General features: G+C 37.7%; 1 long non-coding RNA gene across 1 annotated transcript; it reads left to right on the top strand.

The window, feature by feature from the left end:
* The first annotated feature begins 18,597 nt into the window (after positions 1–18,597).
* On the top strand, positions 18,598–39,720 carry LOC131492017 (uncharacterized). The gene is made up of 2 exons (XR_009251779.1): positions 18,598–18,722; positions 39,508–39,720. It is a non-coding gene; the product is annotated as an uncharacterized LOC131492017 (long non-coding RNA).
* Positions 39,721–72,089: the final 32,369 nt, after the last annotated feature.

The following is a 72,089-nucleotide window of genomic DNA, read 5'->3' as shown; positions in this document are numbered from 1 at the left end:
GTAAGGTCCCACTGTTGTTATACAACAGATTTGGGACTTTAACCTAGATTTTAAGAGTGCCAGATCTTTGATCATTTTACTCCACTGTGACCCTGTGTGAGGATCACCTCAAAAGAATGATTCTGTTTTATACTTTAGACACCAAGGTGAAATTATATCTCCCTAGATAAAGATATTAACTCTGGAGAGAGTTCCTTAAGCAAATCAGGATAATCAAATGTGGCAGATGTTAGTTGGCATCATATTTCAAAAACAAATAACTTGAGTTGGCTGAGTCCTGGAGCTTATACTTGTCTCTTGCATGAAAATGTTGCATGAAAATGTATTGGGGCTTTGACATGTGTGGCAACCAATTCTCAAAAGAGTGAGTCACACCTCCTCCTACTCTACAACTGTCAGTGCTGGCTTCTGGCAAAAGGTTAGAAACACTGCAGTCGTGTGGTTTGGTTTGCTAGGAGAAGAGGCCGTGAGCCAGGGGAAGGCAGCACTAGAGGAAAGTCAGGAAGAGTAAGGGACAAAATGAGGGTAAAAATGGAACCCCAGAGAAGGGACATGGAATCCAGGAAGGAATGAGACTAATCCACAGGTTTTTCTAAGATCTGTCAGCTTTAATTTTTGCAAAGAAGAGATAGAGGTATGCTTTTGACGATGTTGAGTATCTATCTAAAGGGTTTTAGAGTGTGTTGCATTATCCAGGAAAATTATATGCAGGCCAATAAGGGGAGAACAGGAATAGTGCAGGCAAACTGGTTCTAGACAGAAAAATGGGAAGTAAGGTAGAGCCCTTTTAGGGAATAATGCTTTGGGTTGGCCTTCATTGGATAGTTCTTAGGAGTGTCTGGCTATCCCTTTGTCACCTGGAGGCAATGAACTTATTCTACTCTTGCCACTTGTGGGGCACACACTGTTAGGCTACTTTCATCAGGTTCCTTATTGGTTGGTTCTAGGGTAGGGTTATGGCACAGGTACTCATGCCAAATAGCTAAGGTAAGGCTAGTGTTGTAGGAGCTGACAATATAGCTCAAATAATAATTCTGAAGCATTTTGGAGTGAGGTTTCTATGGCTACTGATTTATGAGATCACCTGAGTTGAGATCTTGGGGGAAAGTATGAATTTTTTAAAACATAAAAGATAGCTATGAACAAGGAAAGAAGTTTGTATATGTACAAAAGCAGTAGCAATGTCAATTTAACTGCCATGGAGCAAGGTGGAGTGGGTAAATGCAAGAGAAGTGAATAACCAAAAGGCAATTTCTATTTATATTCAGTGTAAGCTGTTTTCTGAACATATATTTCTGAGTAGAGCCAGTACATATATATGACTTTTGAAGTGAGAAAGGAACCGCAATGATAAGACTGGATACATAACATAAAAGTAACAATTCACACTTGTGTACTTTCTCTCTTTACAATTGTTTTCATATGCTTTCCCTATTCTTCCTCGTACAAAACATGTGAATAGGTATTTTGTTTTTATTTCATAGATGAGGACATTGAGCCATATGTAATATATGATTATGTATGCAAATGTAGTCATACATGCAAATATTGAATTAGAGCATAACCTCAGGTCTTCTGATCCCAAATTCTGAATTTTTCCTCCTAGATTATACCTTCACTCCAGTGAAGTCTGTGCATTGCTCTGGGTGGTGTTGGCTAGGGCCATCGCTGTCTTGGTCAGTGTCATACCCACAGCCCCTAGTCTGATGCCTGGCATGCAGTAGGCACTTCGCACATATGTTTAAGGGAAGAATAAACAAATAAATGGGGTGAGAAATACAGATGATGTTTAGTGATGATGTGAGTTAGGCATCTGTCCCAGTAAATTCCACTCCTAGAGATAGTGCCTTTCTATCCACCACCACTCTTAGCACATGACTCTCTCCCTTTCAGTTACACTGAGAAAGAGAACACAAGGAGGGCTATGGGCAACTAATCCAGAGTTCAGCTAGTATCTCCCTTTAACTTTGAGTTAAATTTTAGCTCATATTAAACCATATGGATCAACATTCTCTTTCCTACTGTGTCACTGATACAGAACATCTGCCAGCTCATATAATATTTTTGTTTTTCTCCCTTTTTCTGTCCCAGTGATCTAGAGTAATAGCTTTATTTATTTTACTAATTCCTTTCTTTATTTTGTTTGCATTAAATATTCCTTAATGCTATTGTATAGCAATACATATATTTTTAGCATTTTAAAGTTGTTCTGTGTTGAAATCTCCATGGGAAAAGGAAGCTTGTTTTCTGCTTCTATTTCTCTTACAATTCTGAATACAATGCTAAAGCATTTGGTTGGCTTAAAAAAATTTTTTTTAATGGTTATTTATTTTTGAGAGAGACGGAGACAGAATGAGAGTGGGTTAGGGGCAGAGAGAGAGGGAGGCACAGAACTCGAAGCAGGCTCCAGGCTCCGAGCTGTCAGCACAGAGCCCAACGCGGGGCTTGAACTCACGAGCTGTGAGATCATTACCTGAGCCGAAGTCGGATGCTCAACCGACTGAGCCACCTGGGTGCCCCTTGGTTGGCTTTTAATGAGTACCTGCTGACAAAGTAATTTTCTGAAAACAAAGTGAATTATTCTTCTTAATTTTGTTCTTGTCTGTCATTGCATAATAAAAGTTGTGCATGCCATAAATGTATGATTTTACCTATCATGGGAGGAACTTGATTTTAGTATCAGACACAACTAGCTTTTCATCCCTACCAGCACTTAAATACCTGTGGGACTTTGGTAAATTTTACAATACTTGGGAGTCTCCAGTTTTGTCATCTGTGAATGGGAATGATATTTCCTATCTTACAAGGGTAATTATATAATTACATGAGTGAACACATGAGAATCCACCAGAATACTGTACAACATATAGTAGGCTTTCCATCTTTCTTCCATTCTGCTCTTAAATAGTATTTTATGGGGTGCCTGCGTGGCTCAGTCGGTTAAGCGTCTGACTGGCTCAGGTCATGATCTCGCGGTTTGTAGGTTCGAGCCCTGTGTCAGTCTCTGTGCTGACAGCTCAGAGCCTGGAGCCTGCTTCAGATTCTGTGTCTCCCTCTCTGCCCCTCCCCTGCTCGTGATCTCTCTCTCCCTCTCAAAAATAAACAAACATGGAAAAAAATACTATTTTATGGGAAAGATAGGGTTTTAACCTTGGCTCCCACATTTATAAAGTGTATAATTCTGGATAAGCAACTTGACTTCTCCAAATCCAGTTTTCTATAAAATGAGACCAAGAAAGAGAATCAAACAAAATAGTTAATGAGAATGGATTTTATAAATTGTAAATACTTACACAAATGAAAGATATTTACTATCATCCATATTTTATTGACTATGATGAGGCACTAAGAAGGATTGTGTTTTTAATTTTATTTCTTCTTTGAGTAGAATAAACTTGCCCAGTGATTAAAAGTTTTCCAACCTAAATTAATTTTAGGGAACCTGGCCTCAAAATAGAGTATTTTCCTTTATCTCTTGGTTACGGAGTCTAATTATGGTGAAACCCCAGTTATCATATACATTTTTAGTAGAAATATTAAATACAATATCCTCCCTTGTTTGCAGCAAATACCATTCTTTTTGGTACTAAATATATTTCCAATCTATTTACATAATTCCAGAAGCACGTTTTCTCTCCCTTTCATCATACCTTCTAAAAATGAATTTTGTAGTTGATCATATTAATGAACACATTTAAGAGCTAATAGACACCAAACGTGCTATAAAACACATGCATTTGTAAGCTTTAATTTCCGGAACAGAATGGTCAACACTCACAACAGTCATAAGTAAGAAACATGAAAAGAAGGTGGATACAAAATGTGCATTTTCTTAATAAGTTACAGGGAAGGCTTGTGCATGATGCAAACGCAAGGTTAGTATTAGGCTTAGCTCTCTTTTTGAACTCAAATGGCAGCGTGAATATTTGGCTTCCATTCACTGAACTTGCAGAACCTCCTTAGCAAGATTTATCTTTTCACATGGGGGAATTAATCAAGGCAAATTTCATCACAACTGTTGCCACACATTTCTTGCCATGTGCTGTGTAGTTAGTTTACCCAGAGCCTACTTCAAAGGACTATAATTTCAGTATTTCATCACTTCAGTATTTCATCTGTCATTCTGGAAATATTTGATGCCTCTTTTATCCTTCAGGTTTTTTTCCTCCATATAAACTATTAATATATATGAAAATGCATGTGTCTCTCTTAGACTCTCATTACCATCTTGCCTGCACTGCTAGTTTTGCATGCAGCCTGCAGTAAATTCAGCGTGGATGGTCTTAGTAAGTTATGGAAAAGCCAAATGTGATTGGACAGATTCATAAAATGTAGTCGGGTTGTACACTACTGAATATATATTTCTTTCTCTTTCCTCTACACCCACACACAAGGCAGTGTGTTTGCATATATACACACTCTATGGGAGAAGTCTTGGCCACCCATAAATAAGTTGATAAAGTCCAGGAGTCACATAGTACTTACCAGACATTGAGTTGCAGCTCATGAATCAGCTAGAGCTCACAATAAATAAATGGCCATGGGCTCATTACTGTGCTGGTTATGGGCCTTTTCCAGTGATTGGTTTTTAATCTAAAAATAGGGACCAGTGGGCTGTTTCAAATATTTCATGTCAAAGGAGTAAATGTCCATAATCAGCTATCTCTTTTTTTTATATCTTGAATCAGGACTTACTGTTAATACATAATGGCTAGGAAAAATGGTTGGCTCTAGGATTTCTAAGTTTTAATGTCACCTCAGATGCCAGAGCACAGAGCCTTATGTGACCCTGCACTAATGATTTATCATCCCCGTGTTCCTCTTTACTCATTTTCTGAAATGAATTTGCAATCATGTCATAATGTCATAAACATAATCTCAGCTAGTTAGTTGATTGGTTTATTTTACTTTTCCCATTACATTTTTTATGATTTGTAATGTCTGCTTTCTTGTACAGTGTATTTGTCAGACCTTTTTGGTTGCAAGTGGCAGAAATGCAATTTGAAGTGGTTTAAACAGAAGGAGAACTGATTGACTTCCTTCATCTGATGGTATTACAACCAAGAAGACGGTGTTGGAGAGCAGCCACATGACCTCCCTTCTTAAAGAAGGAGAATCTTTCTTACTCTTTTTAAAATTTACCATTTCTCAGTCTGCCAGGTCTTGTTGTGTGTTCTCCAGAGCTTTTATCCTAGAATAGCCCTTTGTATGAGAACTTTCAGATAGAAAAAAACAGATAGTAGTGGGATAAAGATTTTCCTTGCTTCCTTCTGTGGGAGGAAACCAAACTTCTTTTCATGTTCTAATAAAGGCCTGTTGGGTTTAGATCAGTTAAGCTTATTAAGCACAGTTTGTAAGGGACTAAAAGGCTTTCTATTTCTCTACCCCTTCTATTTTTATTGTTATTTAAAGAAATGTTTATTTACTTAGAGAGTGTACTCACCAGCCTGTGAGCTGGTGAAGGACAGAGAGAGAGGGAGAAGGAGAATCCCAAGCAGACTTCTCACTGTCAGTGCAGAGCCTGTTGTAGGGCTTGATCTCATGAACCATGAGATTATGAACTGAACCAAAATCAAGAATTGGTTGCTTAACTGACTGAACCACCCAGGCACCACCTGCCCCCTCTGCTTTTAAAATGATATAACCAGAATTCTAAAGGACATTCCAGTTCCACAAGACTATGTGGTTACACCTAGTTTTTACATCTATTAGGATTGTGTTCACTGCCTACTTTATTTCCAAAACAGTTCTAAAAACATAATTTGTTGAAAACAATAATTTTGGTGACTGGTATGCTTTGGTACTCTATTACCTTCCTTCCCTTCCCATACCATTTTCAGGTTCTGTTATAATATTATCTGGTTCATCATGACAGATCAATAGATGGAGAATATACATACCACATGCTTTTCTTCCTTGGGCTCAGTATCCTTTGTCAACAAAGAAAAGACCTCTATCTCCATCTTATAGCTCTTAGTGTTAGTCCCCAGCCTGTGCCTTCAACATTGTCTCTTGGTCGGGAGTCACCATTTGTATCTCCAGCTAAGGAATCCTTCTAGTATGACTAGCTTGTTATAGAATTGTTTCATACCCACTCTTCAAACTATAGCTACTTCACATTTGGACTTTATTTCTGAGACTAGATAATCTCAGAGAGGATTTTGCTTCATCTTAAGTTTTCTTAGGTAACTGAGGCCTTTATATTAATCCAAGTAAGGATTCAGATATATCTAATGAACTGGTGGGCAGCCTCCCAGGAGAGTATTTGGATGGATCAGTTTGGATGAGATTTTCATTTTTGTTGTTGTTGTTGTTGTTGTTGTTGTTGTTGTTGTTGTTGCTGGAAGATACTGAGGAAGTATATATTTGAGGTAGAAGCCTAGGAAATGAAGGGATAAGGATTACAGCACAAGGTCTTTTTGTTGTTGTTGTTGTTAGATTAATCCCTTGGCCTAGTTGCATGGATGTTTATCTAAGCATTTTGGAGGGCAGGGGTGCGGTGGTGGGGAAGAGAGGGAGAGGGAAGGATAATAAAAGTGAAAGATGAGCCCTTTCCTTGAGGTCCTCTGTGAGACAAATGGGTACATACTTCACTTTAGTCCTCCTGTGGCAAACAGTGTTGGAAAACAGGGAAGAAGCACAGCCCCTCCACTTCTGTAGAAAGCACACAGCTGTTTCAGAATATTGAAGTCTCTGGGGAAAATTAGTATCATTTTCTTCACAAGCTTTTTCAGTCACCATTGCAAGCAACAGGAGTCAGTGTCCTTCCATAGACATCAAATCTTCATGGTGAGCTGCTGCTACATTGAATTTAGTAAACTGCCCTTAAGTTATTTTTCAAGCAGTAGACATCAGTGAAGGGGGTTAGGATGGGAAGAACATGGTGGAGCCTAGTTGGTTATATGGAGGACTGCTTGTGAACTCCTCAAGACATGGTTGAGGCAATACTAAGAATTATTGAGTGAGACCTGAGATCCTTTGTGAACAGTCCGAACCACTAGTGAAATAAGAGGTCTTACTTTTAATCGGGACACAGTTATACTCTATGAGGTTTGGGAAAATAGTGTACTCTTGCAAATATCTTGACTTCATAGTCCTCTTTAAGAGATATGGTAGGAATTGATGTGAATATCTTGAGGGGAAAGCCTTTAAATAAAGGCAGAGATACTGTTGCCACATCTATATTTCTCAAATAAATTTTGTGTTCCACTAAACAATATATACATATACATGTGTATACATAGAGAGCAGGAGAGAGGCACAGAGGCAGTTGATTTTAAAGAATGACCTTAGAATGATGCCAAATTTGGACTATTTTGTTGTACTTTCATCCTTTTATTTACTATTTCTTAGAGACATATAACTTACATAATCATAGGTGTTTGGGAATATTGCGTTCAGTATTAGTAGACTTAAACTAGAGTTAATTTTTTACTTTCTATACATGAGATGAGCTATGTATGTTCCAAAAAAACATTCTCTTAATGCCCGAGAATGTCTGTTGAGGTAAACCCCATATCGAAGATCTTCACATGACTGGGATTGGAGAAGAAGAGGTTATTTTTGCTATTTCCCCACTGATGTGAGTTAGGACCATTGTCATTCCTTTTGTTTTTGAACCATTAATGAAGAACTTATAGCTTCACTATACTTCATAGCTTCATTAACTTTATTCAATTTATTTTTTTCTTCTCAAATATCTTTTTTTTTAATATGAAATTTCTTGTCAAATTGGTTTCAATACAACATCCAGTGCTCATCCCAACAGGTGCCCTCCTCACTGCCCATCACCCACTTTCCCCTCCCTCCCACCCCCCATGAACCCTCAGTTTATTCTCAGTTTTTAAGAGTCTTTTATGGTTTGCCTCCTTCCATCTCTAACTTTTTTTCCCCCCCTTCCTCTCCCCCATGGTTTTCTGTTAAGTTTCTCAGGATCCACATAAAAGTGAAAACATAGGGTATCTGCCTTTCTCTGTATGACTTACTTCACTTAGCATAACAGTCTCCAGTTCCATCCACGTTGCTACAAAAGGCCATATTTCATTCTTTCTCATTGCCAAGTAGTATTCTATTGTATGTATAAACCACAACTTCTTTATCCATTCATCAGTTGATGGACATTTAGGCTCTTTGACTATTATTTGACATAATTTGACTATTGTTGGGAGTGCGCTATAAACATTGGGGTACAAGTGCCCCTATGCATCAGCACTTCTTTATCCCTTAGATAAATTCCTAGCAGTGCTATTGCTGGGTCATAGGGTAGATCTATTTTTAATTTTTTGAGGAACCTCCACACCATTTTCTAGAGTGGCTGCACCAGTTTGCATTCCCACCAACAGTGCAAGAGGGTTCCCATTTCTCCACATCCTTGCCAGCATCTATAGTCTCCTGATTTGTTCATTTTAGTCACTCTGAGTGGCATGAGGTGGTATCTCAGTGTGGTTTTGATTTGTATTTCCCTGATGAGGAGTGATGTTGAGCATCTTTTCATGTGCCTGTTGGCCATCTGGATGTCTTCTTTAGAGAAGTGTCTACTCATGTCTTCTGCCCATTTCTTCACTAGATTATTTGTTTTTCGGGTGTGGAGTTTGGTGAGCTCTTCATAGATTTTGGATACTAGCCCTTTGTCTGATATGTCATTTGCAAATATCTTTTCCCATTCCGTTAGTTGCCTTTTAGTTTTGTTGATTGTTTCCTTTGCAATGCAGAAGCTTTTTATCTTCATGAGGTCCCAATAGTTCATTTTTGCTTTTAATTCCTTTGCCTTTGGAGATGTGTCAAGTAAGAAATTGCTGTGACTGAGGTCAGAGAGGTTTTTTCCTGCTTTCTCCTCTAGGGTTTTGATGGTTTTGTGTGTCACATTCAGGTCCTTCATCCATTTTGAGTTTATTTTTGTGAATGGTGTAAGAAAATGGCCTAGTTTCCTCCTTCTGCATGTTGCTGTCCAGTTCTCCCAGCACCATTTGTTAATGAGACTGTCTTTGTTCCATTGGATATTCTTTCCTGCTTTGTCAAAGATTAGTTGGCCATACTTTTGTGGGTCCAATTCTGGAGTCTCTATTCTATTCCATTGGTCTCTGTGTCTGTTTTTGTGCCAATACCATGCTGTCTTGATGATTACAGCTTTGTAGTAGAGGCTAAAATCTGGGATTGTGATGCCTCCCACTTTGGTCTTCTTCTTCAAAATTACTTTGGCTATTTGGGGTTTTTTGTGGTCCCATACAAATTTTAGGATTGCTTGTTGTAGCTTTGAGAAGAATGCTGCTCCAATTTTGATTGGGATTCCATTAAATGTGTACATTGCTTTGGGTAGTATTGACATTTTAACAATATTTATTCTTCCAATCCATGAGCATGGAATGTTTTTCCATTTCTTTATATCTTCTTCAATTTCCTTCATAAGCTTTCTATAGTTTTCAGCCTACAGATCTTTTACATCTTTGGTTAGGTTTATTCCTAGGTATTTTATGCTTCTTGGTGCAATTGTGAATGGGATCGGTTTCTTTATCTTTCTGTTCCTTCATTATTAGTGTATAAGAATGCAACTGATTTCTGTACATTAATTTTGTATCCTGCGACTTTGCTGAAATACATGAATCACTTCTAGCAGAGGTGGAGTCTATCGGATTTTCCATGTATAATATCATGTCATCTGCAAAAAGTGAAAGCTTGACTTCATCTTTGCCAATTTTGATGCCTTGATTTCCTTTTGTTGTCTGATTGCTGATGCTAGCACTTCCAACACTATGTTAAACAACAGCGGTGAGAGTGGACATCCCTGTCGTGTTCCTGATCTCAGGGGGAAAGCTCTCAGTTTTTCCCCATTGAGGATGATATTAGCTGTGGGCTTTTCATAAATGGCTTTTATGATGTTTAAGTATCTTCCTTCTATCCCGACTTTCTCGAGGGTTTTTATTAAGAAAGGATGCTGAATTTTGTCAGATACTATTTCTGCATCGATTGACAGGCTCATATGGTTCTTATCTTTTCTTTTATTAATGTGATGTATCACATTGGTTGATTTGTGAATATTGAACCAGCCCTGCAACCCAGGAATGAATCCCACTTGATCCTGGTGAATAATTCTTTTTATATCCTCTTGAATTCGATTTGCTATTTTCTTGTTGAGAACTTTTGCTTCCATATTCATCAGGGATATTGGCCTGTAGTTCTCTTTTTTTGCCGGGTCTCTGTCTGGTTTAGGAACCAAAGTAATGCTGGCTTCATAGAATGAGTCTGGAAGTTTTCCTTCCCTTTCTATTTTTTGGAACAGCTTGAGAAGGATAGGTATTATCTCTGGTTTAAATGTCTGGTAGAATTCCCCAGGGAAGCCATCTGGTCCTGGACTCTTATTTGTTGGGAGATTTTTGATAACTGATTCAATTTCTTCACTGGTTATGGGTCTGTTCAAGCTTTCTATTTCCTCCTTATTGAGTTTTGGAAGTGTGTGGGTGTTTAGGAATTTGTCCATTTCTTCCAGGTTGTCCAGTTTGTTGGCATATAATTTTTCATAGTATTCCCTGGTAATTGGTTGTATTTCTGAGGGATTGGTTGTAATCATTCCATTTTCATTCATGATTTTATCTATTTGGGTCATCTCCCTTTTCTTTTTGAGAAGCCTGGCTAGAGGTTTGTCAATTTTGTTTATTTTTTCAAAAAACCAACTCTTGGTTTCATTGACCTGCTCTACAGTTCTTTTAGATTCTGTATCATTTATTTCTGCCCTGATCTTTATTATTTCTCTTCTTCTGCTGGCTTTGGGGTGTCTTTGCTGCTCTTCTATTTCCTTTAGGTGTGCTGTTAGATTTTGTATTTGGGATTTTTCTTATTTCTTGAGATAGGCCTGGATTGCAATGTATTTTCCTCTCAGGACTGCCTTTACTGTATCCCAAAGTGTTTGTATTTTTGTATTTTCATTTTCATTTGTTTCCATATGTTTTAAAATTTCTTCTCTAATTGCCTGGTTGACCCATTCATTCTTTAGTAAGGTGTTCCTTAACCTCCATGCTTTTGGAGGTTTTCCAGACTTTTTCCTGTGGTTGATTTCAAGTTTCATAGCATTGTGGTCTGAAAGTGTGCATGGTATGATCTCAATTCTTTTATACTTATAAAGGGATGTTTTGTGACCCAGTATGTGATCTATCTGGAGAAAATTCCATGTGCACTTGAGAAGAAAGTATTCTGTTGCTTTGGGATGCAGAGTTCTAAATGTATCTGTCAAGTCCATCTGATCCAATGTATCATTCAGGGCCCTTGTTTCTTTATTGATTTTGTGTCTAGATGATCTATCTATTGTTGTAAATGGAGTATTAAAGTCCCCTGCAATTACCAAATTCTTATCCAAAAGGTTGCTTATGTCTGTGATTAATTGTTTTATAAATTTGGGGGCTCCTGTATTTGGCACATAGACATTTATAATTGTTTGCTCTTCCTGATTGGTAGACCCTGTAATTATTATATAATGCCCTTCTTCATCTCTTGTTACAGCTTTTTTTATATATTTTTTTTTATATTTTTTTTATATTTTTAATTTTTTTTTTTATGTTTTTTATTTATTTTTGGGACAGAGAGAGACAGAGCATGAACGGGGGAGGGGCAGAGAGAGAGGGAGACACAGAATCGGAAACAGGCTCCAGGCTCCGAGCCATCAGCCCAGAGCCTGACGCGGGGCTCGAACTCACGGACCGCGAGATCGTGACCTGGCTGAAGTCGGACGCTTAACCGACTGCGCCACCCAGGCGCCCCTCTTGTTACAGCTTTTAAGTTAAAGTGTAGTTTGTCTGATATAAGTATGGCTATTCCAGCTTTCTTTTGACCTCCAGTAGCACGATAGATAGTTCTCCATCCCCTCACTTTCAATCTGAAGGTGTCCTCAGGTCTAAAATGAGTCTCTTGTAGACAGCAGATAGATGGGTCTTGTTTTTTTTTTTATCCATTCTGATACCATATATCTTTTGGTTGGAGAATTTAGTCCATTTGCATTTAGTGTTATTATAGAAAGATATGGGTTTAGAGTCATTGTGATGTCTGTAGGTTTCATGCTTGTAGTGATGTCTCTGGTACTTTTGGTCCTTGCAGCATTTCACTCATAGAGTCCCTCTTAGGATCTCTTGTAGGGCTGTTTTAGTGGGGATGAATTCCTTCAGTTTTTGTTTGTTTGGGAAAACTTTTATCCCTCCTTCTATTCTGAATGACAGACTTGCTGGATAAAGGATTCTTGGCTGTATATTTTTTCTGTTCGTCACATTTCCTGCCATCACAGATTTTCTGCCATTCCTTTCTGGCCTGCCAAGTTTCAGTAGATAGGTCTGCTACTACCCTTATGTGTCTACCTTTAAAAAAAATTATTTTTTAATGTTTATTTATTTTTGAGAGAGAGAGAGAGACAGAGTGCGAGCAGGGGAGGGGTAGAGAGAGAAGGAGACACAGGATCTGAAGCAGGCTCCAGGCTCTGAGCTCTCGGCACAGACCCTGATGTGGGGCTTAAACTCACAAACTGTGACATCAAGACCTGAGCCAAAGTCGGATGCTTAACCGACTGAGTCACCTAGGCGCCCCTTATGTGTCTATCTTTTGTACGTTAGGGCCTGTTTATCCCTAGCTCCTTCAGAATTCTCTCTTTATCCTTGTATTTTGCCAGTTTCACTATAATATGTCATGCAGAAGATCAATTCAAGTTATGTCTGAAGGGAGTTCTCTGTGCCTCTTGGATTTCAATGCCTGTTTCCTTCCCCAGATCAGGGAAGTTCTCAGGTATGATTTGTTCAAATATACCTTTAGCCCCTTTCTCTCTCTCTTATTCTTCTGGAATTCCTATGATACGGATGTTGTTTCCTTTGATTGCATCACTTAGTTCTCTAATTCTCCCCTCAAACACCTGGATTTTTTTAAATCTCTCTTTTTCTCAGCTTCCTCTTTTTCCCTAATTTTATCCTCTAATTTACCTATTCTCTCCTCTGCCTCTTCAATCTGTGCTATGGCCATCTCCATTTTATTTTGCACCTCATTTATAGCATTTTTTAGTTCCTTATGACTATTTTTTAGTCCCTTGATCTCTGTAGCAATAGATTCTCTGCTGTCCTGTATGTTTTTTTCAAGCCCAGCAATTAATTTTATGACTATTATTCTAAATTCTTGTTCCATTATATTGCTTAAATCAGTTTTGATCAATTCATTAGCTGTTGCTACTTCCTGGAGTTTCTTTTGAGGAGAATTCTTCCATTTCGTCATTTTGGTTAGCCCCTGCGGTAGCTCCAAACTGCAGGGTACTTCCCCTGTGCTGTCCGGAGAAACTTGTGTTGGTGGGCGGGGCCGCAGTCAGACTCAATGTCTGCCCTCAGCCTAACCCTGGGGCCACACTTAGACTGGTGTGTACCTTGTATTGCCCTCTCCCAGGAGCAGGACTCACTGTGGAGTGGTGTGGCCCCTGTGTGGGCTGCTTGCACACTTCCAGGTGCTGTTTCGATGGGATCTGGCCAAGGATGTATCAGCCAGGGTGGATCCACAAGGTGCACAGGGGCAGGAGGGGCAGGCTGAGCTAGCTTTGCCCTCAGTGGTTCCCTGTGGGAGAGGCACTGCAGCACTGGGAGGGAGGCAGGCCCGTCAGAGGGATGGGTCCACAGAAGCACAGTGTTGGGTGTTTGTGCGGTGCAAGCAAGTTTGGTGTCAAGAACTGGTTCCCTTTGGAATTTTGGCCACGGGATGGGAGAGGGAAATGGCACTTGCCAGTGCTTTTCCCCCTATGAGCTCTGTCCTTCCGGGGCTCAACAACTCTCCCTCCTGGCATCCTCTCACCCTGCCTGCTCTCTCAGAGCAGAGCTGTTGACTTTTAACATTCCAGATGTTAAGTCCCGCTGGCTGTCAGAACTCATGGCTTCTGGCCCCTCTGCTTTTGCAAGCCAGACTTCGGGGGCTCTCCCTTGCCCGACGGGCTGCCCCTCCACCGCCCTGGCTCCCTCCCACCAGTTCGTGTAGCACTCACTGCCTTTCCGCCCTTCCTACCCTCTTCCGTAGGCCTCTTTTCTACGCTTGGCTCTGGAGAGTCTGTTATGCTAGTCTTCTGGTGGTTTTCTGGGTTATTTAGGCAGATGTAGGTGGAATCTAAGCAATCAGCAGGACAAGGTGAGCCCAACAGCCTCCTACACCACCATCTTCCTCAAATAGTTCAACTTTATTCAATTTAGAATACCGTTTAGTTCCACTCACTGTAAGTGCTTGACTTGTTTCACAAAAAAATATGTACTAACCCATCTCGTAGCAGCTCTTTTCTAACACATTCTTGGGTTCTGATTTGGTCAGTCTATTAACTAAAGTCACATTTGCAGTCTGACCACTGTTGTACAATCTTAGCAATGTCATCTTCATTATTTATTTACTATGGAAGCTCCAAGAGAACATGATATTTTTTTTTCTGTGGTTGCCTGGAGTTTGTGTTTGGACATATTGAACTAGTTTCTACTTCATTGGCTGTGACTTGCATTTATGTGAATTTTTTTGGTCAGATATTCCAAAGATTTATATAAACACAGCCAAGACAAAGCCTTCCTTTCTTGAAGGACATCCTCTAGGAATAGTAATATTTATGCTTTAGCTTATTCCCTTCTCTTCCTTGTTAGTACGCTGACAGCCATGAGAAATGTGTTTTCTTTAGAAGGATCAGATGTCATTCTTCTCAAGTCATCAGAGCTACCTTTTGCAGAACTTTGGGTAGTTTGCTTACTTTGAATTTCCCATTGACATATCATTTAACTCTAACTAGGTCAAACAGAGCTGACTGGGTCTAGACAAGACTTCATTTTTCCCCTCCATTGGTATGCCTACTTTAAAAGTTTTCATTAACTGTTATTTCCAAGTCTTCTCCTGCCTCTTTAAACCTAAGATCATAGGTGTGCTTTAAGAGATATAAAAATAAATGGGAGGAATGAAAACAAATGCATTCAGTGAAGTTTGGAAGTTAATTAAACATAGAGAGGTTGACATGAGAAACCAAAACCACTCTTCCTTATATTCAGAGATTTTTGCTCATGATAAAATGTGGCTTCCTGTTTATAAGGCTAATTCAAGTGCACAAAGTGGTTACCAGAGGATTTTTTCCAAATTGTGTTTTGGGTGTTGTAAATTCAAGTGATTAAAAAATACCGTCATAGAGAATCTTAGTTAAATACAGTACTAGAATATCAAAATATTCCTTGGTGAAATGTATTTGAACAAACTATTTTTAGTGAAAAACATCATTCTAGCAGACTTTAATAGATATTAAAGCTATTAACACATAAGTATTCATTTATTTTATTTTCAACACAATGAACTCTAATTTTTCTCAGATTCATTACTTAATGTGTTGAATAATAAAGCTTCTGCAAGAGCAACTCAGTGCTTGTGACAAATGCAGGTTTTGAAAAGTGTAAGTAGAGTCTTTCTATGTTTGCCCCCATGACAGAGTCAAAGCAAATAAAATAGTTACAGGTCAAAATAGGGCACACATATTTAACATTATATGTAGAAATCCCATGTTTAATGTAAAGGATACTATATTAATGCTCCAAAGTGCATCTGATAGTCAACATTCATAAATTTACAAATTTGGTTTTCCCATGGTACTTTTATGTTCCTAGGCTGGAGTGAACCTGGGGAAACCACATCCAACTGACCTATGGAAAATAATAGGCTTAAGCATGTTATAGAAGATAGGTGACCTTCTAGGGGCAGGCAAAGGGCTCCTGAAATGTTGGGAGAGATCAGTGTGTCAGGATAATCAGGCTACATAAAGTGGGCTGGACAGCTAGGGGTCTGCAGAGATGGTTAGTATGCCTGTGTACAGTTTTATACTTCTTTTTAGGCTTTATTGGGCTGGTAGTGGGTCCCTAGAACAGCTTTAGACCATAGTAGCAGTGGGAGTGAGGGTGGGTGGGATCTTGCAGCCTTACATTAGGAAGAAAATCTATCTCTCACCCCTAACCTTTTCCCACTCTTCCCTATTCACATGTTTTGTTTTTAGTGAATCTATTTATACTTAAAAAACTCTACTAATCAGCTTTATCAATTAAATAAAAATTATGTATATTTCACTTCTAGAAGAAAGAAATAAGTTACAAGAAAAGAGCAGTTTAAAAAGTAATGATGAGAATATGACCTTGGGTCAGTATAGATTCTTTTTAAAAAAATAAGTTTATGAGATACAACTCATAAATCATAAAATTGACCCATTTAAACAATACAACTTATTGTTATATATTCATAGAATTGTACAGCAGTCACCAGAATAAAATTTTAGAATATTTTTTTCTCCCCTTAAAGAAATCCTGTACTCATTAGCAGTCACTTGCCATTCCTTCACATCTCCTCCCACCATCCTTAAGTAACCACTAATCTACTTTATGTTTCCATAGATTTGCTTCTTTTGGACATTTAATATAAAGGGAATTATACAATGTGTGACCTTTAATAATGCCTGGATTCTTTTAACTTAGCATAATGTTTTCCAGGTTCATCAATGTTGTAGCATGTATCAGTACTTTTCTTTTTACTGTTGTATAATATTCAGTTGTATGGATATACCACATTATCCATCATCAGATGGACATTTGGGTTGTTTCCTTTTGGCTTTTATAAATGTTGCTTCTGTGACCATTTATGTACAAGTTTATATTTCAACATTTAGTTTGAACTTTAATTAAAATCCCTGTTTTTGTAAATAAAGCCTTATTGAAACATAGCCACACCCTTAGAAATGGAGTTCTCTACTTGTTCCAAATAAAGTGAGTCCCTCCAAGCAGGGTTGTAGAGCTCTTTGCCTTTATGTCCTGCCTTTCTAGCTGGCCAGAACCCCAGAGTTACTGCCCTGGAACTAGGGGCAGGGACCTGCTTTTCTAGAGTGACCCCTTCCCCTGAACCTCTCTTAAGTGAAGAGGGGTAGTAACCCTTGGTATTATTGCATGGAGTATCTGTCATATGAGTGATCTGGGGTGGGGTAGCTGGGGCCCTAGTATTCTTGGCTTACTTCTCCTAGGGTAGAGTTTCCACCCCGAGTGGAGCCAGTTGGTAGAAGAGTGACCTGGTCCTCTCAGCTATGCCACCCAGAAAAGAACTTCTTTAACAAAGGGCTGAGGCGTGAGCACCCTGCTTTGGCTGAAATTTTAGCCCCATATTGGGTGCTGGGGGAGAAGGAGTCTGTCTTCTTGGCCACACATGTCTGGAGTAGACCCTTCTGTATCCTGGAGAGGGGGTGGTGCATAATGTATACATAATGGAATGTGTCAAGGCCCAAACCCCACAGACTCTTGGTGTTCTTACCAAGATTTAATATATTTTCTTGAATTGATATTTCTGTGTTTGATTTATGCCCTTAGGACAATTTCCAGAGACTTTATATAATTTTCACTAGTTTGTTGCTTGCTGAGGAGTGTGTCATCTGAGCTCCTCACTTCACCATTCTGGAATTCCTGCCTCCCTCATTCATATTTAAGTTCAAATATTCAAATATTGAATAATTCAGACAAAATGATAATACTTTTGTATTTCACTCATCATTACTCCTTGGGTTTCCAGTGTTTTTTCTATTTCTTTTTAAATGTGTTTTGATGCATGGAACTGAAAGGGTTTGAATTTGCCTTTCCTATTGTGGGATGAGGAGCTCACTTCAGGCACGTGTATTTGCCAAAGCAGCATTCTTAGTATTCCTTTACCTGTACTTAATCTTTTTGAGAGAAAACATGGCATTTCTACAATTATTTCTCCCACATGCATCATTTGCTCTTGAATAATAACAGATTGTTTTTTTTTAATGGCAAATGATAATACTGTGCATTTCTGTGGGAGGTAACATCTTTTTTTTTTTTCTGAAAAGACTGAAAAGTGAAAATAAAATATCCCTTTAATGGAAATTTCTTGTCACTGCTTTAGTCTGAGATAAAAGAACATAAAGACATGTCATGGCTAGGGAAGACAAGATAAATTGTGATTGGTAACATTGTTTGCAAATCTGAATGGTTCATGGGGAATAAGTTGTATGTCAGGGTCTGTGATAGAATCTTTGGAAAAAACACAGACCTCTAAGGAATGATTTTCAAAGTAGTAGCTTATTGACTTCATTTTGAGTATAGAACTTCTATAAGAACCTACAGCAAAATGTGTTAAAATCATGACTGTTCTTACCTAGCAGCCCTGGGAAGTGGGCTTTAGAAGTGTCCAAATTATAACACCCAGGCCATTATTAAGTATGTGGTATTTTTTCCAGGTACTTTAGTAATTATAAATTTGTAGATTTTTTTTCCCCCACATAATGATGTAATTAGTGATTTTGCAACCACAATCCCCTAAGAACCCCTTTTTTTAAGGACCAGAGGGTCTCTGTTTTGGCAGTCAACCACTGTTCCAAACAGGCTGGGCAAGTAATGTTTTCTCTGTTCTTGCATTTGAGATCTTTGCCCATTTCTTTTACTATACAAAAATTAAGTAAATTTCTGCCCATGAACCTATTTTAAAGTAAATGTTATATGTCCCAGTACTTTTTACCCTTCTGAGGAATGATTTCAGAAATGTTTTGGAAAAAGTCAACCTTTTACATCTCCACATGTGAACTTTGTTGCAGAGATAAAGCTGTCCATGGGTCGCCTTTGGAGAGGATTTGCAAAGGCCAATGTGGTGCTGGTGACTACAGCATGAAGAGTTCCAGAATCTTCCTATGTTCCTGGCTTAAAAGGAACTTGGGATCCCAGGAGGTAAAGGAAAATTTTTGTTCTGATTATGTTACTGCATCTTCTTCATTGTCCTTCTGTAACCTGGAAATGCCTATTTATTAAATAATTACTGTGTGCAAAGTGGTGCATCACTTGTTCTCTATATGTACATCCAAATACTATATACAATTCAATGTAATTCTGAAAGACAGTGAGTCAGGGAGGCATTGCTTTTCTGTTAGGAGAAGTAGCCTTACCATAGCCACATAGAGCAGAAGTATCAGAGCTGGGACTAAACTCAGATATCTTCTTCCAAGGTGATGCTCTTTTTGCTATGCTTCAGAGGAAGGGTAGTGTGGCAGGGGTAGCAATGGGACATAGGAGATACTACAGAAGTAGGCTCCAGTGGGAGGAGAGAAATGACACAGTTTCTAGGAAATGAGGGGCAATAAAGTAAGCATGCAGTAGAGGAGAGGGTCTTCCTCTCTTTTAGTTTTGAGCATGAAATGCACCTCACTTAGGATCCAGAATTTTAACTTTCTGAATCCCCAGCAAACAAAGATGTAAGTCATTTATTAAGAAATTTTTTAAGTTGCTTTCCTGAAGGTTTTCAACCTTTTAGGTTATGAATATTATAAAATTTTACCAGACTGTGATTTTGAAAAACATTATATTTTGTAAACCTAAAGCTAGGAAGTATGGATGGTTTGGGGAATCTTCTTTGTACCTTCTTTTATAAAAAATAAAAAAATTATCAAAATCATGTGTACATTGTTAAGAAAACTAATAGGATAGAAGAATTTTCATTGTTCCACATTTTCCCATCCCAGTCTGCAGAGGCAACCTGGACTTTTTGTTTTACATCTGTAAGTAAATATGCATTGAGCACAAATTCTGGAGTTTACACCTTTAAACTTTTCATTCTTCTTGCTATGACAGATAATAGCTGATATCTGAGGATATATGAGGATGCCATCTCCCACCTTTATTTCTCCCCATTTTCTTAATTTTTGAAAATTATATCACTATTCAATTTCTCATTTTTTTACCTTTATAAAGATACATTTTCATATAACCTCTACTTATTTTAGTTGTATTTCTTTGTTTTTAGTTTTAGACAGTGCCTCTAGACTCATCACTTTATATGATGAATATATTAACCCCCTACCCTTCCTTCCACCTGTTCCTTCCTTTTTCTACCTCCCAGCCTCTGAAGGCTGCATTTTTCACAAGACTGTTAACATTTTATACCATTCTATAGCTGTTGTTAAGTTGTCTGTGTTTGTGCATAACTCTAGATGTTAGAAATTAATAAATACCATTCAAATTTTGTCTGTTTTAAATAATAATAGCTAATTGATTGCTTACAGTGTGCCAGGCACCGTTCTAATTGCTTTGTATACAATAGCTCAGATTTCTTTACACATATAAATTAGTCCCCCCAAAATATTTTATAGGTATGGGAACTGAGATGTTGGCAAGTTAACTAACTAAAAGTGGTGGTCATGATTTATATTAGTATAGTCTTGCTCAGTGCATTTCTGTCTTCTTTTTTTTTTTTTTTTTTTAAGGTAGGCTCCATGGCCAGGATGGAGGCCAACACAAGGCTTAAACTAATGACACTGAGATCAAGACCTGAGCTGGGATCAAGAATCAGATGTTTAACTGACTAAGTCACCACACACCCCTTTGAGTTAGCTTTTGTTATGTACCAAATCACACCAAAATTTCAGTGACTTAAAACAGCACCATTTCTTTAGCTCATGATTCTATGGGCCAAAAATCTGGTCTGGCCTTAACTGAGTAGTTCTTTGGGGTTTGGCTGGTTTGCTCCAGCATCTGTAGGCACTGAGGTAACTCTGCTTCTGCAGGTTAGATGGATATTGGTTGGGGCAAAGGGGAAGAGTAGCCATGTGTATCTCATCACCCAGTGGTAGTCTGGTTTTGCTCAGATGACTGCTGGTAAGGTTCTGAAAGAGAGAGCAGAAGCAGGCCAGGTGTCATGAGGCCTAGGCTTGGAAATGGCACACTGTCACTTTTGCTGCTTTCTATTGGCAAAAGAAGTCACATAATTGGCCCACATTCAAGAGTAAAGGAAATAGACTTCACTTGTTGTTGGGAATTGCTAGAAAGTTATGTTATAGTAGTGTGCTTATAGAGAAAGGTGGAGAATTGTGGCCATTTTGTATTCTGCCATGGTTCCCTTGACCATTACATGTATTGCTCTCTATTATATAAGTGTTATTCATTGGAGAGCCAATATGTGCTATGATTACATTTCAGTCCACTAGTTTCGATGTTATCACTTAACATGAAGAATAAAATTGAAGAGACCTCTTTCATAGACTCCATCAGTTGCTCAATTATTATATTTTATTTTACTTTGTTTTATATTAGGCCATTTCTTTCCCATACATTCCCCCCCACCCAGGATGTATGATTGCCATCTTCCCCCTTAAGAAATAAATGCTTACTTTCTTATTCCTATGATGATTTATAGCTATTTGTTTACTTTTTCTAATGATTATAATCCATACCTTTTTTTTTGTCTTGAAGATATTCCTGGATCCAAATGATTCTGGTTATAATTTGCACAGATTGCTTTGTAGGTTGTCACCCTGGGATTTCTTTTCATGTATTTTTTTGGTTTGTTGTTTGTTCTTTGTGTCTTACATCATCTTTCTTGGTTTTCACTCATATTTTGCTGGAAGATAGCTTTAAGCAACTTCTACAGAATATAAGTAAACTTTCTGAGGCCTTATGTCAAAAATTGATTTGTTTTCTTTTTACATTTATCTGAAAATTTGTCAGGGTGTAGTTTTTTAGGATTGAAAAACTTTCTTTTGGTATTTTGAAAATCTTACCCAACTGTCTTCTCGCTGCTACTTCTAATGAGAACTCTGACAGTAGCCTGACTCTTGTTCCTTTGTAGGTGCTGTGTTTTGTTTGTCCTCTCTGTTTCTCAGATGTTAGATTTCTCTCTCCTTTTTGTTTTGAAATTTCATAAAGTTGTGTTTAAGCATGGATCCTCTGTTAATGTCTGTTAGATCCTTTTGAATTTTTACGTCTTCAGTTTTGGGCAATTTTCATTTATTACTATTTTGCTAATAATCTTTCCTTTGTTTTCTCTGTTCTCGCTAGAATTCCTATTCGTCACATGTTTGACTTTTTAGATTGATTCTCTCTATATGTTTATTTCTATCTTTTGTTCCACATTCTGGAAGAATTCCTCAGCTTTTAATTTTTTTTCAATCATGCTTTTAATTTTTTAGACCATTTTCTCATTTTCTGATTTTTCCTTTTTTCATTGCATTCTGTTTTTCTTTTTAGCTCACATGTCTTCTTGAACATTTGTGAGTATTATCTATGAGAGATTAATTTTTTTTTTAAATCAGTTTCCTTCAGGTTCAGTTTTTCTATTTGTTCACTTTGGTATTTATTTTTCATGTAGTTAGTTTTCTTCAAATGACCTCTAATGTATGGGTATCTGTTCATATATTAGAATGAGAAAGTAGGTAGGCCCTCTGAGTTCCGTGTGTACAGGTAGACCTAGTCAACCAGTAGTCTTAACTCTAAAATGAGTGGGTGGGAAGCTATTCCTGATTGAGGGTGTACGAGAAGAGAGTGAGGGGTTGATCATTCATATAGAGAGACCTTTTATTAACCCTAGTTTTTCAGCCCACTTCCAAACCCCATCCACTCATTGGCTGATTTGTATTTCACAGTAACTCCAAGATTCTACTCCCTCAATGACTGAAATTCTCTTCACAAATATTCTAGTCTGTAAATTTCTCCTTTCTATTTCAGTTATTGACATTCTTTTATTTCTTTTCTATCTTAGGTATTTGTTGAAAATTTACTCCCTCAAACTTTAGAGAATATAATTCTCTATTATAGATTTACACCTCTTTTATTCCTTCAAAATAGTTTTAAGAGGTTCTGGAGAAGAAGGAAGGGGAAATGTGTACTCTCAGTTGGACACTTTTACCCAGATTTCTCCATACCTTACTTTTCAAAAAGAAAAATCCTAACTTTATGTATTCTACTTCAGAGGAATATTAAATCTTATTTAATTGATGAAGGGACCCTATTTCATGTGGTAACATCTACGTTTGCTATATTTTTAGGTCTTTTTATCTAAAAGTTCTTAAAAAACAAAGCTGTTTATGCTTTAGTATCTACTTGGTTATAAATGAAAAACTCATATTGGTGTACTAATATACTATCCAGATATCATTATATTATTGAATATTATAGGACTGTTATATTCTCCTCTCCTAGCTGCCCTGGGATTATCTGATATATGGGACAAGAACTGTTAACATATATGTATATAAATATGCTTAATTAACATAGACAGATTTCTTGTCAGTGGTTGGTATATTAATCTGGCAAATCCTCCTTCTCCTATCCTGCCAAATTTTTGATCCCTTGAAAGTCTGCCAATCTAGTTCTTAATGGCTCTGAATATGGGGAATCCTTCATTTAGACTTTCTTGAAGCAGTGGCCTGCCTTCTTGTTGCTCTTATTGTAATTCTTTTGGATTGTTCTATTTCTTGCTTTCCCTGTTTAAAATCCTAGAAAGTCACTTCCTTCCTCACTGGGTTTATTCTCAAACCAAGCTCATATTTTATGAAGTTCTCTTTGAATTCTTCAGGGGATGTGGCTTGCATGTCCTCACATTTTTTTCTTCTCTCTTGTGTAAATACATATAGCTCTGTGTCTTCATCATCAGCCAAAGGGTCCCTTTCCGTCCTCTTGAGAGCTTTCATATACACTTTCCCTGTGGTGGGGGAGGGGGGTGTTTTCTTTGCTGTTTACAGTAGCCTTTAGAAACACAGATTAGATAAACAAGAAGAGACCTTAGAAACTATTTGGACTTTCAATTTCTGCAATATTAGACCATTTGGGAGGGAATCAAGATGTAAGATTAATATTTCTTAGAAGTCTCATTCTATTAAATATGTATATATTTATTTAAGAATATACATTGAATTTTTTTTTGAATCCATGTATACTTGGTGTATTATGGTGGTCAAAGAGCATATATGGATTCTATTTAGGTGTTAATAAAATAATCACACAAATAGTGTAAGATTGAAAGAACTATTATGAGGAGAGACAGTGCCATGTAAAGTGTCATGGTCTTGGAGGTTGAAGGAAGATCTATTAGGAAGTCATAGTTGACTATGGGAGGAATGACACAATTATATTTGCAATTATAAAGTTTATTCAGATTGACTGCAATGGGTGGGGGGCCAGAAAGGATTTGAGTGGAATAGTGAGAGAAATAGTCCAGTTGAGGTATGATGGTAGTTTGGACTGAGATGGCAGGCAACGCTGGAAATGGAAAAAAGGGGAAAAATGTAAGAGTTATTTAGAAGGTAAAATTGGCAAGACCTTATGATTGGTTACATGGTATCAAAGTGGAAGAGAAAGAAAGGTATCAAGGGTAATTTCAAGGCTTGAGTAGATAGATGGATGATGGTGCCATTCATTATGAGGGCCAGGTTTGGCAGGGAAAGAGATCATGTGTTGGATTCTGGACAAGTTAAATATAAAGGTTGGTTTCAAAATCTGAGTGGAAAGACCATGTAGACATTTAGTTACAAACAGACAGCTAAAGTTGTGGTTCTGGAATATTTCTGTTAGTCTACATCCTTCTAAGCCTTTGGTGTTGTCAGTGTTCTGGGTCAAAGCTTTTCTAATAGGTGTGTAGTGCTACCTCATTGTTATTTTAATTTGTATTTCTCTAATGACAATGTGGTGTTGGGCATCTTTTCATATGTTTATTTTCCATCAGCTATCTTCTTTGGTGAGGTTATGGTCTTTGGTCCATTTTTTAATCAGGTTGTTTTCTTATTGTTGAGTTTTTAGAGTTCTTTGTATACTTTGGATAATAGTCTTTTATCAGATGTGTCGTCTGCAAATATTTCTCCCAATCTGTGGCTTGTCTTCTCATTCATTCTCTTGACATTGTCTTTTACCTCAGGGTTCATTTTTGATGTAAAATTTTATGTTCTGTGCTGTCTGGCTCTGTGTGCTGAGAAATACTTCTGGAATTTGGAAATTCATGTTGAAAGGTGAAGTAGCTTTTGTGAATTCTGAAGTACTCTCTGGAGTGACATTCTAAAATTGATGTCTTAGTCTACCCTTGAAGGCTCATATTATATGTGTCAGCATTCACCCCCTCAAAGGGAGTTTTATGCTCTTGACATTGGGCAGGTTTGAAGTTTTGGCCATGAAGTCAGAGCTAAATATTGTTTGGATTCTGGGTCTCTCATTGGAGGTAATTTAAAACTTACTTCCACAAAAATTGAAAGCTACTGCAGTAGTGTAAGAGGTAATATAACTGGTGGAATGTGCATGTGATGAGGAGTAAAAACATCTGGTTTCTAGTGTGAGGGCCAATATGTGGTAGCTGATTACTTTGGTTAGATTAAGTCTTACAAAACTTATCTCCTTATCTGTACACTTGCAATAATATTAAATTAATAATAATACTAATTAGTAATATGCACTGAAGTTTCTTCCATGTCTTTTCGTGGCTTGATAGCTTGTTTTTTTTAGTGCTGAATAATATTAATTAACTAATAACATTGCAATGATTAATTTTATGTGTCAACTTGGGTAGGCCATGGTACCCTGTTTTTGGTTAAACACCCATGTTAATGTTGACCATGAAGGCATTTTTTAAGATGTGACTACCATTGAAATCAATAAACTTTGAGTAAAGCAGATTACCCTCCATAATGTGGGTGGGCCTTATCCCAACAGTTAAAAGTAAGGGAAAAGATTGAGGTCCCCCAAAGAAGAAGGAACTCTGCCTCCAGATTGCATTTAGGCTTGGGACTACAGCATCAACTTTTTCCTAGTTTTCCAGCCCTGAAGATTTTGGACTTGCCAGCCTCCATAATTGTGTGAGCCAATTTTTAAAAATCTCTGTCTCTGTCTGTCTCTCTCTTACACACACACACACACACACACACACACACACACACACAAACAAACACATACACTCACACACACAGTACTGGTTCTATTTCTCTGGAGAACTTTGACTAATACACCTAATACAACTGTCTAGTCATTATCACAGTATGATAAAATCAATGAATGAATGTAACTGTGCTATTTAAACTTCAGAATACTACTCTGAAATATAAATGACATAAAACCCAAATATAGATAGAGACTTTCTTGTGTACAGGAGTGATCATTTCCTTGTACTTTATTGATATTTGTTTGCCATATCCCACCTCTAAAAATTGTTACAAGGTTAAAGGGCAGATCTGGAAGCCAAAAATGAGCTTGGGAGGATCAGCGAAAACTTGGAATGAGGGTCAATGAAGAGTTGGAATGTGCTGGATCTCAGCAGTTTAAAGAAGATAGGTAGTTGGTTATGAGCACAAGGAAGTAGATGAAATAAAGGTTTCTGGAGTCAGTCATTAAGAAGTAGAAGATGTAATTTCTTTCATAGAGTAGGTACTGTAGACCGGTGGTAGTGGATCTCTAGTGTATGGGCAAATCTAAGGTCATACAATGTTTTCTTGAAGGTTGTCTTTATAAAACGTATACTTTAGAAAGTATACTCTAGTGAGCTGTAAGACTCACACCCTGTAGAGTTATCTCAGAAACATTTACTTTCAAAGAGATATTATGCATCATCAAATGGCCAGGAAAGTTAATCCTTCAGGGTAGAAGGTCTATTTGTGAGTTTAAAAGTGAAGAAGACATTTTACTATCTTATTTCTTTGGTCAAATCTGTCTACAGATTGTATGGGAAAGTTCTTAATAAAGAAGTTAAATACAGAGAGATAAGAACTTTCTTTAATATACTATGCACATTTGATGCTATCAAGATTGGCAAATTTCCCAGATCAAAAGCTGCTATTAGCTCACTCTTTCTTTAGCCAACATATTTTCGTTCAAATTATCTACTGTGCACTGACATGCATGAGAAACATCAATTCCTAATAAAAGGTGGCCCAATATTAATTAATGTGCTATATATCTAAGGATCACTCAAGAATACAATTTAATAGAACTCCTTAAGATAGTGTACTTAATAAATATTCTTTTATTTTTTGCAGGAACCTCACGACTGTATTTGTTTTTAATTGCTGGAATAAATGACTTCTGTTCGGATGGTTTTAGATAGATCCAACTAGAGTTGATTCCTTGATGCAAATGCTGATGTGCAAACAGCAAGAGGCTGAATGGCTGCATAATCAATAATGCATCTAAAGGCTTTCAACTGAGTTCAGTCAGAGTATCTATTAGACCTTGTCTCTCAGTATCTCATCTCTCTAGCTAATTTTTCTAATGTTCCAGGGAAACTGGCTGCAGTAACTCACCTTACTTTGAGCAATAAGAAGAAAGAAATTAATCCTAGAGGGATGGACAATATCTTTCTACAATGGTTCTGTACGTATATGAACCTGATGATGCACAACCAGTACATATTTAGAGTCTTTTATTTATTCAACAATATTTATTAAGTGCTTTCTAGATGTTAGGCATTGTTGGAAATAGAAGACAGGTAGGTTCTCTGATGTTTGTGTACTGTATGGTGGGAGAAGACATAAGATAAATAGGTAAACCAATAAACATACAAGACATTTTATAGCTATTACACATCAATTCTAAAAAATAATGAGAAGAGTATTGTAATGTGGGGAATGGGACTGGCAGGACTAATTTTATAGAGTAGTCTGGGGAGGCCTTTTTAAGGAAATGACTTTAAGCTGAAGATTTGGAAAAAAGAGAACTCCAAGGCAGAGGGAACCATAATCCAGAGACCACGAAGTAGGATTAACAGTTAACCTTGAACACATGGGTTTGAACTATGGGGAACCACTTATATGTCGATTTCTTTCAATAAATGCGGCATAATATTATAAATGTATTTTCTCTTTCTTATGATTTTCTTTTTTTTAAGTTTATTTTTTATTTATTTTGAGAGAGATAGGATAGAAAGCAAGCAGGGGAGGGGTAGAGAGAGAGAATCCCAAGCAGCCTGCGTGCTGTCAGCACAGAACCCAATGCAGGGCTTGAACTCACTAACCATGAGATCATCACCTGAACTGAAATGAAGAGTCAGATGCTTAACTGACTGAGCCACCCAGGTGCCCCTTCCTTATGACTTTCTTAATAACCTTTTCTTTTCTCTATCTTACTTTCTTGTCATCTTATAATACACATAGTATACAAAATACATGTTAATTGACTCTTCATGTTAACATAAGCCTCCCCATCAACAGTAGGCTATTAGTAGTTAAGTTTTGGTTGAGTCAAAACTTGTATGTGGATTTTCAACTGCACAAGGGGTCAGTGCCCCTGACCCCTACATTGGTCAGAGGTCAACTGTAACATACTGAAAAAACAGAGAAGAAGCCTGCATGCCACAGTGCAGAGATTAGGGGAAGATTGTGCAGGGTCTTGAAGACTGTGATTGGGAGTTTGGATTTTATTCCAGCTACACTTGGAAGCCACTGGGGTGGCTTTTTTGAGTTGGGGATTGGTATGATCTGCTTTTCCTTCCTTCTGCCACTTTCTCTTTGTACTTTTCCAGCCACTTAGCATTCAGCTTTTCCATGGATTTGGTAAGTCAGTATTGTAAATAATATGTTCTCTGGATAGTTCCTGTCTGTTCAAGTAGTTTCATTCTGTGAAGTGGTAGTTATAGTATTGTTACTTCTTTTTATAATCACATAATTTCTCCAACACTTTTGGTTAAAAATCACATAAAGTATGATACTGTAATATTTCATGAAGTGAAAGAATTAGTTCCTGTTGTATTAGAGTTTGCACACTGATAGCCTATGAGTCATATTCAGTGCATAGACTTGTTTTATTTGGTCTGTTTGGAATTTTACAAATTGGGAGACTTAGCATAAACGTCTGGAGTAATGTGATGATCTTATTTGTATATACCCAATGGCCCATGTTTGGAAAATAGTATTAGAGAAAGAATTTACAAGAAGGAGCTTAAGTCAAAACTAAAAGACAAACAGCCTAGGGGTGCAGATTGTACAAAGCGAAAGGAGATGAACATTCAGTGTATATGACTTGTAGTGTTTGGGAAACTGTCATATTACATAGTGCTTAAAGAGGTCTAATAACCCATATTATAGGGGTGCAAACCCCAGTTCTAAAGCTTCTCAAGTGTATGACCTTGGATAAATTATTTTATCTTCCTCTGCTTCCATTTTATTCTGTGTACAATGGGGATAGTAAAGTAGTACATTCTTCATAGGGTTGCTGTGAGGATTAAGTTATTAGTACCTATGAAGCATTTAGAATAATCCTGGTTACTTGGTAACATTCCATAAGTATTAGTTCATTTTACAGATAAAAAAAAATGGAAACACAAACAACTAATTGATATCATAGAAGTTAGCCAGTAAGTTAGTGGAAGAGTCAAATCCTGAGATCAGGTCTTTTAAGAAACTCCGTTGACGGTATTTCAGGAGTAATTTGAATAGTTTGGCTTGGATACCAGAGCTGCCAGTTTTACCACTGATTAGCTCAATGTTTTATCTAAATCAGCAGTTTTCAATTTTTTGAATCTGAAGATGCTTTAACACTCTTAAAAATTACTGAGGATCCTGGAGATCTTGTGTTTATGTGGCTTATAGCTATCAGTACCATATTAGAAATTAAAGCTGATAATTTTAGGAGCATCTGGGTGGCTCAGTCAGTTGAGCATCCAACTCATGATTTCGGTTCAGGTCATGATCTCAGGACTGTGGGATCGAGCCCCACTTCAGGCTCTGCACTGAGTGTGGAGCCTGCGTAAGATTTTCTCTCTTTCTAGGCACCTGGGTGGCTCAGTCGGTTAAGCATCCGACTCTTGAATTTGGCTCAGGTGTCATGATCTCATGGTTTGTGAGTTTGAGCCCATCATCAGGCTCTTTGCTGACAGTGTAGAGCCTGCTTGGATTCTCTCTCTGGCCCTCCCCCATGCTCTCTCTCTTTCTCTTTCAAGATAAATAAATAAACATTAAAAAAACAAACTCCTTTAGCTTAAAAAAATTCTCTATCTACCCCTCTCCCCTGCTCTCTCATGCTCTGTCAAATTAAAAAAAAAAGCTGATAATTTTAAGAAAATTTACTCTAATTCATTAAAAACCAAACCTGTTATACACTATCATAAATAACATCTTTTTTAATTTTTATTTTTGAGTTTATTTATTTATTTTGAGAGAGAGAGAGAGAGAGAGAGAGAGAGAGAGATAGCGCATGAGGGGCAGAGAGAGAGGGAAAGAGAATCCCAAGCAGGCTCTTCACCATCAGCACAGAGCCTGACATGGGGCTTGAACTCGTGAATAGTGCAGTCATGACCTAAGCCAAAATCGAGTTGTATGCTTAACCATCTGAGCCACCTAGGCACCCCATAAATAACATTTTTATGCAAAATAACTGTTTCCAAAACAAGAATATTTAGAGAAAGTGGAGTTACTTTTACAAATCTCTAATGTCTGGCACAAAGACATCTGGATTTTTATATCTGCTACTACATTTAGTCTGTTGCAGTGTTACTATGGAAAATACCAGTGTACAGGCATCTTGTTATTAATATGAAAGTAGTTTTGACTTGACAGATTTTCCTGTAGTCTCTGGGACCCCAAGAGGTCCATTGATCTAGGTAAAATTAGAGATTTGAGATAGAAAAGATACATAGAATCTCTGCTCAAGTTCCAAATATACTTTAGAGGTGAAAACTCAATGACCAAGAGCACAACTTTTTAGGGTACAAACATGAAAATCAAACCTTTGTTACCTATATAAGATTAATATCTGTACTTATATATCATTGCAACAAATGCCCACAGCCACCCCCAAAATATTCATTGCATTGTCTAATTATGAAATATTTTCTCTCCAGTCCCCACCCCCACCCCAAGTTGTGTGTCTTGAAAGAGCTTAGGTGAAATAGAGATGGTGTTCAACTGGTCAAAAGTAAATTAATTAGTAAAAGCATGTTCTTTGAATTCTCAGGAAAATGAGAAATATGCCACATACTCACCTGTCTTCCTTTTTGTCCGTCCAAGCTCCTTTGGCTCTTCTGAGTGTTATATTAGTTTACTCTTTGATGAAAGTTGTGTAAATCCAGTGGTTTCTTTCTGTAGTTGGTAAGGTTATAGATGGAGCATTTGAAGGATAATTTCTACTTGGTAACAGATATAATGATCTGTGAGGAATTCAGTTCTCTTCCTATCTGATATATATGATGACTGGCTGTTATTCAGAGGAAGAAAATTATTTATAATCAACCCAGCAAAGCACTGATATTTTAGGCTGGTACATAGAAAAGACTTTGGATGAACTATTTCTTATAATAGGGTTCATTCTGATGAGGCCTGAGTATTTGTGGACTCTTCAACAGGCTATGTATTTCATTTCTTCAGGCAAAGCTTGAAGTTCCACTTCCTCTATAAGTGCCCTCTCTAACATATTTATTCAACATTTGTTGGCTAGCTACTATGCCAAACACAGTGGTAGATACTGGTGACTTAAAGATGAATGTCCAAACTTTATGTATTTCAGGGGTGCAAGAGATAGTTATATGAATAAATTATTTAGGAGCACCTGGGTGGCTCAGACAGTTAAGTGTCTGACTCTTGATCTTGGCTCAGGTCATGATCTCACAGTTTGTGAGACTGAGCCCTGTGACAGCCTCTGTGCTGACAATGCGGAACCTGCTTGGGATTCTCTCTCTCCTTTCTCTCTGCCCCTCTCCTCTCAAAATAAATAAATAAACTTTAAAAAGTAAGTAAATCATTTACTTAAATTATTTACTAAATTATTAAATATTTACATATTTAAATATGTGTGAAAATTCTGTAATAGAGACATGAGAACACAGTATTTTGGAAGATAAGCAAGGTGGGGGGACTGATTCCCCAAGATTTGTGAAAGGTTTCTCACAAGAACTGGGTCTGGCAGGCATTCGGGGCAAATGAGGAAAGGGCATTATTGACAAAAGTAGCAGAATGAGTAGAGGCTTGGAGTGTGAAAAAGCTTGAGGTGTTCAGGGAATGTCCATGAGACTGGAGTTAGGGTGCAAGTGAATGGAGGCTGGGGCAGGGCTGAAAAGGAAGGCTGTGGTCCCACTGAGACAGATCCTAGGGGCTGAAATGAAAAAAAAAAGGGGGGGGAGGGGACTTACACTTAACATTTAATCCAGAAGGAAACATCAGTGGGCTGTTTTTTGTTGAGATGTATATTTTAGAAAGATTCTTCTGGTAGTGAATAGGCAGGAAGTGTAATGCATTAGGGAATGGAAGCAATGGTCCAAATGAGATAAAATTGTTTCCTTCACTGAAGCAGTCACTGTGGGAACAGGAGAGAGGCAGTAGGGACAGAATTGAGAAGTATTTAGAAGCTAGAATCAAACATAGATGGGATATGGAGAATGAGAGCGACAGTCTTAAGGGCTGCTTGTAGAAAACTGAACTGGTGAATTACAATTAGAATGATTACTATTATAGAAAACTGACACAATAATAGAAAGTAGTAGAAATTATTATTTTTTTGGAACATGCTGAATTTGACCTATGTTTTATCTAGATGGCATTTGGAAATACGGGTTTCAAAAGAGAGACTGAGAAGTTGTGTTTTTCTTCTAGGAATTTCTGTAATATGCTCAATCTATGCTACACATGAAGTTGATGACAAACATTTTGCTATCATTTCTCCATATGTCTTGTGTCTTCAGCTAGAAATAAAATTTTCAAAGGGTTCCAAATATTTTGGGTCTCTAATAGTAAGCTTTCAAAACATAGGGATTGGGGTGTGGGCAAAATAGGAAAGGGATAAAGAGGCATGGATTTCCAGTTATAAAATAAATAAGTCATGGAGAAGCAATGTACAGCATAGGTACTGTAGTCAATAATATTGTAATAACTTTGTATGGTGACAGATGGTAACTAGACTTATTGTGGGGATCACTTTATAATATATAAAAATACTGAATCCCTGTGATGTACACCTGAAACTAATAGGATGTTGTATGCCAATTATACTTCAATAAGAATAAAATAAAATAAAATAAAATAAAATAAAATAAAATAAAATAAAATAAAATAAAATACAGGACAGGAATGATGGATTCTGTCTTTTTTATTTTCCCACCGTGCCCAATACTGAGCAAGGTACAAGTTAGGAAAAAAGCACCTGAAGTCTTTAATGTCTGAAGACAGAATCAGAGACTTAAAGGCATAAAGAATATTTTAGAAAATTGAACAATTAAAGAAATTCTGAGAATTAAACAACAATAAAAAAAGAAAATCCCTCCTAAGGATTCTTAGTCAGAACTAGGGAGAAAAATGAAGGATATGGACAGTGAAGGTCTTTTATTTTTGGTACTAACATTGATTTGAAGAACAATGGTTGTTAGGAAGGTATTTTTTTAGAAGAGAATTTTAAAAATATAAAATACTTGTAATATTACATAGAGGAAATCTCAACAAAAACATCATCGAAGGTTAACATGCTGATTGAACTTGATTTCAGTAAAAAATCTTGGTCTCTAAACAGATGCTAATTCAACAAAAGTGTTATTTATTATAACACTTATAATAATATTTATTATTCATTATAACTAATGAAACAAAGATTGCCAACTTAAATACCTTAAAAATAACGTTCTGGGAGTTTTATACTTCATAAAGTGAGGATACTGGCCATTGATTGACGGAAGGGTATATTCTTACTCTACAGAGACAGATATAAGCTTGATGGAATGTACTAGGTTTTTTTTTTTATGGCTATAATGATGAATTTATTGAGTAAGTTTCTATTTTGTTTTATTTTCAGGCTATATTTTGTTTTCTCTCTATCTCCTGTCCATGCATCATCACTACATCTGTGGTTATTTTTTTAAACACTTTCTTTACTTTGTAACAGATACTGGTTTGCTTCAGAAACTGCTAAAATATTTAAGTTCCAATCAACTTTAGGGAGCATAGACTTTAGGTGGTTCATATCTGATCCATACCATTAATTTAACGTTGTTCAGATACTATTTTTATTCAAGCAGATATCGCTTAAGAGAACATGCCAGGTGAATGAGATGGTGTTGTATCTCTTTTAAATAAAAGTCTTGCTAAGGCTTGTGCCTGGGGAAAGGCTGGTACAATTAAAATCAGTGACTCTTTCACCTCTCTTTGCTCTGTGAAGCGTAAGAGGAGGAGGCACTGGGAAGCTTTGACAAGGAGAGTGGGGACTTTAATTGAGGGCAAGTGGGGCTCAGGCCCTGTTTCCTAATTGTAGAAATTCCTTCAAACATCCAAATACACTGCAATTTACTAGAGGGCGAAGCCCGCTTAAATAAAGGACCATTTGATTTAAAGAAGTTTAAAAGGCCTTTTCTTTAGTCAGACATCTACATATCATATTTCATATTTCTGGAGAATCTAAGATTCTGAATGTGGAGCTGTGCCTTGCCATTTTTTCCTTGGTTGAATCTAAGATTCTGAATGTGGAGCTGTGCCTTGCCATTTTTTCCTTGCTTGGATCTATTTTGGTGTGTATATGAATGTGCCTCTATCTTCCTGTGTATGGACCCACGGTTTGCTTTTCAGTATAGAGGAGAGGTTTCTGAGGACCAGCACTCTTCATTTCTAGGTACTATCACATATATTACTTTTATAGTTTCCATCTTGCTATTTCGATGAATTAAGAAATATGATCACAGGGCAACTGGAGTTAATAACCAATTTTAGAAGGATATTGCCTAAATGGTTTCTCAATTATGTTCCAATTGGTTCCTTGTGTTGATAAAATGAAAGCCTCCTTAACAGTAGAGTTTGAATTGTAAAGTTGAGCTGAACTTTGAAGATTCTTGCTATCCTTTAACATTTAATGACACTCAATTTTCTTGGCTCATATTTTTGACATAGTGCTCCATGTTTTATCTGTCATAGACACATTCCTGCTTGGGCCTCTGGGCCAAATGAACTCCACCTATTAAATTTTGTGGTGTACTACTCAATTGTTCTTTTATTTAGTAGGTCATTATTAATTTAATGAATCTGTCCTAGTCCCTTTCACACGTGGTATCATAGGTGGAGAAAGGATTCAAATGTTCCTACAGTATTGATGAAGATTTTCTTGTCATGTGAATGCCATACAAGCAGCCCTGCAGCCAGCATTTCTTGGTGGCCAAATATAAAGCCTTCTAATTAGGAGTATGTGATGCTAAAATGAAAACATTATCAAACCAGCTGTACTGTGTGTACAGATTTTCTGTTTTTATTCATGTGTGTGCATCTCTTACAAACATAGCACAAATAGAATATAAAAATAAGTTAACACTCACAGCCAAACCTGTTAAATTTAGTTCAACAAATTGTATGAAACCCTCCATCTGTTTGCTACATTATCCTCACAATGATAATAGGCAAGGCAGATTTGCTAGCTGAGTTTTATAGAGAGAACGGCTTGTTCAAAAAAATATATAATAAGCTCCCCTAAATGAAACCAAACCAAACAGCATTATTTTCTTCTCTGTGGCTTTGAGTGTTTATGTTGTGATATTACATTTACACAGATGTTATTCTTGATCTGTTGTGCCAAAGGATGACTTTGAAGCTCATTTATCAATAATTATTGCTTTGACCAGTATGAGTCTTCCAAAAAAGCAAACAAGTAGGAGGAACAGATCTTTTGATTTCTTTAGTAATGGGTCACGAATAGCTGTTTTCTACCTTTTGTATCTTTTCTCCATGGTTTGCTCTTGGTGTTGCAAATACAACATTTGTATTTTGAACACAGAAGGGCACAACGGTCTTTATCATGTAATAGTTGATAAGTGGAATAATATTTGCATCCTAGGGTTACTGAGGATTGTGTGGGACAAAGAAGTACCTAGTATGAGTGCTAAATTTTCAGCCGATGAAAAACTTATCGCCCAGCACCCACATTTCATCTAATGGTAATTGTGACTTGTTGGGTACATTTCAGAAATATGGGGACATTTCATGACATGTCAGAATTCTCCTGATTATTGTTTTGTGAATGGCTAACTTAACTTTCAAATCTCTTCCTCAGACTCTTTAAAACCTTTTTTCATTTAAAATGAAGAATTCCTATTATGTGTGAAACATCTGGGCGCTGGATATATAGGGGCCAAAGATAAATGAATCATATGATCTGTATAGGTTCAAATGTTTACTCGGAACTCTAGGCACACTTTTACCCCATAAACACTGATTTGCTTTTCAGTTTTTGGGTATTTTGATTATGTGTCTGGAAAAAATTTTAAAACCTGTTAAGAAGGCATAGCTACATCTAATGTTATTCATTATTTTTATTCCTTTTTATTTATTATGAATTGTTTTCTACATCAGCAGGGTTGGAGGAATTCCATAGAAATGTTTGTAAATCCTGCTCTTCAGGAATAGGTGGGTTGAGAAAACTAGATGCTAAACTCTTCTACCTAATAATGTAAAGGGCCTTCTTAAATGGAGGCAGTGTTGCATTGAACAGGTTTTACTGTTCACTATCTTCATTAGTAAACCAGTTTTCCCAAGTTCCCTAGGTGTTAGGGCCACATTTCCCTTTGCATTGAAATTGAAATTCCTGGTACGTTGAGATGCATTGAAATAGTATAGCTCCTCACAGTCACACCCAATATAACCACAGGAAGGCTTGTCTTTAGGTTTTTATCCCCTACGAATCTGGGAATTCCCGAAGATCACATACATATTCTCCAAATCCTATTTTGGGGGATGCCTGCCGCCTCAGACTTTGTTCTGGCTCTCTCAAGTCCCATTTGGGAGTCTTGTGGCAAGGTTCTCCAGGCTGCTGCCATATTCCCTTCTGATTCTGTTCTGTATGTGAACACACACCCTGCATCTGATTCTCTGTAGCACAAATGTAGATTCCAACATTTTACAAACTCTGCTGAAGGACTGCAGATTACTTAGAAAATTACAACACAGAAAAAATTTTAAACCAGACTGTGCATATTATAACTCCTAGAGTTATAAGCCATATTCCTCCATAGAGTGCCTGTGCCTGGTTTTGCTTCTCCTTTGCCAACCCAGTGGCCATCTTTATCTTAACAAGGTGAGTCCTTTGGCTAGGATTCTCCTGTTCAGCACTGTGACACCCAACTTTCTCTTGAGCTGCAAAGAAAAAGGAACAATAAAAAATTTTCTATTTAGGGTCTCCTGGGTGGCTCCGTTGGTTAAGTATCCAACTCTTCATTTTGGTTCAGGTCATGATCTTACGGTTCATGAGATTGAGCCCCATTGCGGGCTGCATGCTGACAGAGCATAGCCTGCTTGGGATCCTGTCTCTTCTCTCTCTCTGTTCCTCTCCTGTTCACGCTCTTTCTTTCTCTCTCTAAAAATAAATAAATAAAAGCGTTTAAAAATTAATTTTTTTTTCTATTTACCTCTAGGCTCCAGTTCATGCCCCAGTAAATCCATAACCTCATTCTCAATGCAACACTACCTCCGTTTAAGAAGGCCTTTTATATTATTAGGTAGAAGAGTTTAGTATCTAGTTTTCTCAACCCACCTATTCCTGAAGGGCAGGATTTACAAACTCAGATATCTTTGAAACCTGTTAAATGTAAATGGATGATATGGGCTAGATAGAAGAAAAAGTATGCTATCCTCAGTTTTTCTTGAAATAAATGGGTAGACCTCTTGGTGTATGTTTTATTATTCAGCCTTTAATAGTGTCATCTTAAGTGTGATGACAATTGTCATCTGACACAATTAGTGAACAGGGAAAGATGGGACCATGGCAAATGGAGAGCACATACTTCAGCTGTGCTCATTATACTATAAGAGAGCATGGTGCTGGTGTTCCCAACCCTCCCAGCATTTTTGAAACACACCAGAAATCCATATTTCCAAGTGTTAATGTATTTAAGTGTTGTTGCTTTTTGGTTTGTTAAATTCTAAAATTTTAAAAACACTATGAAGATCAGTACTATATATTTTAACTAGACACGTCTGCACGCTGGATCTGACCTTAGGCTGCTATTTTGCAACTTCTGTTGTTGAAAAGAATTTGGGCTTCACCTTTGCAAAACCAAAAGGCAAAAAAGTCAGTGGATGTTTTTTGTTTTTGTTTTTGTTTTGGCCAGCTTATCTACCCATAAATAATTTCCTTCAGAGGGATGGAGCAAAGAGCTGTGACATTATAATAGCATTTTATTCCTGCTGTATAGACAAGATGAAGATTTGGGGAAGAATGGTAGTTAACCTGAGGATTGTTTAATGTGTGTGTAGGAATCAGTGAGAAATAGCTGAACAGACACGGGGAGTTGAGATCAGACAGATTTAGGCTTAAACTCAGCTTTGACTTTGAAGTGTGTAATTTGGTGTAAAGGACTCTGTGAGTCACTTTTCTCTCTGTAAAATGGGAATAATAAAACTTACCTTTCATGAAAATTCATACAAATGGCTGATCCATAGTAAGGTTTAAATATGTCATTATTTTTCTTTCCACCTCTTCCTTAATTTCTACATTTGTCTTAGTTCTGATATCAGAACTCTTAAGTTTGTTTTGTTTCTGTGTAGGTTTTGCAAATGTGTAGAGGTGGGATGCCTATCTCAATAAGTTCTAATGAGTTATTAGTTTCATCAGATGGCAGACTGTCTGGTCTCTTGCCCAGGATGAGTTATGGCACACCCCCTCCCCGCCCGCCAGTACATTTTGTTGTGTTCCGAGTACTGAGTTAGTTAATCCATCTTGCTGTGCTCACTTGACATGTAACGACTGGTCCTGCTGACATAACCTTAGCAGCCTTATTGTGCATCCAGAGCAACCAAGTAGCTCCTCCACCAATTATACCTTTGATTGTTTTACTAGTTGCACGCATTTCTCTGTTATATTGCCATTCATATCATTCTTAGTGGAATTTGGGGCAGAAAAGCTGCCATCTTTTTCTTTCTTTGCTTGTCATTATTGGTATGTACAAGCTAGTATGAAGCAGTCTGGGGAAAACACAGGTTGGGTATCAGGAAAACTGAGTTCCAGTAGCAGAAGGTCTGCTATTAGCTGTATGCCATTAATCAAGTCACCTGATTCTTGGGTGGTTGGTTATCTCATTTGTAAATCAAAGTTAATAGTGTTTGCCTTGCTTATCTCTCTGGGTTGTCATGAGATAATAGCTATGAGGAATTTCACTGTATAAATGTAATGTGATTGAAAAATAAAGGTCTTGGGGCGCCTGGGTGGCGCAGTTGGTTGAGCGTCCGACTTCAGCCAGGTCACGATCTCGCAGTCCGTGAGTTCGAGCCCCGCGTCGGGCTCTGGGCTGATGGCTCGGAGCCTGGAGCCTGTTTCCGATTCTGTGTCTCCCTCTCTCTCTGCCCCTCCCCCGTTCATGCTCTGTCTCTCTCTGTCCCAAAAATAAATAAAAAACGTTGAAAAAAAAAAAAAAAGAAAAAGAAAGGTCATGATTTTAAACTTTTAAGGAAGAGAGCAGAGGTTCTCAAACTTTGCTGTACATTATAATCACCCGGGGGAACTTAAAAAACTCATCCTCAAACACAACCATTCAATTAAAACAGGTCCTGGGGGTGGCACCGGTCATTGTTAGCTTTTCTTCCTAGGTGATCCAATTTGTAGCCAAGTTTGAGAACCAGTACTTCATCATCTTGCTCTTAGAATGTGGTCCCTGGACCAACAGTTATTAGCAGCATCCGGAAGCTTGTTAGGACTGCAGAATGTCAGGCCCACTCTAAACTTACTGATTTAAAATCTGTATTTTAGAAGGATGTTCAGGTGATTCATTTGCATGTTAAAATTTGAGAAACATTGCTTTAGAGGTTAACTCATGTGTTTTGTTTTGCAGTTGAGGAAATCCAGAGATGTTAAGATTTTTACAGACCTAGCACCTTTGAGAACAGTGTTCATGAGATGGAGACACTGACTGAAAACCACACTTTGAATATTTTGGGAGAGAGTGGAACAGTTAGCAATTTGATTGTGCTTGGTATCAAGTTTCTTATGAAAATCTCCCACCCCCAAAGCACAGATTCTAATAAAACAAAATTATAAAATAAGACTTTCCTGCTCTTCATTAGCTGATGGATTAGTTTCAAAACACCATGGTGTCGGATAAGAATACTAATATACAGCATGTTTAATAATTTTTTTTTCTTACAGTTACCAACTTGAAGTTTGGGGGAAGGGGGAAGCCCTGGGAATTTGGGGATGCAGGTAGTTGTGTAAGTGACCGGCTGAAGATTCGGAAGACAGAGCTTATGCTGGGCTCTGTGCCGTAACTGATCTAGCCAGAGTATGGAGGAAGCTGGAGAGAAAATGCAGGCTGGGCTGTTGTTGATCTGTCCAATCAAAAACCACCGTGGGTGTAGAAGATGTGTGCCATGCACATTGAAATGTGCTGTTTTAAATTTCCTGGGGCAGTACTTGTTAGAGGCAATCAGTATGTTGGACTCATCAGGCTTCTTAGTAATATGTACCTAGGTCTCTCCTCCTCTTACACCCGCTGTGCCACTGATTATACTGTAAGTAATGGCAGCTTTGCCTTGGGAAGTTATGGATATGCTACAGATGGGGGCAACCCATCTGTGAAGGTGTGTAAATTTCAAATTGCTAGTTGCAGCTCCTTGCAAGAAGGCCATGGGGAGCAGGAGGGAGAGAACCGCAGTGGGAGTGACACCCAAAGCCACAATAATTTCTGACGATTAACTTCCAGTTTTTCACATCAGCTATTATGTATGTTTTCAGGATCATAGACAAAATGATTGCTTTGCTGGATGGAAAATCTGGCACTCTAAAACTATCTAATTTTCCTCACATGATATCATGATATGTCTGGTAGCACTCTTTGTAGCTAAAGCTTCACTCTCTTCCTCCTCCTTCCTGTTTCTTCCTGTATTTGATATCCCTTCCTTTCATTCATTAATTACTAAGGATTTCAGCCTGAAACGAAGATAGTGAGTAGTATGGTAGCATCAGTGGGCTTCAGAGCTTCCTGTTTCTGTGGTAAAAAACGTGTGCCTGTGCGGGTGAGTGTGTGTTTGTATCTGTTTGGGAGAGGATTCCTGTAGACCGAGAATGATGTTATTGGGACTAGAATACATTTAGAAAACTTGAATTGAATCAGTGACTCAGCCAAGAGGGAATAGGGACTGTGGTGGACCAGACAGCATCTAACCTGTCTTAGGGATCAAGCCAGCAGCCAGCTCCACCAATTGTGGCTAGAAAGAGTGGAAGCCCAGTGCTGTGAGAGCTTCTCATTTTTTAAGGAGAAGCTGAAAATTATAATTTTATGTGATTTCTGATATCTAAGTGTTCATAATTAGTTTAGTTTTCTTTTTAACACTATGGATGCCAACTGCTATCAGGCCAAAAGCCATGTCTGGGGCTAGACTGGGCCTGGAGCACAGCTGTTAGCAAACTTGAGTTAGTCTATTGTCATTATTTCACAGAAGAAAAGGGATCTGTGCAAGCTCATGGCATTGATGAGGTGCAGAGTTGAGAAAAGAACACAGGTCAGGCGGCTTTCCGTTCCGCTCACCTTCTGCGACACCTACAGCAGGGTTATGTGGGAGGCACTGAACCAGGTCACAGCTGGGCTACAGATATGGCTCCAGCCTGCAATGACTCACAGTCTAGCAGGGGTGACAGACAAGCAAACAAATAACTATAATTCCTTGGGAGTATGTGCAACAAAGAAGTAACTACGAGAAATAGCAGCAACACCGAGGACAAGTATCTTTTGTCCCGGAAAAGAATGGCATGGGGTAGAGAGTCAGGAATGGGTCTGCGGAAACGGCGATGCCTGAGTTGGGTATTGACACTTAAACATCTTAATGATAATCATATTTTATTTGCTTGTTTCTTTGACATTGGTTCAATAGCTGGTTTATTACTGTGATTCTGATGAATTTTGGGAGACAAAGATTGATAATGAATTATTCATAATGCCTTTTTGATTTAAAGTTCACATATACCATCCTACCTACTTGAAGCTCAAAAATTTGGGGGGAATTGTTAAGGAATAGGGTATGTATTAACTCTTCTTTTGTAGATGAGGAAATTGCATCCCAGAGAAGCAAAGTGTGTGGCCCAGCATTACCTCTTAGTATATGCAGAGACAGAACTGAGCAGAATGCAAGTCTTTCTTGTTTGTAGTTGGTGCTGTATATACTCGAGGTTCTGACTTATTGTGGGCCACTTGGTCTGGGCACATACCATCCATCCTACGCTGCAAACCCAATTCTGAGTTCTTGAACTCCCAGGAGTCTTTGCATCAGCTTTCCTGGGAAATTGCCAAGTCTGAGAGCATAATTTCTATGCTAGTAGTCAAAGTTTCCAGTTTTAGAAATGCTACTATAAGGTCTAGTTCTTTCCCATTTTTGTGCCCCAAAATTGAGGAGATATTTTCGGAGTTCTTGTTAATGATAACAATGATGCCTAAGCAATTCTTATTGAAAGTAGGATTTGAAGAACTACCCTCACTGTTCATTGGGGATAAGGTGAAGACAAAGGTTTAGAAAGGCTCTGATTTGGAGTACAGAAACACTCAGACTTCCCTCATATGACCGTGTAGCTTGTGAACTGCAAAAGGGCCTGGGTAAGGAGTCAACTGGGAGATAAAATCCAGGCCCTGCTCCTCTCCATAATAGCTGGCCTGCAGGACTATGTGTGTTGGGGATATGGTTGGGGTGTCTGAATGCTGAAGGTTGAGTAGGGGGGCTTGGAAGATCCTGATTCTTACAAAGGCCCAGCAGAGGCCAGCAGAGACTTTGGGCATGCTGTAGGGTATGGTTGAGCGCATACAAACAACTTCAAATTTACAACAGTTAGAAATTCATTGGGGTATGTTCCAGCTTCTCAGAAGACAATTTAATCAGTAAGAATGAGGCACTTGTATTGAGTATTTACTCTGTATTTGCAACTTTTCTGGATATTTATATATATTATATTTATATACATTTTATATATTATGCATTTATATATTTATATACTATATATATTATATTTATTACATATATCATACATATATGATATGAATATATATCATGCAACTTAAACTTTCCCAGAAAGTCTGAAAGACTGAAAGCTGAAACATCATCAGCTTCATTTTCCAAAAGAAAACTGAGTGTCAGAGATGTTCTATGACTTGCCAAAGGTCATGCATATGGTTACTAAAGGGTAGAGCTGGAATAGAATTTGGATCTGGCTAAGTCCAAAGAACATAGCATAAGAAACCTAAGCAATGGAAATGAATTTTCTGTATAATGGAGATGAATTTATTTCATATCATGGTTTCATTTGGAGTGCGTATGTGTATGCATGTGCACGAGCATGTACATGCATGTATGTTAACAGTATGATGAAGTGGCAGCAGAATGAGAAAGGCAGAGGAAAGGACCAAGTGGGTAAATTCACTTCTAGCCAAGTTTACTATGTTAGCTATTTGCCTTCACTTTCTCTGCATTAATGGAGGCATTAATGGAGGTAAAGAGTCTGGTGGAAAATCTCAAGAGTGGATAAATGCATTATTTGCATTTGGCGTTGGGTGTGTGTATAATGGTTTAGAGAATTACAAAACAAATAAAGAGACCATTTAGTCAATATTCAACTTGGAAGGAATAGGAAAGCTGTACATTTTATCAACTCTGCTAAATCCCATCTCTCTACTATCTTCTTCCACAAAGTAGTTGTCTCATAGGCAAACACAGGTTATCCTTACAGAAGGAACTGGTTTTTCTCTCTCAATTTGCTTTTTTATTTTTTTCAAAACTTCCTGGAGAAATTAAGGTAATTAAATAGCTTGGGTGTAACTGAGGAAATAGCCAGCCCTCTTTTCCAGTTTCTATTAGATTATAGCCTACAGTTGGGAGTAAGAAAGACTATCAGTTAATTCATCTAACATACTTTTATTGAACACCTACCAAATGCAAGGTATTGCGCTAATTTCTGGGGAATGCAAGTATAAAATGACACAGGCAGACATGCAACTAACTATATTGTGTTTGCATTCTAACAGATAAATAGGCCTAGACTGCACCAGTGGGAGATTCTGAAATATCTAATAATTTGATGTTATTAAAACCAATATAAAAAAAAGTTTAACATCTATTTAGCAGAGGCAAGATTATTATCAGTCAGGATTTTTTCTTTTCAAGTATACTATCAGCTTTGATGAGCAAGATCAGTTTGTATGTTACCATCATACCATTTTATTCCAGTGAAAGCCCTTTTTTTATTGATTCTGAAGGGCTACCATCCAACTGGCCCAGCCCTTTATTTTTCTTTCTAGAGAAGAATAGCGCTGGTGGAGACAGGGGAGGGAATCAGAGGAGGGAAGACTAATTCTGACAGGAGACTGAGCCAGGTTTCAAATGAATAGTTTCTAAAAGCCAGGAAACTTTGGGTAAGGACAGGATGGGTCTGTCAGGAAAAGAGTGCAGCAGAGAAAAGGCAGGCCCAATCAAACAGAGATGCTAAGACTGCAAACCGAAAGCAAAGTTAAGTCTTCTTTTGCTGATGGCAGAGACAGTCTTGATGAACTGTTTCTTGCAGATTCAAAGGTCTCGTTTCTGTTGTGATTAAGTTCTACTCATGAAGGAAACAAGGTTCAAGTTGAGATGAAGTGGGTGAAGGCCAAGCCAGAGTGCTTGTCTGATTGGTGGTCATGGTCATTCCTTTTAAGATATTCCTGTTCTTAAACACAATTATTCTGGGCCAGCTTCCAGACTACCCTGCCACCTTTCACCTTCCTTTTCTTAAATAGCTTCTCTTGGAAGGATGTACCATTTGGCAATCTTCTGTTACTTGTTTTTCATATTATTGAATTAGGAAGTGGGACATCTTGAGGTTATCCAAGGGCTTAAGCTAGTTTGAGTTTGCTATCTTTTAGGACAGCTATACTAATTCAGCTAATTTAGGAAGTTAAGCAAAGGGCAACAAAGACTGGGCCTGAGGACTGAGAGGAAGTGAGGAGGTGTGTCTGTTGGTTCTGTTTGAAGCAGAGGCTTTCTATTTGAGAGACCTCCTAGGGACACCAGAGAAGTTCTTCTTCTAGGCTGAAAGAATGCTCTAGGAATGCAGTCTTGAGGAGGAGCTCTGCCAGACCACTATTCAGGATGATAGACACTACTTACATAATTATAACTTTATTTTAGCTTCTTGGCCCTCACATTTAGAAACAAACCCATACTTCTAATGTTTCTTGCTGAAGCATTAATGGGACCATAGTTTTAGCTTTATTTCCTGGGCACAGGTACATCACAGACACATTAACTGAGGATATTTTGAGAAGAGGACATTTAGAGAGAATATTTAGACATTAGGGTTACATGAAGTGTAACAGCCCAAATATGTGAGAGTTAAGAAGTTTTATATAGTCACCCCATTTTCTATCACCTTTGATATTTTAAGGACATTTTACTAGCTCAGTATTTTTTCAAAGGGTATTTGGTAGACCAATAAATTATATTTTTAAAAAATAAAACATTCTGTGGCTAAATAAGTTTGGGAAATGCTTGGGTTAAAAGTTAAACAGATTGGGGGCGCCTGGGTGGCGCAGTCGGTTAAGCGTCCGACTTCAGCCAGGTCACGATCTCGCGGTCCGTGAGTTCGAGCCCCGCGTCAGGCTCTGGGCTGATGGCTCGGAGCCTGGAGCCTGTTTCCGATTCTGTGTCTCCCTCTCTCTCTGACCCTCCCCCGTTCATGCTCTGTCTCTCTCTATCCCAAAAATAAAAAAAAAAAAAAAAAAAAAAAAAAAAAGTTAAACAGATTGTTTTTTTCTTTTGTTTTTAAAGTTTATATATTTGAGAGAGACAGACACAGCATGATGGGGGAGGGACAGAGACAGAGGAAGAGAGAGAGAATCTGCAAGCAAGCTCCACGCTGCCTGCACAGAGCCAGATGCAGGGCTCAAACTCATGAAACTGCGAGATCGTGACCCAAGCTGAAACCAAGAGCTTAACCAGACACTTAACTGACTGAGCCACCCAAATGCCCCTAAACAGATTATTTTTTAAGTGCAGAGGTTTTCAGAGCTTTAAGTATGGTAATGAGCTTTTTGAGTTCAAGAACGGTATATGGTATTCATTGTTTTCTATTTTATGACAAACCAAGATTCACTGGACACAAAATGTAAAGTACTACTCTAGATCATAATTTCCACATGTTCTCTTGGAGAAGGCACCTTACTGCTAAACTGTAGTTTTGTAATGTGCAAAGTAACAATGAGAGCATGTGGGATTATATGAAGACTAAGTGAGATCTTCTGAACTATAAAGTGCTGGGCAGATGTTAGTTATTATTAGTCTACAAAATTTATGTCTGAAAAATAGAATATTTTTAAATTATTCAATGCAATAAGATTTTAATGGTATTTCACTTGTGTTTTATTGATTACACAAAACAAAAAGTTGAGAATGAAGTTCAGAGAATAAGAATCAAAGTTTGAGCTCTAAGCCATAGTGTTCTATTTTTTCAATAAAGTTAAAAGGGGTACTTCTGAGTGTTTCAAGACAAAGTTTATTTAATATAGGAGAATAATAATGCCTTTGAGGGACTGGAGATAATTTACAGATACTGCATCATAGCACGTTTTAACAAAGCAGTTTTAAGGAACCAGAAATACAAAGAAGTTCAGGTATTACCATGCAATCACTCTGCTCACGAATCCAGAAATTTCAGAAGACACATCATTATAAATTGGAGGAATGTAGCATAATTGGTACATTATGATGTACCAATTACTCTTAACTCTCTGATTATTAGTATAAAATGTTATATGCTTAAGCTATTTTATTTATTTAAACATTTTTTAATGTTTATTTATTTTTGAGAGAGAGAGAGAATCTGAGGCAGGCTCCAGGCTCTGAGCTGTCAGCACAGAGCCCAACGTGGGACCTGAACCCATGAACTGTGAGATCATGACCTGAGCCGAAGTCGGATGCTTAACCGACTGAGCCACCCAGGGGCCCCTATTTAAGCTATTTTAGATTGGGGACTGGGTGTTACATCATGTTGTACTGTTCTTCCAGCTCCAGGAATAGTGCTTAGCAAGTCCTATTTAAAAAAATTAAAGGACAGATTTGGTCCTATGTTTGTGTTCCTGGAAAAACATGGTTTAAATTAGATTACCATTAAGTGGGTTCATACCTAGTTGGCAATGAGATTTGCAATGATTCAGTGTCAATATAAGAGTAGCAGTTGAATGAAACACCACAGTGGTCAGTGTTTGGCAGCTCAGTGGGGATCCATTCAGACTAATTCACTTAAGGAAGGAAAAAGAATCTCGATATCAAGAGTAAATCATTGGGGTGCCTGGGTGGGTCAGTCAGTAAGCATCTGACTTTGGCTTAGGTCATGATCTCACGGTTTGTGAGTTCAAGCCCCATGTCGGGCTCTGTGCTGACAGCTGGAAGCCTGGAGCCTGCTTTGGATTCCGTGTCTCCCTCTCTCTCTGCTCCTCCCGCACTCACACTCTGTCTCTCTCTCAAAAATAAATAAACATTAAAAAAATTTAAGAAAGTAAATTATTGTTTTTTAGTAAATATATAAGAAAAAGGAATGAAGAATCATGCTGGGCAACAAAGCTTCCTGTTATAGAATCAAGACATTTAAGGTACAACTGATGGAATAAACAGGTCCTTGTCTATAAAGGTGAACTTCTGAGGCCTTTGGATACATTATTTTATAAGGACATGGGAAACTTTTTCCAGAGCTGCACTCATTTATGCAGTCCTTTTATATTAGGCTAGGATAATGTGTATATTTTGTTTGGCTTTGTTTATAAAGCTAATATGCCTCCATGTCATTGCCCTCATTGGCACCATGGTGCTATGTATAAAATCAAATAATCCAGCTTTTGGAATCAGTTAGGTCTTTATTGGGCTATTTTCTGCATTTGGGGGATACTATAATTAAATAAGATGATTAGGATATGAATGCTGTTTAGATCTGCATTATCCAGTATGCTAGCCACTGGCCTTATGTGTCTATTTAAATTTGAATGTAAATCAGTTAACATAAAAAGTTTAGTTCCTCAAATCTCGGTGGCTCATTTTATTTTTTCTGCTCTTTTTAAAAAAATTAAGTATAATTAACATAGTGTTACATTAGTTTCAGGTGTATTATGTAATGATTCACCAATTCTATACATTTCTCAGTGCTCATCAAGATCAGTGTATTTTTAATCCCCTTTATTTTACCCATCCCCTTACATACCTCTCCTCTGGCAACCACCAGTTTGCTTTTTGTATTTTAGAACCTACTTTCTTGTTTTTTTTTTTTTTGTTTTGCTTCTTAAATTCCATATATGAGTGAACTCATATGGTGTTTGTCTTTCTCTGACTTATTTCATTCATCATTATATCCTCTAGGCCCATTCATGTTGTTGCAAATGGTAAGATTCATTCTTTTTATGGCTGAGTAATATTTGAATACACACACACACACACACACACACACACATACACATACCACATCTTCTTTATCCACTCATTTAAGGATAGACATTTGGGTTGCTTCCATATCTTGGCTATTGGGAATAATGCTGCAATAAACATAGGGGTGCATATATCTTTTTGAATTAATGTTTTCATTTTCTTTGGGTAACTACTCAGTAATAGTACAATTACTGGATCATATGGTATTTTTATTTTTAATTTTTTTGAGGAAACTCCATAGTGTTTTCCACAGTGGCTATTCTAGTTTATATTCCTACTAACAGTGCTTGAAGTTCCTTTTTCTCCACATCCTCGTCAACACTTGTTATATGTTGTCCTTTTGATTTTAGCCATTCTAACAGGTGTGAGGTGATACCTCATTGTGGTTTTGATTTGCATTTTCCTGATGGTTAGTGATGTTGAACAAACATCTTTTCCTGTGTCTGTTGGCCATCTGTATTTTGTTCTTTGGAAAAATGTCTGTTCAGGTCCTCTGCCCATTTTAATCAGGTTATCTTTTGGGGTATGCTGAGTTGTATAAATTCTTTGTATATTTTGGATATTAACCCCTTTTCAGGTATATCATTCTCCCAAATATCTTCTCCCATTCAGTAGGTTGCCTTTTTGTTTTGTTGATGGTTTCCTTCACTGGCAAAGGTTTTTATTTTGATACAGTCCCAATGGTTTAATTTTCCTTGCCAGAGGAGACATACCTACAAAACTGTTTCTATGGCTGATGTCAAAGCAATTACTGACTAATGCTTTATTGTAGGAGTTTTATGGTTTCAAGTCTCACATTTAGGTCTTTAATCCATCTTATTTTTGTATATGGTATAAGAAAATGGTCCAGTGTCATTTTTTCACATGTAGCTGTCTAATTTTCCCAGAGCCATTTGTTGAAAAGACTCTGTTTTCCTCATTATATATTATTGCTTCCTTTGTCATAGATTAATTGACCATATAAATGTGGATTTATTTCTGGACTCTCTATTCCAGATGATGAATGTGTCTTTTTTTGTGGCAGTACCATAGTATTTTGATTATTACAGCTTTGTAGTATATCTTGAAATACGGGATTGTGATATCTCCAGCTTTGTTTTTTCTTTTTCAAGATTGTTTTGACTATTTGGGATCTTTTGTGGTTCCATACAGATTTTTGGATTATTTGTTTTAGTTTTGTGATCATTGGCTTATTTTTAAAAGTTTTTTAATGTTTATTTTATTTTATGATTGAGAGAGAGAAGTTCAGAGTGTGAGCAGTGAAGGGGCAGAGAGAGAGGGAGATACAGAATCTGAAGCAGGCTCCGGGCTGTCAGCTGTCAGCACAGAGCCTGTTGTGGGGCTTGAACTCATAAACCACGAGATCATGACCTGAGCCGAAGTCGTACATTTAACCAACTAAGCCACCCAGGTGCCCCTATCATTGGCTCACTTTAATTGTTCTGTGGTCACATGTGGTTACTTGCTACTATATTGAACAACACAGGTATAGAACATTTCCATCATTGCAAAAAGTTCTATTGGACAGTATTGTTCTAGAGAATAGCAATGTAAGTATTGAAATATGACTCTGTGTGGGAGGATTTGTAAGTTATTCAGCTACAGGAGGAGGAACCTGGAATAGAGGGTAAGTCAGTAGTCATTGGCTATATGAAGAGCTATAGTAATCATCTTATAACTTCAAAAAGGCATAATAAATTAAGCTCAGGTAAAATTGTAGCAGGAAGAATTTAAGATTAGACTTTTTGAAGACTCTTCTGCCTATGAAGACTAAGAAGCCCTGAAATAAACTGAACGTGCAGAATATGCAAATGTGTTGTAGATTGTTGATAAAAACATGTGGTACAGTATTTCTAACATTTTAATGTCAAAAATATTCACATGCGTGGATGCTATTCTTTTATAAAAAGTTAACTTTTAAAAATATTCACATATCCTTGTCCCTCGGGCCCAACCCTGAGTGTAATGTTGCTTGTAGGGTCTATTGTTAGAGAAACCATTTGAAGAACAAAAACAGCTATGAAATCAGTAATGCTTTGAAATCAGTATCTAAATACAGTTAGGGGAGCCTGGATGGCTCAGTTGGGAAAGCATATGACTCTCGATTGTGGGGATGTGAGCTCAAGCCCCACGTTAGGTATAGAGATTGCTAAAAAAAACACAAAACAAAACAAAAACAAGCTTTAAAATAAAAAAAATAAACTTTAAATGCAGTTAATAAGTGATATTTTGTGTTTGGTGAGACATATTGCTTAGTCAGTTTCAGCCAACACTTGACACTCATGTGGATTCTTGGACCTCTTTTAATGATTCTCAGCCCTGCCATCCATAGGTCTATGGTTCATGTCTGGGTACCACCAGTATATACATTGACCTCAGAGTGGTTAAAGGCAGTTGGGCTGGAGGCTGGAAGCAAAGGCAAATGACTTTTCAATGTTCTTTCTGAACCTCATGATTGATTATTTCTGCTCATATGGTGGAGTTTTGCTACCGTTTTTTTTTTTTTTCTGGCCTGTATCCAGATTTTTACCGATCTGATCTGAAATGAAATTTTTCATTTGATTTAAAATCAGGCCATTGTAGGCTTTTGAAAGCTCAGTGATAGCTTCTCATGTCTTATCTTTAGTACCCTGAAAGATCATTTTATTAAATCTAAAGCCAGATGATCTCCTTTATCTAAGATGTCCATTGGAATAAGCGATGTGCACACATTCTACAACCCGGCAGGACCTTCAGTTATGAACACTTAAGCGTGAAAATCTTGAGTTCCCTTTTCAGTCATGCAACCTTGAATTCCTTGAGAATGTGATTGTTTCTTTTTTTTTTTTTTCCCTTTTCTTTAAATCTACATTAATAACATAGGTCTGTGAACATCTCATTGAAAAGGATTAGCCCTTAGGAGAAAAGGGATTTGGATTCTTGACTTGTGCTCATCAGCCCAGGATGGGGAGTTCAGGACCATTGGTTAAGGTTATGGGAAACTTGGTCATCCTGTGTGTAATCCCATGTGGACAACAAAATCTGTTGGGGAAGCAATTATGAGGGTTAATTTTCTTTTAATGTTGCTTTATTCTGGAGACTGGATTCTGGTGGCAAGCAAACAGATTCAGCAGTTCAGCTGAGGCAGCCTACATCATGGTTCAGTGAAACCCTAAATCCCTTCAATCGCTTTAAGAACAATGTTTCTTTCAGAAGTGCCAGAGGCACAGCGTGTAGAAATCAACATTCAGGTCATTTTAGCTATAGGAATAGCTCTGTCTATAACTGACGATGAAATACTTCTTTTCCCACAGCTCAGGCCTAGTCTAGGAAAAGAAAAGTTCTTTTACAAATTGGACTACAAAGACATGCTACTGATGAAGATAAGTCAGGTTTTTGGGGTCCATCAATTCTTATCAATGGAAAGAAAAAATACTTTAAATACAGTACAGGTTAAGGAGCATTTACTGATTAGCAACTTTTTGCCAGGCACCGGGGCTATGAAGCTGTTTAATAAGGAAGTCAAACTAGTGAATATTCAATTACAACTAAGTCAGTAAGTTTGGTGGTAGAGAGGTGCAGAGATTTCCATGGTAACACAGAGGAGAGACATCTAACCCAGCCTGTGTCAATGAGTGGGAGCTAGGATTGAGAAATCTCTCCAGAAGGTGTAGGATCTGAACTGAATCATGAATGATATGTTTTTCATGGTAAAGAGATAGAGTTGGAAGAAGTTGAGGTCATAAGTGAGAGTGTGATATGTATGGAATGCTATAGAGTGTTCTGTTCTGGTGGAAGAAGGTAAATAGCTAATTGTTAAGTATCAGGAGATTTAGAAACAAAGAAGGTCAGCAAACTTCCCCTGAATGTCACACGATCATCTCTTTCTTCTTAGTTCAATGTCCCAAAGGAAAAGAACTGAAGTAAAATACATACATATTCATACATGCACACATTTTTCAAATATAAGGAAAGTGGGTGCTCTGAAAACAATAAAGATAGCATTTGAAGGAGGCTTAGCTGAGGTCAGAATTAAAGCCATCAGCCAAGAAACCAGAGCTCCAATCTTGTCAGAGCCAAGAGCGAAGAAAAAAGTTTTGCTTCTTGAAAACCAGGATTTTTTTTTCCTGATAGCTTTTCAAATGGCCTAACAACAGGTACTTCTGGCTTGATTACTCATTTCGATGGCTGTAGTGCAGCAACAAGTGTGGAACCAGCAGAAAGAACAGTTGTTCCCTCAATTTGAAGGGGACAAGCTTTCTTCTTTTGATGATGGGGCTTCTGTAGCAGACAGCAAACCATATCCAAGCTCAGCCTCATTTATAGCTTGCTGGCCTCAACTCCAATGTGGTCTTGGCCTGAAACTCCTTCCCGATTCCTTCCAAAAGGCATTCTCTATGTAAATAAAACTCCATCCTGTTACTTAAAGGATTTGGGCATTTTAGTCCTTCATTAGCAAACTCTTTAAAGTATGGGTCCCAACACATCTGTAAAGGGTCCTAGGCTTTTCCAAGGCTATTTTTGGATTTTGAACAAATTTAACAATTTCTACAGCATGAATGTCTCATTGTTTTCTTAAAACCTTAGGATTAAAAAAACATCACTTTAATTTTCCTCTGTTTTAGTCAGAAACTGATTTTCATACTGCCCAGAAAAGAACATTTCCCAGAAGCAACAGATTTTTACAAAGCCATGGATAATTTTTGTTTTCTTTCTCAGCACAGCATGAGGAGAACTGGAAAACTTTTATGAGAACTGATAAAGGGTACAGAGCATGTTCTTTGTTTCTTGGCAAAAGAAGCTTCTTCTGCCCAAGTGCTGTAGTTGAAAGAAACATAAATCCACCCCCAAAAGAGCCCAAATCATATTTGGATTCAAGTGGGAAACCACTTTCCTGGTTACGCTTGGGTGGCATCCTTTGGCTGGTTCAAGTAACACTTTCCCCACAGTGGAAGCCTTATGAGTTCCTCTAAGTGGGTTGAATATGCTATGCTTTTTCATTCAAAGAAACTCAATCCACATATTTTACAGAAGCGGGAGGCTGCCTTTTGAGCTTGCTTGGGAAAGAATGTCTTGTGGCGAATATCAGGCCACCTGAACAAACATGAGCACAGTACGGGTCTCCCCAAGAGAGCTTTCTCAGTGTGGAAGGTGGAGAAGCCACTGTTTTCATCTCTAGAAAAGCTGAGAGAAGTTTACTTTCTTCAGAGAGCTATGACTCCACATGGACCTGACTTGTGCCCTGTCTAAATCTTTGGAGGGAAAGATCTCACATATATGAGATCTGCTATAGAGACTTAGTTCAGGAGAGATAACAATGCCAGATTTAGGAATGAGTCCATAGACTCTGTTAATTTCTCACCATCCCCATTTCTGTCTCACCATCCACACTTCGGATTACAGAGAGGAAAAGGGGGATGGAGAAGGTATAACAGACTATTACTGTGAGGAAAAGAACATAGACTGCTGTTGATTTGAGCATCTGTGAAAAACTAGACGAAGGAGAAGCAGGCATTAAATAAGACAGACCTTTATATTTGAGAAACTTCTTAGGTTAATGTACTTTCCCACCTAAGATGATAGTGGCATTTAGCTGCCGGCATTCAAATGGAACAACATTGTAACTGTCTGGGGAACAATGCTCTTGGTTTGGGGTTGGGGCTGTTAATGGAATCAAATTATGTGAGAAGGTCCTTGTAATTAGCTAAAAAAAATGTGCCTATGCCTCTTCCCTTCCTAATCCCAAGAAACTATAAATGTTAGCTTATTTGGAAAAAGGTCTTTGTAGGTGTGATGAAGTTAAGGATGTTGAGATGAGATTATCCCAGATAATCTGTGTGGGCCCTAAATGCCATCACAGGTGTCTTTAGAGGGACAGAGATAGAGGGAAATTTTATAGAAGAGGAGGAAGCAGTGTGACCACAGAGGCAGAGATTAGGGTAATGTAGTCACAAGCCAAGGAATTCTAGAAGCTACCAGAATTTAGAAGAGGTAAGAAATGGATTCTTTCCTTAGAGCCCCCGAAGGGAGTGTGGCCTTCTCAACAACTTGATTTTGGCCAAGTGACACTGATTTTAGACTTGTAGCCCCCAGAACTATAAGATAATACATTTCTAGCATTGTAGGCCACCAAGTTTGTGTTAATTTTTTTTTATAGCAACCATGGGAAAGGAATATAGTCCTGGAATAAAGCCATTAATAAATTACTGGGGGTGCAGTGCTATCAACATGGAAATGTGTAGTAAAAAAGGAGAAAGGTAACTGATCGGGAGTTGGTCACATTGGTCCACTGCAACCCATGATCAGGGGGCAACAGGCAGAGAAGACTGGAAGAATAAGGCAAGAAGAGAAAGGGGGAGGTACATCTGAGGGATAAGACACATTCATGAGAACATTGGATTCTGGCAGCTTTTGTGAATAATATGGCCTATCCCTGGAGGGTTGGAAGAAGGCCTGAAAGTCACATGCCATCATCTCCAGGAACTGAATGTATAGGGCCTTGTGGAATACAAAATAATGCCCTCTTTCCTGGATTGCCACCAGAAGGATAAGTGTAGCAACAGTGCAAGAGGGAATTTCCTAGGCCTGAAGTACTCATACCTCTTTTATTCTTTATTGTCCAAAGCCTGTCCTCACTATCTTCCTCCACCCATACTTCCAGAGATGAGTGAAGGGGATAACTTTGATGTCTCAAGACAACTTGGACTGAAACAACTTCATCCATCAAGTGAGCCCCTGATTCTAGTTGCTTATGTTTTTCCCTCTCCTGCTTTCATTTATTTCTCTTTTCATCACTTCATCTGATTTATTGCTACATCAAAGGAGTTGATATCGAATTTTTAAAATTTTTTGACACCCTGAGTTGTTTTAAAGGGAGGCATTGATATTAATATTCATCACCTATCCATTGATTACCTACATATCTATCTATAATGAAGCCCCAGTAAAAGTGAAATCCTTTATGGGACACCTGTGTGGCTCAGTTGGTTAGGTGTCCGATTTCAGCTTTGGTCATGATCTCGCAGTTTTTGAGTTGGAGCCCCGCATCGGGCTCTGTGCTGACAGCTCAGAACCTGGAATCTGCTTCTGATTCTGTGTCTCCCTCTCTCTCTCTCTCTGCCCCTCCACCACTGATGCTCTGTCTGTCTGTCTCTCTCTCTCTCTCTCAAAAATAAATAAAATATTTAAAAAAATGAAATCCTTGGGGCACCTGGGTGGCTCAGTTGGTTAAGTGTCCAACTTCAGCTCAGGTCATGATCTCACAGTTTATGGGTTCGAGCCCTGCGTAGGGCTCTGTGCTGACAGCTCAGAGCCTGGAACCTGTTTCAGATTCTGTGTCTCTCTCTCTCTGTCTCTGCTCCTCCCCTGTTCATGCTCTGTCTCTGTCTCAAGAATAAATAAACATTAAAAAAAATTTAAAAAATGAAATCCTTTAGGCGGTTAATTTGAGGATTATTATAAGTTTGGAAAGGTCTCAGAGGCACAGTCTTGGGAGCAAAAAAACCTTCAAATGAATGAGGTTTATCATCTCCCATTTTGTGAGGCACAGTCTAAGGTCTCTTTTTCAGCTCTAGCGTGCTAGTCACTCTGTTCTTCCACTCATTCCTTGACTCAGGCACCTACCAAGTGCAGGTAATGTGCCAAGTGTGGGCTACAAAGCCCAAGAAGCCTCCATTATGCCCTTGAAGAAAGCTAAAGCAGCTGTGACTTGGTGGCTTGCCCAGTGTTCTCTTTCTTAATTGGAATTTGCATGCTTTCTCTATTTTACGCAGGCCTCATCTCTTCCTACTGTGTTGTACATAGATGTCTTTATTCATTTACATTATTTGCCTGATTCCTGAAGACAATACAGTTTTAGACACCTCACTCAAATTCTGTTTGTGAAGAACAATCTCTGGGGCTGCTCTCATTTCAGACTTTAATTCTTGAATCATTATCAACCTCCCATAGCAACTGGAGACATGGAGTCTGGGAACCAAGACTAGAATGAGTGAGTTGATGGAAAATGCCTGTACACTGACTGAATGAGGATATGGCAGTAGAATTGAATGTCCTGGTTGGAGACTGAAGCCTGGTTACAAAAACTCAGAGTATTGGAAAGTCTGATTCTGGGTCCTGAGAGAAAAACATTATTCCTTAGGGAAGAACTGGGAGTCACACTTAGTCTTTTAGAAATATAAGAAATCCATGGACAAAAAACTAACCCAAATCCCAGATAGCTGGCACTGGCATCATCACCTGGTAACTACAAGAACAATAAAGGGCCAGTTTCTAAGGATTTTTCATGACCTGAGGCAAGTTGGCAAAGACTTGGAAATGTCAGATGACAAACCCCAGAATATTCTGGGTGTGAAGAAAGATTGGCAGGTTTGAGAATTCGGGTTTGAATCAGCACCTGTTCTGTTCTAATCAGTGCCTAGAACAGTGTCTGGCACATAGTGGGTAGTCAATAAATATTTGTTGAATTGAGTCATTTTGTGCACTTGGGGTGGGTGAGATGGAGGTATGGAGTAAGGCAGGCCTATGGTTTAGAGCTCATGCATTTCTTTTTTTTCCCCCTCCTTCCCTCCCTTCCTGCTCTGCCCTGCCCTGTCCTGCCCTGCCTTGCCTTGACTTGCCTTACCTTGCCTTGCCTTTCTGTTCCTTTTCCTTTTCCTTTTCCTTTTCCTTTTCCTTTTCCTTTCCCTTTCCCTTTCCCTTCCCTTCCCTTCCCTTCCCTTCCCTTCCCTTTCCTTTCATTCCACAAAGGCTTATTTTTAAAAGGTAAAAGGGTCAAAGGGAATAATTTAGTCTGTTGTCCCAGCGCTTATGGGTGCAAAGACAAGCAAGTGACTTAACATCCATGACCTTCAGTTTCTCTATGTGTCATGAAGGATAAGAGGAAGTTTCTTGAGAAGTCTGCTGCAAATTATGAGTTTTAAAGAAAAGATGGGGGCTGGGGGTAGGCAAAATGTGTGAAAGGAGTAAAAAAATACAAACCTCCAGTTATACAATAAGTCCTGGGGATGTAATACATGGCATGGTGACTGTAGTTAATAATACCATATTGCATATTTGGAAGTTGCTAAGAGAGTAGATCTCAAAAGTTCTCATCATAAGAAAAAAACTGTGTGTGGTGATAGATATTAACTAGACTTATTGCAATGATATTTTCATAGTACATACTTACATCGAATCATTATGTTGTATACTTGAAAATAATATAATGTTATATCCCAATTATATCTCAATAAAAAGTAAAAATAGAAATAGAAATCAGTTCTTCAGGAATGTGTAGCATACTTTAAAAAATATGTGTGTCTTAGCTATAGTATTAGACTTTTATTAGTATTAGAGACTTGTACTTGAGAAATAGTGTTTTTGGTATCTGATTTTCTAACTCCCAATCAACTAAACAATGAGGAAAATGCTCTGTGTGCTATCCAGATTCAATGTAATTGAGTGTTGTTTATTGAGCAATAAAATGATGGAGGCCGATGCAAAACTGGGTGCAAAACTATCCTCAGATAGTCCAAAATCTAGAGTTCTAAACAATGTTCATCTAACTGTAGTGTGCAGTAAGTGCTATAGCAGAAAGATGAACTGTGTAAAAAATAAACAAATAAATAAAAGGATCTCTCCAGGGAAAGCTGACTGTGTCTCAAGAGGCCATACAAGGTGGCATTGTTTTGGAAAACATGTCAGAATGTGGTCGTTAACTTGTTGGATCTGTTTATCAGACTGATATTAAATCCACAAAACTACTCTTTAAACCCAAAATGGCAAAAAAAAAAAATGGCTAATAAAAGTTATGTGCATTTAAAAGGACAAAAAAAATGTTCTCTCAATTGAAACCTAATAGAAAGCAAATAAAGTTTTACAACTGCCAAGCCATCAAGAAATAGCCACAATTTAATAACAACAATGGCAATAATAATAATAATAACAAAACCAACTTTATGGAGCACGTACTCTAAGCCAGTTGCTATATTAATCTTTTTGCCCACATTCATCACTGCATTTAAACCTTACAACCTTGAAAGATAGGAGTAATTGTTCAACTACAATAAATGTGGAAGTTGGGACTCATGGTAATGAACTATGAGTAATAATTTGTCTAAGGCTACAAAACTAGTAAAATATAACCATATCATTAATGCAGGTCAGTTTTATTTGCTATATGCTTTTCACCCTTCACTGCTTTTCTCCCCACCCCATATTCATAGGCAGGGGAAAAGAAGATGAGCACCTTTTTATTTGTGTTGCATAATTTATACAGGGTGATATAGGATCATGTAATCTAAGTCTCAAGACATTCTTGTACAATAGATAGCATAATGTAAATAGATAGTATTTCCACTTAGAGAAACTATGACTCAGAGAAGCAGTGTAATTTCCCTAGAATCATAACTGGTCTGGGATTGGAACTCATGTCACCTTGACTTCAGAGCCACCCACTTTACATTATACTAATGGATTTTCTACTTATTGAGCATCTCTTCCATGCTAGGTACAATACTAGATGCATTTTTGGAAAGTATCATTAATTCTCATAAATGCTCCATAGGGAAGATATTTTGAGGCCCATTTTGTTGATGAGGACATTTAAGTAAGTGGCTTGTCATCAAAAGTTAGCAAACCCTGGAGTGCCTGGGTGGCTCAGTCGGTTAAGTGTCCGACTTTGGCTTGGGTCATGATCTTGCTGCTTGTGTGTTCAAGTCCTGCATCAGGCTCTGTGCTGACAGCTCAGAGCCTGGAGCCTACTTCAGATTCTGTGTCTCCCTTTCTCTTTGCCCCTCCCCCACTAGTGCTCTGCCTGTCTGTCTCTCTCTCTCTCTCTAAAAAATAAACATTAAAAAATAAAGTTAGCAAACCCAGATCTTGCACAATTCTTGAAGCCTCTCATATAGCCATATTGAGTGATTATTCATATGACATGATTTGAAAGGTACTAAAGAGTATTTAAAATAAAGTTAGCAAACCCAGATCTTGCACAATTCTTGAAGCCTCTCATATAGCCATATTGAGTGATTATTCATATGACATGATTTGAAAGGTACTAAAGAGTATTTTACAGAATTTTCTCCACCTCATATGCTTGCTACAAGGCTCATAATTCCACCATTAGACATTTGTTTATTTGGGCTGAGCAGTTTCTCTCTAGGAGCAGAAAAGGTTACTATGAAGATAAAGATTCTGATGGAGAACACAGAGAAAGGGATATTTTTGGAAATGGGGTTCAACTTTCAAAGGACTAACCTGAGTGGGGAGCCCCAAATGGGAGCTCTTGGAAACTAGAGTCCAGCAGAAGGCATGGCAGTGTTGTGGGAAAGTGTGATAGCATCTGACTCTGCCAGTGAGGTATGTTGGAGGTCATACTAGGGAGAGCAGTCTTTCTCAAACATGAGAATTACCCTGGAGGGCTTCTTAAGACACAGATTTCTATGCTCCACACACTTTTTTTTTTAAATATGAAATTTATTGTCAAATTGGTTTCCATACAACACCCAGTGCTCATCCCAACAGGTGCCCTTCTCAATGCCCATCACCCACTTTCCCCACCCTCCCACCCCGCATCAAACCTCAGTTTATTCTTAGTTTTTAAGAATCTCTTATGGTTTGCCTCCCTCTTTCTCTAACTTTTTTTTCCCTTCCCCTCCCCCATGATCTTCTGTTAAGTTTCTCAGGATCCACATAAGAGTGAAAACATATGGTATCTGTCTTTCTCTGTATGACTTATTTCACTTAGCATAACACTCTCCAGTTCCATCCACGTTGCTACAAAAGGCCATGTTTCATTCTTTCTCACTGCCAAGTAGTATTCCATTGTATGTATAAACCACAACTTCTTTATCCATTCATCAGTTGATGGTCATTTAGGCTCTTTCCATAATTTGACTATTGTTGAAAGTGCTGCTATAAACATTGGGGTACAGTGCCCCTATGCATCAGCACTCCTGTATCCCTTGGGTAAATTCTTAGCAGTGCTATTCCTGGGTCATAGGGTAGATCTATTTTTAATTTTTTGAGGAACCTCCACACTGTTTTCCAGAGCGACTGCACCAGTTTGCATTCCCACCAACAGTGCAAGAGGGTTCCCGTTTCTCCACATCCTCTCCAGCATCTATAGTCTCCTGATTTGTTCATTTTAGCCGCTCTGACTGGCATGAGGTGATATCTCAGTGCACATACTTCTAATTCAGTAGGTCTAGGCTGAGGTCTGAGAATTTTCTTCTTTAACAAATTCCCAGGTGATGCGGAGGTTGCTAGTTTCAGGACCACACTCTGAGAATCATGGCTCTATAGTCCGATACTGAGAATCATGTAGTTAAATGGTGTCTGGAGGGGGAGAAATGCCTGGCATTATGGTGTTTGGTCGTCTCTGCTAGGTACTATCTATAAGGGGTGGTAGGAGAATGGACCTATATAGGGGAAGGAGAAGCAAATAAGAATTATAGACTTTCTTTTCATTAGCACCAAATATTTTATATTATCTATCTAGTGTGTAAGCAGCATAGCTAAAAATATGTAAGGAAAACACAGTTAATGCCTTCTATGATCATATATGAAAACAATGCAAAAACAGAATTGGCATTTAAGATATGCGTTAGAAGCAACTCAGAAGCAACATATATACACCTAGCTAGAACTAAAACAATTACTTATGAATTGAAAAAATTTCCAATTTCTTCCTTTTGAAGATGGTCTATATGGTTGACTAAAAGTCAGAAAATGGTAATGCATTTGTGTAAAACATAGATTGGTTATCTCTTTAATTATGTCACTTACATTTAGCAGAATTTGATTTGGTCCTAAATTTCAGACACTTTGACCATGTGAATTTAAGGTACAAACAGGTGACTCAGAATTCTCGGATGTTTATTTCCTGATTTACAGAGAGTCGTGTGGTTAATAACTGATGATGTGTGATGAATTTTCAGTGAATGCCTCTGGGTGGACTGTTCTGACTTGCAGCTCAGAGAGAAGCTGGAACAGAAAGCAAAGGAGAAGGTTGCAAATCCCTTAATGAAATTTTTAATAAAAGCAGCTTTGAATGCATGCCTTTTTCAAATCATTGCATCCAACCACTTTTGAGAGTTGACATAACTGATCAAGAGAGTGAGTATTAAGGATGCAAAAAGACAGCACAATTAAAGAGAGAGGCACAGGGAATATGTGAAGGCCAGAGAGTAGCTTCGAACCTGGATCAGGAGATTTTCTTGGTGGCCAGTTCTCTGGAGATTTTTTGGATGTCTATTTTTCAGTTAACCTTGAAGAGTAAGTGTGTGGTAGAACTCTGTACTCACCAACATATCACTCTGTTCCCAGAATTGTCGTAGTGAGAGGAAGAAAACCTTGTCCAGGAATACTATATGGCCAGCTTTTTTGCTAGGAGGGCAATGGGAACTGGGAATCAGTGAAGAAGCTGCTGTTTGTAGGTACTTCCTAAAAGCCATATGGTCAACCTCACTTCCTTAGTAGGCTGTTTTTGCTGTTCACTCCACTAAGAACCTCTTTTCTATGGCGCTGAGGTCAGCTAATGAACTTCATTATTCCTAGTTGGATGTCAGGCTGTCCCAGTCAAAAGGGATAATTAGGAGACAGCAGGTGTCTACTGGAGTTACTTCTGTGATCCTCAGACCCCTAAACTGTTCTTACCTGTCACAGTGAAAAAGGCAGTGGTTTGGTCTTGTCTGAAATAAGGGTTAACAGCCACTTCTTTTTCTTTCCTTTATTTAAAAATAAGCATTGTTTCTACAAAAGGCCATATTTCATTCTTTCTCATTGCCATGTAGTATCCCATTGTGTATGTAAACCACAATTTCTTCATCCATTCATCAGTTGATGGACATTTAGGCTCTTTCCATAATTTGGCTATTGTTGAAAGTGCTGCTATAATTGGGGTACAAGTGCCCCCATGCATCAGCACTCCTGTATCCCTTGGATAAATTCCTTAGCAGTGCTATTGCTGGGTCATAGGGTAGATCTATTTTTAATTTTTTGAGGAACCTCCACACTGTTTTCCAGAGTGACTGCACCAGTTTGCATTCCCACCAACAGTGCAAGAGGGTTCCCGTTTCTCCACATCCTCTCCAGCATCTATAGTCTCCTGATTTGTTCATTTTAGTCACTCTGACTGGTGTGAGATGGTATCTGAGCGTGGATGGAACTGGAGAGTGTTATGCTAAGTAAAATAAGTCATACAGAGAAAGACAGATACCATATGTTTTCACTCTTATGTGGATTCTGAGAAACTTAACAGAAGACCATGGGGGAGGGGAAGGAGAAAAAAAAAAGTTAGAAAGGGAGGGAGCCAAACCATAAGAGACTCTTAAAAACTGAGAACAAACTGAGGGTTGATGGGGAGTGGGAGGTAGGGGAGGAGGGGTGATGGGGCTGTTGGGATGAGCACTGGGTGTTGTGTGGAAACCAATTTGATAATAAATTTCATATTTAAAAAATTTTAAAATAAAATAAGCATTGTTTCGAAGTTTTCCCTCAGACCCAGGACACAGGTATGCGTGGATCTGTAAGGACCTCATGGTCCTCCCTAACAAATGTAATTAAATAAAAAAATCAGTTGTGGCAAGCCCACTGAATGAGAAAGACAATGAGGGCAGGCACAATTGTTTTCTCAACAATTATTTGCAGACATCTAATAAATTCCCCTCTGAAACGGCAATCAAGTCACTTCTTCCTTTTGGCAAGATGTTTAGCTGCTTCACAGAAATAGCTGTAATCAGAGCAAGATTAGAACAGAGGGAGGCTTACTTTATTTATTTCCTCCTGTAGATTTTGAATAAGTGTATGTGGTACTAGGCAAGTAGGTTTCCCAACCGTCCGTGTGTACCCTCCTCGGGAGTCTGCATTCATTGACATATTTATTATATGTGCCGTGGCAAGTTTCCTCTTGCCCCATTTTTGAATCTTTTGTGTTTTATCAAAACCAGAATGGGAATACCCTCTCTGTATGTTTACACTGAAAGTGTATGTGTGGGAGGGTATCTCAGAAGACCCCATGAGGTGTAATCCATTGCAGGCCGTTTTATGGGTGAAGGAAAAGAAAGAGGATGAGAAGAGAAGAATTTTTTTTTTTTCAAAAAAGGATTTTGTGGCTTTTGGCACTGTTAATAATTTGTGTGGAAAAATAATGTTTTCTTGTGTGTTTAATCCTCTGCCAGGGCAGCTGCTGGTGCAGTAGCATTCTGCAACAAATTAGAGGGCAGTTAAAGCGAGATTTTCCACCATCAAGAACAAAGCAAGGCCAGTAAGCATGAGGACAGCTTGTTCTAGTTGCTAATGTGCTTAAAAACTTGCTGCACATAATTTGAAACAGGCTTTGTGCGAGGATGCTGTGGCTCTGGTTTCTGAGGTCCTAGTTCTAATTCCAAATCAAATGGAAGCAGCTGAATAAGGAAATGACAAGTTATACACTGACATCGTCTGCCCTGGCTACAGAGATAAGTTTTTTCATCATTGCTATTGATATGAAAGTTAATTCCCCTCAATATTAAAATATTTAATGGATGACAGCTGTCTGAAATATGAAGCCTGCAGCCCCTATTTACCAAAGGAGAGCTCTCAATAACTGTGTGGCAGCTATAACACACTTACAAATTATTTAAAGATGTATTACCTTTGCTGGTAAGGAAGCAGATGTTAAAAAGATTCAGTGCCTCCTTAAAAGTTGATCTGAATCTCAAGAGTTTTAATCAATGTAGCTTTTTATTTCACTGTCTTGGAATTAAATGGGGTTCCTCGGTTGAAATGCATTGGAAAAGAGCATGCTATAGTCCAAATACCTTTCAGTGCCTAGAATTTAAAACTTTCATTTGTAACTCAGATAGGCTGTAGAGAATTAAGTCTAGGTGGGAGAGAAATAAGAGAAGGCAGATTTTCAGTTGGAGTTTTTGCCTACTTAAACATGGGCTGGGCAAAGATGTAGTGGTGAGAGGTTTTAGACCCTGTGTGAACAAGAAATGAGGATTCAGCTCCTAAATTCACATTCATCAGGCTGAATATTAAGTTCTTCTTAAAGGCCAAGCGCACTGCTGACACCCTCACTAATAGGATTTCAAATGTTCTGGTGGTAGCTAGCCTAGGAAATACTAATGAAGGACATTAAGGTCTAAAGAAGGCCTTGAAGAAGTTTCAGAGATCAAAATTATTTGGGAGACTGTACACATTTGGATGAAAATGACAGGATTTTGTCAAAACTAAATGAAATAGCAGAATTTAATTGAAAGAAAGCTTAAGAAACCTATCTTTATTTTTTTAATTTAATTTTTTTCATATAATTTATTGTCAAATTGGCTAACATACAGTATATACAGTGTGCTCTTGGTTTGGGGAAGAAGCCTATCTTTAATCCACATTATACCCTTAGCACTTGGGGTTGGAAAACTATACACTTTTTATCTACATAGTGTCAAATGTGGGCTTTTCTGGATTCAGTTTCTTTTAGAAAAAAAATGCAAATTGGACAAATATTTACCATTTATAAACATTTCTTTATCTCTAGGTTGAACTGAAAACAAACTAGAAATTAGGAATTGGGAATAGAACAAGTATGGGTGGGACCTCTTAACACTCAGGAAAAATGAGCAGCTGTTTAGTTGGTGAAGAGCTACTGTGTGTGGTTGTGCAGGTTGTACACTGTACAACTTGGAAGGGGTACTGTTCAGTTTGTTGTCTGTGTGACTGGTATCAAAGACTTATATATAATTTGTATGGCCACGTATGGTCATACTTGAATTGGTGTGATTTTAAGGTACATGGACAGTCTCATCTGTCCAAATCTTCCTCTGTGGATAGTCTCAGTACCTGGTTATCTTATCCAAGTAAGTTTTATGATGGAGAAGATTTAAATAGTTTATATCAGGGATAGTATCCGTGAAGACTCAATTCTTCAGTTAGTTAACACATTAACTTCCCCATACATTTTTGGTAAAGGAGACATTGTCTCTACTAGAAATCAGAATGCTAAAAGAAAAGAATACAGGAAAGATTTGTTTTAATGGTGAAATTACAAAATATTAGAAGCTTTTGGGGGCTCTTTACCTTAGAAAGAAGCATAATATGTATCTTATGCAGCAAAGAAACAGTTTGAGAGCACTGAGGACCTCAGCTGAAATGATATAGAAAGGAGGAAGAAAAACTTGGCATATTACAGAACTGTTCATTGTGCTATCATAATTGAAGGAGCAAGTATTTATTTAAAATTTCCAATTATTTCTGCCCCCAGATATGTAGGAAAAGGCCTGCAAAAATATTCTTAAATACTTTCTTATCCACTTCTACAGAGGCTAATTGGTCTACACAAGGTAGACTGGAAGGCATGAACAAGACACTATCTAAAACTTCTTTCAGTAACGAACTATCTGTGTATGTGTATATACACATTACACACAACAATTACTACATTTCTGAAGGACCTTTCCATATTGATGTACAACCTTATGCTCTTGGTTAGTAAATCTAAAAATAATTCAAATGTCAGGGAACTGTCTGGTAGTCTCTAGGTGGCTCCCGTGGGATCTCATCACTCTCATTACATCTGGATTTGTTATAACCAGTGTCTCAACCCTACCAATTCCAGGAGCTACTGCACTCCAGGATCTGTCCATTTAGCCCTAAAACTCAAAAACATTGCTTCTTCCTTCAACCTAAACAGGCTCTTTTAAATGCTGAGGTGGCTACTTGTAATGAAAGGCCAAGGTGATTAGTTCAGTTCTCATGTCAACTAGGATACGAATGACTGATTGCAGTGAAGCTCTGCTCCTGGTAAAACAATTCAAAACACATGTAATTATATTGTTAAAAGTATACCAAAGTTTCAAGGGCAAAATTTAATAAGACTAGTTTTCACTATAAAAATGTTGCCTTCTAATCCTTATTCAAATGTATACATATTTTTCTTATTACCATAAGGTGATTGCAGTTTTATATTCTTATTTATTAATGTACCTTATTTTTTATGTTTCTCCATATTACTTTTAATTTTTATTGAAGTACCTCTTTTTAAAGAAAATTTGATTGTTTTTGCAAACATTATAAGTTCTCATTATAAAAATGTCAATCAAAACTCAAAACTACAAAAGAAAGTAAAAAAAAAAAACCCTCAATTTCACATCCCAAAATAACTGTCATTAACATTTATTATACATTTTTTTAGTCATACTGGCATGATGTTGCAGCAAGAAAGGCAGATAAAGTGAAACTGAAGTAATTGCTGAACTTTAGATAAATCTCTAACACAAGTAGGGGGGCTTCTTAAAGGATCCCTTTAAAGTTTCTCATCAAATCAGCCTATGGATAGGCTATAAAAGATAGGAGTCTTTTTTTAATTCCTTTTTAGCTATGTGTTAATGTTCACTCTGTATTATTTATCTATTTTATTTTATTTTTTAATATTGATTTATTTTTCAGAAAGAATGAGAGCACATGGGAACAGGGGAGGGGGAGAGAGAGAATCCTAAGCAGGCTCTGTGCTGTGAACATGGAGACTGATGCGGGGCTCGAGCTCATGAATGCGAGATCATGACCTGAGCCAAAATCAAGAGTCAAGTGCTTAACCTGCTAAGTTACCAGGCACTTCTACTCTGTCTTTAAAGATGAGAAAATTAAACTTTCCATTTCTCCACCCATTTTTATCTTTGTAATATTATATTATTATTTTAATATCGAGTTATATTCACATCCTTTTCTGTAACTATAATTTTTATAGTCTTAAATATTTTTTTTTGATTTGCCTCTCAGTTAATTGAATAAAGGCCTCTTAAGTTTTATTACCTGAGCTCTTTCATGCTTTAGAAAAGCGTTGTCCAATAGTACTTTTCATTTATTTTTAATTTAAATCTAAGTTAACATATAGTATAATAATGGTTTCAAGAGTAGAATATAGTGATTCATCACTTAGATATAACATCCAGTGCTCATCCCAACAAGTACCCTCTTTAATGCCCATCACCAATTTAACCTGTCCCCCCACTAAAACCCCTCCAGCAACCCTCAGTTTGTTCTCCATTTCAGAGTCTCTTATGGTTTGTCTGCCTCTCTGTTTTTATCTTATTTTTCCTTCCCTTCCCCTGAGTTCATCTGTCTTGTTTCTTAAACTCCACATATGAATGAAATCATTCGATATTTCTCTTTCTCTGACTGACTTATTTTGCTTAGTATAATACATTGCAAATGGCAAGATTTCATTCTTTTTGATTGCTGAGTAATATTCCATTGTGTGTGTATATATATATATATATATATATATATACCAAATCTTTATCCATTTGTCAGTCGATGAACATCTGGGCTCTTTCCATAGTTTGGTATTGTTGATAGTGCTACTATAAAAATTGGGATGTGTGTGCTCCTTTGAATCAGCATTTTTGTATCCTTTGGAAAAATACCTAGTAGTGCAATTGCTTGGTCATAGAGCAGCTTTATTTTTAAGTTTTTGAGGAAGCTCCATATGTTTTCCAGAGTGGGTGCACTAGTTTGCATTCACCAACAGTACAGAAGGGTGTCTCTTTCTCTGCATCCTTGCCAACATCTGTTGTTTCCTCAGTAGTTAGTTTTAGCCTTTCTGACAGGTGTGAGGTGGTATCTCATTGTGGTTTTGATTTGTATTTCCCTGATGATGAGTGATGCTGAGCATCTTTTCATGTGTCTATTAACCATCTGGATAAAAATCTTTGGTAAAGTGTGTTTGTGTCTTTTGCCCATTTCTTCACTGGATTATTTGTTTTTTGGGTGTTGATAAGTTGGGTGTTTTTTGGGTGTTGGTAAGTTATTTATAGATTTTTGATACTAACCCTTTATCCAGTACGTCATTTGCAGATATCTTCTCCCATTCCATCAGTTGCCTTTTAGTTTTGCTGATTGTTGCCTTTGCTGTGCAGAAGCTTTCTATCTTGATGAGGTCCCAATAGTTCATTTTTGCTTTTATTTCCCTTGCCTCCAAAACATGTGTAGTAAGAAATTGCTGCAATTGAGGTCAAAGAGGTGGTTGCCTGATTTCTCCTCTAGGATTTTGATGGCTTCCTGTCTTATGTTTAGGTTTTTCATCCATTTTGAGTTTATTTTTGTGTATGGTGTAAGAAAGTGATCTAGGTTCATTCTTCCGCACGTCACTGTCCAGGTTTTCCAGCACCATTTGCTGAAGAGACTGTCTTTTTTCCATTGGATACTCTTTACTGCTTTGTCAAAGATTAGTTGGCCATACATTTGTGGGTCCATTTATGGATTCTCTATTCGATTCCATTGATTTATGTGTCTGTTTTTTTGCCAGTACCATACTGTCTTGATGATTACAGATTTCTTTGTAATACATCTTGAAGTCTGGAATTGTGATGCTACCAGCCTTGGTTTTCCTTTTCACATTACTTTGGATATTTGGGGTCTTTTCTTGTTCCAATAGTTCTTTTCTTGATTATGAAAACGTTCTGTATCTGTGCTGTACAATATAGTAACTACTAGACATGTATCTGTTGAACACTTGAAATGTGGCTACTGTGACTAAGGAACTGAATATTAAGTTTTGTTTAATTTCAGTTAATTAATTGAAATTTTAATAGCCACTTATGGCTAGTGGCTACTATATTAGAGAACAGCTATCTGTCTTTCATCTTTATATCAAACTTACAGAATTTTGAAAAACAGTTTCCTTTAGAATTTTGTAGGCATTGAGTATTACAGTGAAATATTCTGAGGGTTAGGTCTGAAAAAAATTCTGAGGTTGTGTGAGCATTTCTTCCCTATTTGACAATATTTTATATTTTGAGAGATACTGGGGTAGGGAGAGGAGGCTGTCTAGAGCTATTATATAGGATTTATGATATTTTGAACTATTTTCCATACTTACCAACCGATATCAGTAACAAGATTGCATGTCAACATGGATATGTCAACATGGAAAGGTTATTATATCTTCAGGGTAATAGATTATTATCCTAGTTTCACAAAAGAGAAATTTCGAGAGGCAAATAATTTTTCTCTTTTAAAAAATGTTTGTTTATTTATTTATTTTGAGAGACAGAGAGAGCAGGGGAGGGGCAGAGAGAGAGGAGAGACAGTGAATCTCAAGCAGGCTCTGCGCTGTCAGTGCAGAGCCTGACACAGGGCTCGAACTCATGGACGGTGAGATCATGTCTTGAGCAGAAGTCAAGAGTCAGATGCTGAACCGACTGAGCCACATAGATGCCCCAATAATTTTTCTAATGTTACACAGACAGTAAAATGTTACACAGAAATAGGGTTTGAATCCAAGTCTATTACTGCTTTTTTCTACCACTTGAGTGATTTAAATGTTTTAGCAGCAAAAATTCTTTACTAGAAATGAAATCTTACATAGAATTTAAGATACAAACTATTTGAAATTGCTTTTAATTCTATAAATATATTATAAATTTTGAATTTAAAGCTTTTACTATTAAAAAGTCAACCTGTTAGAATAATAAGACTGTTTTGGTCAACACCAAAATTTTAAATCTGAGCTCATGACTAAAAATTAATAGTCTTAACATTACTCAGCATCCAACTTATTGCTGCCTAGTTTGGTTCACCCTATCATGGAATTCATTACTCATGCAGATACATAGTTTAATGGTCTTCCTTTTTAAAATGGCATACATTCAGCTCAGGACATTCCTCAGTTTAACTGATCCAGAAACTTAAAAGAGTAGTAGAAAAAGTTTGGTTTTCAAGTTGAGTCATAACCACATCTAATAAGTGCTTGAATTTCTTAACTTCAATAACAAGGTCAGTCCCTAACTTAGAGTAAACATCAAAGCTATCTGTAGTTAGCTACGTGTCATTGGGTCAATTATAATTGAACAAGTGACTACTGAGCTATGTCAAAGGCTTGTGCCAAAGAGACATGTTTGAGTCTTTCCTGGTACATGAATGAACAGAATATCCTGTGATGTAGCAAGTATTTGCTTGGGTGCTTTTACATGAGGGAATTTTTTAAAAAGATGGGTGTAGACCTTTAATTTTTCCAATTAATGATACATATATAGTAAGTTCATAAAGTGTACAAACCCGGAGCAAGGTTTTCTTCTGATATGTGTACAAAATAAAAAATGGATTAACCTGGCAGGATAAGTTAAATTTTTGTGATCTTTAGTGTCATATAATTAGTGTCATTTTGTGCCTGATAATTGCATATTGAATTCTGTATCTTGTTTGTGTAAATGCACTTTAAATTACTAAAATATGCTTGAAAATCTGAACAAAATAATTTATAAAACTGCTGAATACAGTTTGACATACCTTATAGCCTTACTATAAAGCTTCATATGCCTTCATAGTTGCAATTATTTATTTCTGTGGAGTATCTGTCAAAAAACACTGCCCTAAGTTTTCATTTTTTTCTCCTAAACTCATAATTCATTCAGGTTCTTTCTTTTGTGACCAGGGTAAAAAAAGGCAAGTCACTAGGACCTGGTTGTTTTGACTTGGCAAAGAGAATCTTTCTTTCTTGTTTCACCTCTTGCAGACCTTGGAGCAAGATACTGTGTGTGTGTGTGTGTGTGTGTGTGTGTGTGTGTGTGTGTGTGTGTAAGAGAGAGAGGGACAGAAAATCTGGTATACATTTTTGGGGCTAGTGGATGAGAATATGGTTTAAGCTGATTATATTGCATATTTTAAAAAATCCTGTGTAAGATCCTTACCTGGTCAGCTCTTGCTTCAACAGGTGCCCAAACTTTTATCACTAGCATGAATCAACTTTTGGCAGCTCCAGAAAAGAATCTCAAGTGGACATTCCTCTCCTCTGGCTTTCTCTCTAGTTGTAATTCCATGCTTCTGTGGTTCTTTATCCTATTCCTAGTCTGTGGCCATCTTTTATCTCCTTTACTAAAGTAGGACAGGTCCATGAAGTCAGAGGGAATAGGGATCAGATGTTTGCAGACAGTAAAGTTTGATGTATCACTCTGACTTCATGTGTGCATGGAAGCAGGCTTGCTCTTCTAAGTTGAGAAACAGCTCAAGGATTGATCCAGATTATTAAGTCCTTTTTCCAAATATAGAGGATAGGCACCCAAACAGAGTTAATACCACTTAATGCTGTCTCCCATTTGCAATCTGAGATTGGCATAGATGCATTCATTGAATCAATGAAGCTAGGGACACTAGAGGACTTGCAGTCTACCACCTTCATCTGACAGGTGGGAAAACTGAAGCCCATGGAAGTGTAGTGGATTCTTTAAGGCCATAGGCCAAGTGAGTGCCAGCCCAAAGCTCACTTGTTAAGTACTTACTATTCAACCAGACCTTGTCCTTGACTCTGCAAAGTAGACACAGTCCCTGTCTCCAAGGAGCTGATTATATAGTATGAGAGCAGACACTTGAAGAGAAATTTCAGTACAGAGTGCTAAAGGTGGAATAGATTTGCCTAAAGTGATTTTGGCACTTTATTTAATCTCCTAAGGACCTACTTCTGTAACTGCTTCTGCATCTATAATCACTATCCAACATTTGTATGCATGATCATTTTATTGCTCAGAAACTCCTTAAGGTAAGTACGATTATTTGCCCTATTTTATGGATAAGTAATGCTAAGGAAAGTAAGCTGTTTGTCTTCAAGTGTTCTAATGTACAAGGCCCTAAAATAAAAGCATGTGACTACTTCAAATCCAAAGAAATACTGTCAGAAGAATGAGAAAATAAGCCACAAGTTGGGAGAAAGTATTGATAAAAGATACATTTGATTAAGGACTGTTGTTCAAAATATACAAAGAACTCCTTATTTTTTATAATTTTTTTTAATTTTCAGTTTTTATTTTAATTCCAGTTACTTATCATACAGTGTGATATTAGTTTCAGGTGTACAATATAGTAATTCAGCACTTCCATACATCATCCCGTGATCATCATAACAAGTGCACCTCTTAATCCCCATCACCTATATTTATCCCATCCCCCACCTCCTCTCCAGTAACCATTAGTTTGTCCTCTACAATTTAGAGTCTGTTTATGTTTTTTAAAATTTTTTTCATGTTTATTTATTTTGAGAGAGAGAGAGAGAGTGAGCGAG

Source organism: Neofelis nebulosa, chromosome 12 (genome assembly GCF_028018385.1).
Source record: "Neofelis nebulosa isolate mNeoNeb1 chromosome 12, mNeoNeb1.pri, whole genome shotgun sequence".
Taxonomy (NCBI): Eukaryota; Metazoa; Chordata; class Mammalia; order Carnivora; family Felidae; genus Neofelis; species Neofelis nebulosa.
The sequence above is the reverse complement of the archived record's forward strand: the minus strand, read 5'-3'. Positions and strand labels throughout refer to the sequence as shown.